Consider the following 72,089-nt stretch of genomic DNA (forward strand, 5'->3'; position numbering starts at 1 on the left):
GGAAAGAAACGCCATATAGGATGTTATTGGGTCAAATGACAAAATTGAAATATAGAGTAAGAGTATGACAGCAATGTTAAAAATAACGAAGTTGAAAACTCTTCTGCGGTTATGTAAGAGGCTGAAGTACTTAGGAGAAAGAGCCATGGTCTAAGTCACACCCTCAAATGTTTCTAAGAACATAATGCCATTTAATTTCTGTATTTATAGAAAGACGGAAACAGTCTACATGATAAAGCAAATGGGGTAAATTCTAGGTGAATCTTATTTTTGTAATTTTTCAATAAATTTGAAATTATTTCCAATTTAAAAGATTAAAAACAGATTATTTAAAAAAAAAGAACTTAGTTTGAATACTAGTCCACCATCAACTAGTTGTGTAACCTGGGACTCATTGCTTAACTTCTCTGATCTTCAATTGCCTTATTAGTGAAACAAGAATACTACCTTTTTTTGTCTCCTCTTGAGGATAACACAGTACAAAGGGGCTATTAAACATTTTCCATGTGACTAGAAAAGCTCCTGGCCCCAGGTAGCAGTTATGTCATGATTGGCAGCTTTTCTGTTCGCATTTAATCATACTCAGGCTGTCTTTTACTTAGCTGCTTTCCTGGTGAATATCCTCTATTTGAAAATAATTTGAAAGCTTTAAGACTGAAGGATGCATTTTATAACTTCAGAGGGTTAGCCCACACAGTGGGCCAAGCATTGAGCTGAAATAGTTCAGTGTAGACCAGATGTGGGGATGACTTAGTTCAGTGCCATGAGTGTCTCTTGGGAAAATAGCATGTGCTGCTCATTTATCACTACATGGTCCCACTGGTGGAGGAGAAGCCCTCAGAAGACGTAGTACTTCAAGAAGCCACTAGATACTGATTAGTATTAACTGAGCTGTCTCTTTCCCACCAAAAATCCAGAGGCCTCAGACAGGAGGGAAGGCTAGGAACCACGTTGATCACATGGATCTTATTGTCACAGTGAGGTCCATTTGTTCTTTTAGGACGTGAGTTATAACTCTGTAGCCATGATGTTACTTAAAATTTGAAGTGATTAACCATGCACTGAAATTCTCCCAATCCTAGGAGAAATGAACATCAGAAAACAGCGAGCATCAACATATCCCACTGATTTATGGTAAGGAAAGCGGGTGAGATTAAGAACCCTGGCACACAGCAAATATTCTTTGGCATTAGCATTCAGAATATTCATGTGTTCCCGTTCTTTTATATTAAACGTCTGCTTTTAACTCTTCAGGAGAGAAATTAACAACAGTTTTCTTTTGGAAAGTCCTGACCATAACAACTGATTGTCTGCATTAATACAGAATACCAATTCCCATTTTGAAATTAGTTTTAAAATAGCACTGCTTCATACATTCTGTTGTCCCCTCTTCCTCATCTTCATAAGTACCTTTCAAGGAATATAAAATCATAAAAATGCACATAAGATTTAAGGAATTTATTTAATCAATCCTCCCCTCTGGCATGGAGAGGTCACATGCCTTTGTGAACACACATGGTTTGTGAGCATCATAAGCAGACTACGAATCCAGGTACCTGCCTGTAGTCCAGCATTATGTTTAATCCCATGATTTTTACTAAATCCCTTTTTATAACAATGATTTAGTTGTTTGCAATTTACTTTTCAACATCTATTTGACTAAACTTAAAAATCACTCTAGGTGCATTATTTAACAGCATATATTTGAAAAGACTGTCCACCTCAACTTTTTTCTTCAAATTTCCATTATCCTAACCCAAGACCAATTGGTTAAAGATCTAATGATGGTAATAACAAGGAAGATAAGCGAAGAGTCCTTGAATCAGAAGCGTATTTCATTTTGTAACATCCAGGAGAACATTACTATGTGCAGTGGCATTCAATCTGAATCTCTGAAGAGAAGTCCATCTCAGGAAAAATACAGAAGTGCCATAGGTGGTCAGGAGCATGTCAGATAATGAATGAAAGAATATAAAATTGTTCAGAATTAAAATCTGAATCTTCAATCTCACAACAGAATCTTCTTACTGTAATCTCTACTGTTTTATTGTCTCCGTTATATATATATTTTTTACAAATATGGGGGGGAAAAAAGCATTCTTAAACCTCTCTACCCTGACTTCCTTCAATTCAAGCCTTTAGACATAGCCACATTTCTTCAAATTATTCATGTATTTATCATCAACCACATATTACTGGGTGGCTGTTCTGACCTGGGCATCAGTCCAAAATAAGAAGCTGTTCAGCAGCCAGTGGTCTCATAGAACTTTGAGATGAGAAGCAAAAACAGGCTAGCAAAAAATTACGGTCAGTTGAGAAAGTCACCTCTCCTGGGTCTTTATCAATCTGGTTCAATTACTGTATCAGAGAACACTTTAAAAAAATAATAAAAGAGAAAGATAATAAAATACAATTTTACACACACACACACACACACACACACAGACACACACACAGACACAAACAACATAAAAACCAGAACAAGTATGTAAGTCTCCCTAAAGGAAAGTCATGGAGATGTGTCAATATTGTAATACAGCCATCTTGTAGGAATCCATGACAGCTTGGTATCACCACAACATCTTCATGGTGAGTTCAGCTATTTTTGCTTCTTAAAGGGGTTAAATATTCTGAAGTCTAAACTAATGTCAAAATCATTGAGTTGAGGTTTAAACTTGAAAGATACCACAGAGACCTAGTATTGCTCATCATTTCCCCTGGAGTGACCTCAGGGTGATAACATGGCTGCCTCTGTACCACACAAGTGTATCCAGAGTACAGACGTAAGTTTCATTTTATTCCAAACCTCTGTGCTTTGGGAGGTAGTATTGGATAGAAGTGATCCTGTATCAAAGGACAACTGCCCCACTAACATTTCTTAGGCCAGAGACCTGTGCCCTCTATAGTGTTGTCACATTTTGACCCAAAGAGAACTGGGACCTCAGGTTTACTTCTCTCTGAATATATAATGATGCTTCCTTTTAACTCTTGAAAAGGAGAAAGCCTCTTAAAAAATATTTCACTACAGAAAAATAATATAAAGCAAGGTAACAGTATAGGATTGAAATATTTTGCATAACGGTCAGATATTATTCTAAAATGATGATGGATCTCACAACAGAAAACACATTTAAAAACTCAGTTGCTGAGATGCGTAGGTGGCTCAGTGGTTGAACCTTTGACTCAGGTCGTGATGCTGGGGTCCTAGGATCCTAGAGTCCCTTATTGGGCTCCTAGCAGTGAGCCTCCTTCTCCCTCTACCTATGTCTCTGCCTCTCTCTCTGTGTTCCTCATGGATAAATAAATAAAATATTTTAAAAATAAATAAATGAAAAATATAAACTCAATTGCATTTGTTCTTACAAGAATCATAATAACTCAATTTTTTTTCCTTTAAATAAAGAATTGCCTCTTGTTAGATCCCTTCCTTGTACACCTATTCTCCTGACTGGACTGAGCTCCTCGCCCTGAGTCCCTGGCCCTCCCTGCAAATCCCTACTCTCTCCCATCTTCCTGCCTTCCTTGGAAGACTGAACCCTCCTCTCCCAATCTGGACAGCAATTTCCACTGTATGTCAGCAGGGCTAACAAGGCCTGGCACATCTAGTACCCATTAGAACTTCTGAGGCAACTAAAATAATTCAAAACAGTTATAAGCATTTTCATGTTTTTTGGCTAATTATTGCTACATCTTGTAATGTGGGAAAAAAGACATTTTAGAGTGTATGTGGATTGATAGGGAAAATTTCTCCCCTGTTTTAAAGCTTAAGATGAATCCACCCCTCTCCATCAAAAAAATGGAAAGAGTATATTCTTACACATATCTCTAGGTTGGAATTCTTATTTAAATAATATGGGCATGAGTTAGGGATAGAATGAAGACGGCTATTTCTTGGATAGGCAAATGGAATTCCTCAATCAGTTCTGCTATAATTAATAAAGAATTTAAAGCTAAAAATTCAGACATTCAATGATGTGTTCAATAACTCGTGCTGGGATCTATTTTTTTCAGTAATGCTTATCTTTCCGAGGGGCATAGTTAATTTCTTCAGTACTCTGTAAATTATTACAGAAATTACAAATCTACTAGAAAATCAATACAACTAATTGTAAATTAATAGATTTCTAAGTGTGAAGGAGCGTGTAATAATGTAGATGAGTTCTTTAAAGAACATGCCGGTTCCAGCGTCAAGGGCTCAGGGCTCCAGCTGTTTCATATGACATCTTCAAGTGTAAACACATTTCTTTCCCCCCAACTCTCCCCCTTCACCCCCTTATTTCCCACTGATTTAGTCTGCCACCGCAGCAAATAACATTTCCATTAGCCACCTACTGTTAAATCGCAGAGTAACTGTGATAAAAAAAAAAAAATCCAACATGCAAACAAACCAATAGAGAAGCAACTGGGGTTACCGTCTGTCTCAAATATGTTTTATGGGGCCCACCAGTGTTCAAACTAAAGGCAAACAACATGCGAAGTTAAATAAATTGGATCTAATAGGGAGCTCCAGAATGTGCACCTACCACAAGTGTGAATCTGAATAGAGAGAATTTATAATTCTGTACTTGATCTGCTGAACAAATCATCTTTACAATCATATTTATGTGTCCATGAGTTTTAGCATGGGACTAGTTATTTTTATGTCAATACCGCATCACTGCCCATCAATTTTAGGCAATGATGGGCTTATCAATAAAAAGACCAGTAATTATCATAATTATATTAAGGTAATCAATGAGAATGCAGCATGGCCTTGTTCTGCCGTATGCACTTGGATGACTGCAAAAGAAATAATATAACTTTACATTAATTTAGCCCTTCAAAATTTATAAGGTGCTTTTGGTTTAGAGTTTGGTTTTATAGCCATAAATTGGGGCACATATAAATACCATTCCACAGAGAAGAAAACAGCTTCAGAGAGGTTAAGAAACCTCCTTTGGGCCTACAGCTAGTTGGAATGCTTTCATTGCATAGTAGAGGTGATACACTGTGTCAGTATGTAATGTGGTTACATAATTGTATTTGGAAGTTGGATAGCTCCAAGTCAAGCTCTAGGTTTACATAATTATGTGAGTATCTGGATACTGGTAGGAGAGGCTGAAGCACATGGAGGCAGGGACACTAGTCCCAGGCAGTAGCAGCAAACAGCAGCAGAGGGGCCAGGTGCATTGGCTTAAATAGCCCCTTCTCCCCCAAGGCTTTCTTCTGGCTTGACCTGGGAGATGGTCAGGCTGGCTGGCCCCAATCTTTATTTACTACTCAATGGTTAAGAAACTGGCTAGATACCTAGAGCAGAGATGTAAAACAGGTACTGGTCATCCTGGTAAGAACTGCTGGTCAAAGGTTGGTTGCTTTCCTTCTTTGTATACCTGTGATATTTGGTGACTTTCTGCTCTCAAGGCAGTTTCAAGGTAGGACATAGGGGGAGGGACAGGGCAATGGGAACTGGGGATAACGGAGAGGAAAGGAGTTGGCTTACTTGGCCTTAGGTAGAAAGGGTGAGCTATAGGATCCTTCCACTAGGGAACCAAGCATAGCCAATACTGCTAGTTCATCAGAGGGAAACTCTTTTCAGCTAAAGTTTTGGCCTAAGAGAATCCCAGTATAATCAGGGTATGGCTACTGCGTTTTTAGTTCATCAGCAATAAGCAGCTTTAATAGTGTACACTAATATTAAAATTTTAATGTAATTTTACTAAGTCATAAAGATACTGCATATTATGGTTATGAGACATTCATGGTCTGTAATCCTGTGTGTGCCATGTGCTTTTCAGAACATAAATCTGATCTGAAAATTTAAAATCTAAGTTGGCTCAGTCAACTAAATCCTTTATTAACTTGAGCCTGATTCTGTTCCAGCATTCACTCTTCATGAAAAATAGATAAATTCAATATGTATAAACACACCAAACTAAAACAAAACAAATCCATAAAACCCAAGGTGAGGTCAGAGTTTTTTTGTTTGTTTATTTTGTTTTGTTTTTTAGGTTAAACTTCTAGGCACACCTGAGTGGCTCAGTTGGGTAAGCATCCAAGTCTTGATTTTGATGGGGGCCTTGATCTCAGGGTCGTGAGATCAAGCCCAACATCAGGGTCCACACTCAGCACAAAATCTACTTAAGACTCTCTCTCCTTTTCTCTCTTCCCCTCCTCCCACTCATTCTCTCTCTCTCTCTCAAATAAATAAATAAAATCTTTAAACTTCTCAAACTAGAGCTATAGTAAATTCAGATTCAGCCCTATCTCCTATTCCTTTCAAATTTGTAATTCTGGATGGTCTGTAGTATTTAAAATTGTGACCGTAGGCACTGTGATTGACAAACCATCAAAAGAAGTTATGTTTAATTTCTTGTATTTACTCAGGCAAGTAATATTTTTAAACAAAAAATTGTGAAGTAAAACTTTTTAGTTATATACCACTTAACAGGCAAAGTTAGTGTTATGGACAGAATGTGTCTCTGCGAAATTCGTATGTTGAAATCCTAATGCTCAATGGGATGGCATTAGGAGGTAGTTTCACTGGGAGGTCATGAGGATGGGCCTTCGTCAATGAGATTAGTACTTCATAAGAAAAGACACAAACCTAAGAAGAAGCTGAATATTTTAGCCATCCAGTCTGTGGTATTTTGTTATAGCAGCTCAGTTAGCTTCCCCTGAATAAGAAATAAATATTTGTTATAGAACCTATGTAAAATTGAGAAAAATAACACTTTTTTTCTTTTAGACTTAGGAGTTCTGGTATGTTGCCTTCTATGACTTCTATGTTCCTGTAGGCATATTTTTCATGTAGGCACAATTCAAAATTGTGATTCCTGATTTTTAATATACTATGATTTCCCATGTTTTGAAAATTCTCTTCTGATTTCAAAGGTTGCATAACTGTAATGGATGCACAAAGAGTGTATATATTCAGTTATTCTTCCATAGGATCCTGCCTAAGGAGTGTCACATTTTCCAATTAACCATGGTTGTTAATCTAGAGCAGTTACACAGTTACATTGAGCATATTGTATTAGTCCCAAAATATTTACTTTACCCAGTTAGCTCAGCTGCTTTCATTTTTTAAAGGGGTTGAGTATTCTCAACCCTAAACTAGTGTCAAAGTCAGGGAGTTGAGATTTAAAACTGAAAGAGACCTAGTGCAGCCCATCATTTCCCATTGGGTAGACTCAGGTGATAATGTGATTTCTCCAAGACCACATAACAGTTGACCGAGATGGCAGGAGATAAGGTTTGCCAATGTGCTGTTTCATTTATGCCAATGGATATCAACACTGTTATGCACAACACTCCTCTTTAATGTAAATATTTTTTTCATTTTTCCTATCCTGAAATGTAAATCACAGATGAAATAATTTACTTACACTCATATATTTTTAGAACCAACCTAAAAAAATTTAATGTGATGAGGAAATAAAGAAAGGAAAAAAATATAATAATATGATATGGCTTTTCTGAAGACATTATGATGTCTAATCCTCAGAGTTGTGTATGGAATCAGCATAAATGTGACAGTTATAAATATGTAGACTCATTATCCATGTAACTGCTACAAAGGCAGACAGATACATTTTGGTATATGGGCAATTCATATGCCACTAGTTAGTCCTTTTGGTGTGATTTTCCCGAATCGGTGAACAAATCTTGGTAAAAGATTAGAAAAAAATAGTACAATACTCCTTTGTTATACTTAGTACTTGAATTCCTAGAAAAATCAGTGTAGCTGAATGGTTTTAACTATGCCAAAAATAATTGATGTTTGTGTTCGAAACAGGGTTGGATTCTGGCCTCAGGTAATTATAAGCTGGCTTTTACCTCCATAAATGTCCAGTAGAACATTCCAGAGCTGTGTGAGAAACAACTCTTTATTGTGTAGAACTCTCCTGCACACTGCCTCCTTGGCGTCTGCCCACTGAATGTCAAAAACTGCTTGTCATTTTGACAAGCAAAAACAGTACCCCCACAATTTCCAGAAACTCCTTAGGGAGTGGCGTCAGCTCTCTTTAAGAATCTCTGATCTAAGGCCTTGAGGGTTCCCATTGCTATGAGAACAGAAAAACATTCTAAATAGAGAATTTTGGGGAAAATGTCATGACCTTCCTGGCGCAAATGGGTTTCCTTTCTGAGATGGTATGATCCTATGTTCTCTATTCTTTCTTATTCTTTTTAATGAGATGTGTGGTGTTAATGATGATGCAAACACTGACATGGAGTGTGTGTTGGGGTGACAAGCACAGGACCTGATAATCCTCTTATTTTGCAGCTAAAATAATGTCCCCTCCGTGATAAGCCCTCACACCACAAACACCCATGTCAGCACACTTACCTTGTATTATATGTTTGTTGCCCTTGTGTTTAAGCTATTTACAACATCTTTGTCTTCTCTTTGCAGAACTTTAGACTAGAACACAGATTGAAGCTTGGGCTTTGCCTGATGGTTCCATTCCTACGAGTAATTTTCTAGTTACATTCTAAGCCACATAGTTAGGTTTCAAAAGGAACATTCTGGAGATTAACATTTGGGCTGCTTGAATCATATTGACAAATGCATTTCCCTCTTTGATGCCATGTATTTCTGAACAAGAAATGACAAAAATCAATAAATTCATATTTAACTTGCGGAATGTCATGAAAATGTTTGTTGTGCTGCGAAGCAAGGAAACATGTTGCCTGTCTGTTCTTTACGATAAGAACATTCTTCCTTGAATTGCAATTTTACTGTGTATTTATCTTTATTATACAAAAGCCCATGGCAATCAATAAGAAGAATGTCTGCATCTTTGGTTTTATAGAAATTTGCATATCAAAAATCTGCCATGATATAGTGGTATATCCTATAGAAATACACAGTCCAATAAACATAGTATTTTTCTTAGCATTTTTGAATGAAAAGGGACCTAAAGGCAATACTTTGTCCTGAGTTCTAAATATTTTCCAAAGAAATCCACCACATGTACCTCTCACTTCTATTTTACATGAAGAAGTAGAGAAATGTCATGATGTAATATTTTCTTGTGTAATAGCATTAAGTGAGCCTCTTTGTTCTGGAATGCTAAAAGCACTTTCCCACCTCCTCATTTTATCATTATAGACGTAAATTTGTGGAACAGGATGAAGCAAGCACTATTCCTATTTTACAAGTAAGCAAACTGTAGTACAGAGGCATCGATAGATCAATGCAAGGACCTGCACCACACTACTTCTTGGAAGAGGGAACTTTGCAGGGAGCTGATCCTAACAGCTGATGAGCAAAAGCCAAAGAGTCCCTGGTGACTGTCCTTAACTTCACTCACTTGCAAGGAAACCCAGCCATGGCTTGGAGGGCCCAGGGGACTCAGCTTGACTTAAATATACTCAAACACTTCACAGAATGGCATGCAGTCATGTCAATAAAAGTATTTAAGGATAATTTACTTTTTCTTGACCAACATTTTCAAGTATAAGATTTTAACTCAGGCAAATAGTAAAATTACTGTCTTCCCTCCTACTCCTGTCTTTTTTCTTCTTTCTTGAAGTAAAAACAGGGCTGTATCAGACCTTTGAGAAGAAAGCATGTGCCTGTGTGTGTGTGTGTGTGTGTGTGTAGAGGAGTGAAGTCGAGGTGTTGCTGAATCTTAGAGGAAGGGAAGCGTGCAACACCCACAACAGCTGAACTTACAGCCAACTGCAGAGGTATAGACTGCAAGCATTCTCTCTTCATTGCAGACTTCACTGTACATCCCCAGACAATCGCTGGTGGAAGGACAGGGAGTGGTTTGCCAATTAAATAACTGAATAACTATTTAGTGACTGATGTGCTTTTCTTAACTGCGATAAATTGATTTCTGTAGCAAAATCATTACGATTATGCAAAAATCAATATTTTAAGCTACGTATTAAAAGAACAATTAAGTCCATTTTTTAAAACATTTCCAATGAGGGAAATGGCAAGCAAAAACCCAGCCAGTGTGACACTACTTAGTTTTTCAGTGTAACTTAGTATCTTTGGCCAAAAAGGGCTGCTCAGTGGTTTACGCATTTGCTTCCAATAACTTCCTCCCTTCCAACTGTGTGGAAAAATCCCATCACAAGACTGAAGACTGAGAAGCATCAATGATCACCATAGATAGATTTGACAAGCTGTAGTCATGGTCTAACACACCAGAACAGTGAGTAGAGATTGTGAACATCAAGTCACACAATTAGATTGGAAAACCTCACGTGGCACATGGCATCTGCATGGACGTCCAAGCAAGGGTTTCAAGGATCCATTGGGAAAGCAACAAAGTAAGAAAAAGATCTGAGATAATTGGATTATAGAAGAGAGACACCTATTAGGGAATTTCACAGGAATTTAAACCTAGGGCACCGCTAATACATTCTGCTAAATGTTCACTGGTACACCTGTGAATGCAACCTCAGCATAAAGATCGCAGCAGGCGGGAGGATTGGGAGTCAAGGTCTACCCCTTTCTTACTGTGTAACCTTGGGCAAGTGTCTTCCTTTGTAAAAGGACTGAATTTGACTGAGGTGTTACAGAGACCCCTTTTAATTCTAAACAGTCTAAAATTCTGTGGCATCTCAAAATAACACAGAGAAATGCAAATTCCACTTTTTAATAGCCAGCATTAAAACAACAAAAATAGCAAGGCCTGGCTCCAAGCATCAGTATTACCATGAGCCCAAATTGAGCACATCCATCACCAAGCAAAGGCAATGCATCTGGTCTATTCCACAGAAATCAGATCATCCTAAGGAAGAGAAATGTGTCAAAAGGTACCAGATTATGTGCTGAAATAGGAAATATTGTTCTAGTTGCAGGTGACCTTTCATTGCGAGATCATTCACTTGCTGGTTATGCTGTCAAGTAACTTACTACTGCCCTTTAAAGGTCATTGCCTTGGGTGTGCCTGTGGGTGCTTCCTAATATATGCCTCTAATTTACTTCTCCCCCATAAAATATATCTTATAATGAAGCATGACCCCCCACCCCACTTCTGAGTCTCGTGGGAAGCACATTTCCCCTGTATTGTAAGCATATTGCATTTAAAGATATTGGTGGAAGAAGGAGAGGGAAGGAGGAACACTTTATTACAAAAACCTTTGTAACCTCTACTGATCAGGGAAGTCAAACAGACCCCTCCAGTGCTGCAGGGAAACCTTTTTCTCTCTTCTGAAAAAGCACGTCCAGAATTTGTTTGCCAGGGACTAGTAGGGTATTTTCAACTGGAATGGGCTGAAATGGGCTAGGTGTCCATGATTGCAAACACTGAGGTGAGGGGTACCTGGGGTGGGCTCAAGAGCAGGCTTGGAGAATAAAAGGATAGCTAGAGTAGAGTCCTCAGTAAACTAGCCTAACACCAAACTACTAGATTAGAGCTCCTGAAGACCCACATACGATGGGAGTCCTGTGGCCCTAGGTGGGTCTGTACCAATTATGGAGAGAAGGGCACTGGGGCAGTCAGCTCATTATGAAGGCATAAAAATATTATTTTAGTAAATACTTGTTGAAAGATCAAGGAAAGAACTTTCTTCAAGAATAGTGAGAGGCAAAGAAAGGAAAAGTGAGCAGAGCTAAAAATCAATAGATACAGAGATATCAAGTGGTATGTGAGTGAATTAGTTACTCAAAGTAAATTATCATAAACTTCATGCTCAAAATAACAGAAATATATTCTCTTATTGTTTGGGAGGCTAGGTGTCCAAAATCAAGGTGTCAGCATGGTTGGCTGCTTAAGGAGGCCCTGAGGGAAAATGTGTTCCATGCCTCTTTGCTAGATTCTGGTGGCTCCAGCTGTCATCGGTTTGTACATGTAACACTTCAGTCTCAACATCTGTCTTCACATCATTTTCCTTCAGTGTCATGTTTGTGAGACTCAAATATCACTACTCTTTCCCTTATAAAGACACCAATTAATGAACAAGGGCCCACTTTGCATTCATGATCTCAAGATCTTAATTATATCTACAAAGTCTACATATTTCAAAATAAGGTTACATTCATAGGTACCAGGAGGTAAGACTTGGACATGTCTTTTTGGGGACCACTATTCAAACTACTACACTGAAGTCAGTATTTAACAAGACAATAACCAATTAGGTCTAATAAGAGAATGGGCCAAAGGCAGGCTCTTCTTTATCTTCTGTTTGTGTGTCCTCCATCTTTCTTTATCCTCAGGGCATAGCCTGAGATATACTTCTTTGCAAATAGGTTGAGAATGGAAACCATATATACCCACATGCTAAGCAACTACATCTAAATGGATCCACTTTTTCATTAAATAAATATAGAACATATGCCAAATTACTCCTTAATAAGCAGAGTAGAGTACTGCATGGCAGCTTGACCTTTGATGGTATGGCTATTACTAGTAAATGAAGTAGAAGTAAAGAAGCAGAAAGTAAACTAATATTTCATAGTTAAGGTTATATCTTAAAGAATATAATTTATACTTAACATGATATGAATTGGTTTCTTGAAGCAGAATTTTTCAATATTTTCATTCTCATGAGTATTTTAAGAAAAAAAATTAAAATGCAGGTAAAGCCATTCTCTTTTTATGAAATTATGTTTTAAAAGGGGAAGGAATTAATAATGGATAAGAAACCACAAGATATGGTTTTGGAAGGGGCTGCAGTGCCAGCTGGGTGATTTTGGTAAACCATCCCTGGGTCTTGTGCAGTTGGTTGTCCTTTGTAAAGTAGGGGAAAGCAAGATGCCCCGATATCTACCTAGTTCTATGCCAGAGTCATACCCTACTTCTCAGAATCTGACCACAGTAGCAATTCCAGGGACCAAATTCAGATTGTCCCACTGAGTTGATGAATTTAGAAGGGATGGGGAGTGAGAGCCAGTTAAGAATGTTCCACCTTTCTTTCTCTATACTTCTACATAAACCTGCTTGTTGTAGTTGCCTTGCTAACCAACAGTCCTTGTCAAATCAAGCACCATGAGGGTCAATCCTACCATTGCCGGGAGAGAATATAGACTGAACACAGTTACAGTTACTAGTCAGTCTCTACAGTTGGAGAAGAGAAACCTTTCCTCATGATACCCAAGGCAGGATTTAAATGGCCCTTGGGCCATCTTGTTACCCTATTCAGCCTACTAGACTCCTTGGTCTGACTGTGACCATCAAAGCAAAGGTAAAATGAGGGGAATGAGGTGAGTTTCTAGAAGAATCAACATAAGCCAAGACAGAAAGCTCCAACCTCCAGGGTAGAAAAGCAATCCATTGCCCCCTGATTTATCCCTCTATCTTCCATTCAGTACTACCTGGTAACATGCCAAAATAAGTTTAGAAGGAATTTTTCATTTAAGCTAATATATTCCTATGGCCTTAGGAAAGTACTCTGCCTTTATTAAACTTACCATGAGTCCTGACATTTGAGTCTTCAGAACAGATGACATGGGCATTGCCAGAGACTGTACATGTATATGTGTGTATGTTTGGGGGAGGAAGGAAGAGAAAAGAAAAGAAATACATGGAGTTAACAAAAACTGGAGCCCACATAAGTCATGAATAAAAAACAAAAGATAGAATTACCAGTCATATGTTCCTGGGACCTCAACAACTGACCCTTAGCAGCCTTCAGTGATAATACCACCAACCCACCTTTGTCACTGCCATTCATCCCTATCAGACAAAGAAAAAGAATGAAGAGTTACTGCAGGCAATAATATTTAAAGCCTTAAAATAAACCTCCAGATGTGTTTGTTTTTTTTTTTTTTTAACTTGATCAGCCACATTCTAGGTGAAGAATCTTACTGACTGAAGGGTGTAGTGCAGAGATCATCTAGAAAAAGAAATTAAGGGATCCCTGGGTGGCACAGAGGTTTGGTGCATGCCTTTGGCCCAGGGCGCGATCCTGGAGACCCGGAATCGAATCCCATGTCGGGCTCCCGGTGCATGGAGCCTGCTTCTCCCTCTGCCTGTGTCTCAGCCTCTCTTTCTCTCTCTCTCTGTGACTATCATAGATAAATAAAAATTTAAAAAATAAAAATAAAAAAAGAAAAAGAAATTAAGATCCTCTAGGAAGACAAGCTCACCTTGTCTCTAACAATATAGGTCTAACCAGTCCTTAAAAGAGGATTATTTGCAGGTTTCTGGTCTAGGCTCACTGGGATAAGAGAGCAGTTAAGTTACCAGACAAGGATTTTTAAGCAATTTCCCTAGGTAAAGTTGTCTTGAGCTGAGGATGTCCTAAAATTCTGCTTCATCTGTCAAGAGAAGGTGTAGGGGGATATTATGTCCTTAGACTTAGGAGCAGGAAATGCTGCTCATTATTTTGTAATAAAGAGGTAGGACTCACTAGGAAAGAACTGGCGCCTCAGTGTAGTAGTTCAAACCAGTGTCTGCATGGCTTTAGGAAGTTCCCCAGGCAAGTATCAAGTGATACCATTTATACCCAGAGAGCTAAACCATCCTGATGCAGAATTATGTGAGTCAAATGTTTATAGAAGAATATGAATTCATATCATGGTTTCAGGAAGATTTTAAACCAAGATTTAAAATGTGTGTATGCATACCCAAACATACACATCCCTCCTAGGGACTACTTCAAGTTCCCTGAGATAACTTTAACAGTTGGGAATTTTTCAGTGGAAAAAAATTCACGGCTGGTTAAGTTGAGTCATTTATGAATAATAGTAGAGCTTCAAGCGAAGTAAAAATTCTTTGTGATTCAAGAGGTGATTGAGTCTTCAATGAACCTAGGCCTTGTGTTCAACTTCTAGTTGAAACTGGCTTAAGGAAGATTAGTTTGTCAAGGAAGGAGTGTGTGATGGGGAGGAGTTAGGCAGTTACATGCATCACCCAATCTATGCTAAGCAAAGCTCCAGTCTCTCAGTTCTCTAGCTAGTGGTTTGGAGATTATGGAAAATAATAATTTTTTCATTAATACTTTCATTACTAAGTCAAATAACTTTTACTGCTGACAATAGTATTAATCAAGAGAAAAAGATAAAATCCCTTTCATTTATTCAGCTAGTATTTACTGAACACCTCCTTTGTATTAACTACTCCATCAGATAATAGATGCTCAGTAGAAATTTAGGTATAGACTTTATACTCATAGAGCTTGTAGACTTGTAGAAGAGATTGACTAATAAACAATTGTAATCCAGTGTGATAACCAATAACATATTTTCTCACCTAATAGCCCCCTGCCCACAAAAGGAGCCTCATTATTTAACATAATATCACACATTAAAATACAATATACAGGACTCTGTTTCCTAGCCATAATGATTATCCAGGAGAGGATACTCAATTCTAACTGGTCAATCAGAATTTCTTTCTTGTCTTTGAGGATTGGGGTTGAGAAATGCTAGTGTAACAAAGTGTATTGCTTGAACTGGGAATATGGGAGCCGAGGCCAGAAGAGGAGTGACGGTTGACCTAGTATAGAGATGCCCAACAGAGAAATCTGGGCTTCAGGAGAAATGTAAGAAGAGAAACAGTCACAGGAGACTGTAGGACTTTGGAGAGAGGCAAAGAGGGAAATTAGGCAATCAGCAACTTTATTTTCTAGTGGCTTTCCAGTCATCTAATTGGTTCCCACTTTTCCTGAGGCATAGTTTAACTTTGTTTCAGATTCTATGAGATATCCCAGTACAGTTTTTTTTCAGTAACTTTTTAGCTTGCCTTATTTAAAATGGGACTCTGTTAGTTATTACCAAAGGCACCTGAATAAAGACATAGTCCTATGGGGTAAGAATATCCTAGCGAGATACCTAGGAAAGAACTAAATCAGTCTTTTGGGAATTAGGAAGGGTTTCCAAGTGAGGTACTCTCTGAGCTGAATCCTAAATGTTGAGTAGAAATCATCCAGGTCGGGAGAATGTGGGGAACAGGCAAAGGGAATAGCACGGCAGAGCTCAGAGGCTGGAAAGTATGGCACATTTTAAGAGCTACAAAAAGTTCTCTGTAGGTGATGCACAGGAAGGGCAATATGTGTTCGTGGGAAGAGAGGATTACTGTCAAGAGATAAGACTTGACAGGTAAACAGAGACCACATCACAAAAGGCCCTGTTAGGTCATGCACTTTATACATATTAGAATTTCAACAGAAAAAGCTTTTCCAGAAAAAGCTGGGCACCTAAGTGGCTCAGTGGTTGAATTCTGCCTTTGGTTCAGGTCATGATCCTGGGGTCCTGGGGTCGAGGTCCAGATTAGGCTCTCCATTGGGAGTCTGCTTCTCCCTCTGCCTATATCTCTGCCTCTCTCTTTGTGTCTCTCATGAATAAATAAACAAAATCTTTAAAAAAAAAAGATAAAAGAAAACTAATTCTCTTTGGCTTGGATAGAAGCAGCACCATACCAAGTCATATTGGAGCCTGGGACATAAAAAATATCAGTAATATTCATTCTTTTTTTATTTAAAACCTTAGCATTTTGCTCATCATGGATCTTTTTTGAGATTTATTTATTTATTTATTTATTTACTTGAGAGAGAGAAAGTGAGAGACCATGAGCAGGAGGAGGGCAGCGAGAAAGGGAGAGAAATCCTCCTCAAGCAGACTCCCCACTGAGCAGGGAGGCTGACATGGGGCTCGATCCCAGGACCCTGACATCATGACATGAGCCAAAATCAAAAGCCAGATGCTTAACCAACTGAGCCACCCAGGTACCCCCCCCCCATTGTGGATTTTTTGCATTACCTTCAACTGTTTAAAATACTGCATTAAAATATAATTTATCTTGATTACTGTTATTTTGGTGTTCCCTTAAATTTTAAACTTGAAGTAAATGCCTCACTCCCCTCGTCCCATTCCTGGTCTTGGACATAAGAGAATAAACATTGAAAACTCCTGCCAAGGTTGGATTCAGATTTGCTACAAGCAATATAGTACCACCATGAGAATAATGTATAACAATTGATTAATGATTTTCAAAATTACTTTCTCAGGTGTGATCATTGTGTTCAATTGGATTTCCTAAAAACAAATTCTTAGACCAGGCCTGAGCACAGAAGTTTTCCTTGGGACCTGCTCTCAGATGGAAGGCAGGATTGGACAGAGGGAGATGCTAACCTACAGAGTAGCTGCTTCAGCCCACCTTGTGGGGAGTTCTGCAGCTGGGAAAGCTCTTCTGAGTAGTCCCAGTTGAGGCAAGGGGCCCAGGCCTTTGTATCCCTATATAGGGCCAGACATTGGCTGTGGAGCACTTGAGGAATAGTAAGGCAGGTCTCTGATGCCAAGGGCAGTTTCTAGTAAGGGGCATGACAATCAGTAACTGATATTTAGAATTTTCCTGTAACGTTTTTGGAAGTTTAATGGATATTTACATGTATTTATAGTGGGTGAGCCAGAAAGAGTTCATCAGTTTATTAGATGGGATCCTGTTAGTAGTTACATTGTGAATAACAATAATTGCCAGGTACTGGGTGGCTCAATTGGTTAAGCATCTGCTATCAGCTCAGGTCACAATCCAAGGGTCTAGGAAATGAGTCTTGCATCAGGCTCCCTGCTCAGCGGAAAGCCTGCTTCTCCCTCTCCCTCTGCCTCTGCCTGTTGCTCCCCCGGCTTGCACTCGTGCTGTCTCTCTGTGCCTGTCAAATAAAGAAATAAAATCTTTTAAAAAATAGTTGCTAGGTATTAAAAACAATAGTTGCTTATTAAGTAATGACTTTAAGAAAACTATGATTGTGCCATAATGTTAACAGATTCAATATTTATTCCATTGTGTGATATATTGAGAATTCAAAGAATAATATGGACAATAAGATTTCTTGGGCCTTAAAAAATTCCCTCAGTGGTCATTACAATTAGTATGTTCTGACAAGGGCATGCACCAGGGCTGTGGGAGAACTCAGTCTGGATTTTGAGAAGGAGATGATGTCTGAATGGAGTTCTGAAGGATGTCAAAGAGTTATTCAGATACATGAGGTAAAGTATGGAGCTAAGAAAAAGAAGGGCGCGGGCCTGCCATTATGAGTAATTGAGTATGGTGAGGTGTGATAAGAGAGATGCGAGCTGAGGCCTGGGCTCTGAAAGGACCTGAATGGCATGTAAATGAATTTACCCTTTCCTGCAAGTTACAGAGTCACTGAGATGTTTAAACATAGGTGATATTTTGAGACTTAACTTTAGAAAGTTCTCTCTTGCGGTAGATTGGATTATGTTCCCAATGAGGTTTAATTAAGCAACGGTATTAGTCAAGTACTGCTACATAACAAATTACCACGAACTTAAAGGCTTAAAACAATATACCTTTACTATTCTGTAAGACTGTGGTTAAGGTTTCCGACACGGCTAGTTCTCATCAGGGATTTGACTGGGGAAAGATCCACCTCCGAGTGCTTACGGGTCATCAGGAGAATTCATTTCATTGCAGCTGTGGGATTTGTGGCAGCTTACTTCTTCAAAGCCAGCATCAAAGAGAGAGAGAGGAGGAGAGAGAGACAGAGAGAGAGAAAGAGAGAGATAGTCTACTGGCAAGACCGGATCTTACCTAATGTAAGGTAATCAAGAGAGTGGCATCCCCTCTGCCATATTCTGTTTGTTAGAAGCAAATCACAGACCCCACTCACCCTCAAGAGGAAGCTGTTATACAAGGACACCCACCCCGAAGGATATGTTCCTACTCAGTCCAGTTGTGAATGAAAAGGCAGACTGCAAAGCCTCTTCTCAGGTGCAGTCCATTGTTCTATTTTGGAAGAACTTTGATCTTGATAACATTCTAGAGACCAAAGTCTACTGAGGAAATATTTATGCAGTATCAGCAAATATCATGGATTGTGCTTGACTACAGATATTGTGTCTGCTGCATTGTCTTGTGATCAAAGGCAATGTCATGATTCAGAAAGTGATTAATTAGATTATGCCATAACATGTTTAGAGAACTGCTGGAAACAAATGCTCAGTCAACTTACGTGATGCATTTCTTAAATGTTTACTGATCGAGACATCCTGAAGTCTTTTTTCTCGATGTCGCTATTATGTATGTTATTTTCCTCTTTGTTATACTTTATCTGTTGGTTTATACTGACTACAACTATGAGAGGCAATACCTACCTGTGGTTTAGTGTGTTTTGTGTGATGTGTAACATGCCGTCAGGGAGTTTAGGTCTCTAATCCATGCCATCTGGTGGTTCAGTGATATGTATGTAAATAAACAGTGACTCTGCTGTTTAACTACTTAGTATGTGCATTTAATTAAGTTCACAAATTCCTACAGGCATGTGGTTGAAGGGGCTTTGGCAGATTTCCCCTCTGGAGGGCTTGGCGTTATGTAGCTGGAACTCTCCCTGGCACTGGAATGCTAGCCGTGCCTGTATTTGTAATAATGAGTGGTAGCTAATATGGAAGCCTTGGTCAGCTCACATTTCAGTTCACAGCCCAAGCAACTTAATAACTCCTTCCAAAATAAAGCCTAGTTATTTGAGATGTACTATATCTATTTACTTCATACAAAATTATTTATGAACAAGAAAAAAAAGATGAACATCAAAATAATAAAGCATCAAAACAAACTGCCTATGAAGATTTATGCTTTCTAGAGTTGTTCTTCGGTTATTTTACTCTGTATCACAAAGCAACTCAATGAGCATAATAGTTAAAAGTAAAAACCTAAAAAAAAAAAAAAAGTAAAAACCTATGAAAATAAAACAAAAAAAATTTTTTTCTAAAATGCAGTGACCAAAACATGGCACTTTGGAGCCCAGCTTCAGACTAAAATTGATTAATTAATCGATGTTGTGTGTCTGTGTGTGTAGTTTTTAAAAATGGGCATATTTATCAGTAGCTCCTATTGAATTCCATTTTTGGTAGTATAAGCCAAGATTATGAGAATAAGGAAGAAATTGCCTCCAGCTCTGGCACTCAAAAGCTCTCTGATTTAGGGAAAATGAATGTTTCCTGGGTCTCTGCTTAGCTCTATTTGGAATCAAATAGATTCCCCCCCAGAAAAAAAAAAGGGTGCTAAATAAAAGCACATGTAAATAAAAGATAGAAAAGAATGTCCTATCTGACCCTATCTTTAGACATCATGCCATCTGTGTCACTATAAATGCTTTGCTTAACTTCTAGCAACCTGTTTGCAATCAGCAAGGTTAGAGGGGGTGGGTTACAAGTGCAGGGAAGCCCCTTGGGGCATGAGCATCTGCGTAGGTCTGCGTGGTGGCTGCCAGGACACTCTGTCTTCCTCCAAAGGTTGGTATCGATCTCTCAGTTGTTGACTAAGAGCTCCCCTGGAGCTCCTGCAGCTGTGTGCTCGAAACCAGCATGTTAAGGGTTTTGCTGAGAGGGTCCCCAATTAGACCGAAGAAGGAAGAGACAGTGAATTTCTCTCTTTCTGAGGACAATCATTTGGAGATAAAAATCCCCTTGTCTGGTGAAAGAGAAAGGCATTGTCATTGTAAATAGGGGCACTTTAAAAATACATGTGGTGCTCATATTGTTACTTGTGTTTTTTTCTACTGCTTCGCTTTGCTTGAGAATATGAATCCCAAAACAGACACTATGATGTTTTGCAGACAGTTCAGGAGGTGAGCAACACTGTATTTGCTAGAGCATCGTTTTGTCTGGTAGTAAGTTTTCAGATGTCCTACCTGAATGCCAAATATTGTTCCTCAGAATATCTGTTGTTTTTTCTTCCTTAACTCCGGTCCTTTTTCTGCTCTTTGCTAGGAATGTAGTAGATATCGTGTCTGGCCTTGATGATTCATGCCCTGACCTCACACAACTCAGACTTCTACCTCACCCACCTTCCCTAGTATCCTCAAAGGACCAAAGCGCACTTCTTGGCTCACTGTCATCCCTCCTCCACCACTCTGCATGTCCAACTCTGATGGCCCCTATACCTCCTAGAAAACCTCCTTCCTGAACCCCCAACATAGCTGCTCTAGCCTGGCTGGCCTCCTGCCTCTTGCACTCTCCTCCAAAATCTTCATTAGTTTGGGTGCCTCCTTCCTATATTTATCATGGTGATGGCTTTCCCAAGGGCCTCTCCTTTTCTCTGGATGCACTCCAGCCCCTCACAATCTCATCCACACTCCCAGACCACAGCCAGTTTTCAGGGGACTCCAAAATTTCAATTCTAGCCTCTCATCTGCATCCAGGATCCCCCTTCCCACCCCTAAAGGTTTACTTGGTGCCTAGCCCTCTATATATGTTAAAAACTGCGCTCATCTCAATGTGCATCACCTACTCACACTGACTCACACCCTAGTTGTTCTGTCTCTTTTCTCTGGTTTTCTGACTGCTGAAGGCCATGAGAGTGTACCTAGTGGGCCTCCTAATTGACAGCATCAGGGCTACCCATTGAAATCATTGCTCAGGCCAGGCTTCTGCTCCCTTCCAGTGACCCAGCACAGGAACATGTAAGCCCAACCCCCTCCTGGTTCTGGGTGAGAGGAAGTGGGTAAATGTATGCCAAATCTATCACATCCCTAAAATTCATGGATTCCCTTTTATAGAATGTCAGCCCTGCTTCTACTCACCATGGATAAGCAGGAAAAGAAAAAAAAAAGATGTGGTCAAAACTGCCTCACTTGCTAGTGTAGGTGATGAAATGCATTTGGGTCTCTTAGCCAGGTTTGCGATCAGGAGGCCAGAGCAGGAAGAGGTCAGGCCTTCAAGGACCACAAACCATGGCCCTCTTCCTGCTGTTCCTTCAACTGTCTCTCCCACTACTTTCTTATTTATTTACTTGAGACAGAGAATGTGTGTTTTTTTTGGGGGGGGGAGGGGGGAGAAGGAGCAGAGGGAGAGAGACAAGCAGACTGCACTAAGCATGGAGCCCTATGCAGGGCTCAATCCCATGACCCTGAGATCATGACCTGAGCCAAAATCAAGAGTCTGACACTTAACTGACTGAGCCACCCACTACTGTCTTATGAGAGACTCTTGAATTAAGATGTGCTACCGATTGGACCCTGGATACAATCCCAAAATATGCTTTGGGATTGACTTCACACATCTCTCTCCAGCATCTTCACTCACCCTTGAACATGCACCAGCTTTTCTCCATGAAACCTCTCTGACCACCCTGACCCGAGTCAGCACGCCTCTTGACAGCATTTTATGTGTACCTCTGTGTAACCACGGTTCCCCTCTACCATCCTGATATGTATGGACACATCCCTTTTCTCCTAGACTAAGAGTTCCTTGGGATATCAGTGGTGCTTTTTTGTAAATATATGATTTCCATATGATGCCTAGAATATTCTTTTATGTACAGTAGATATTTAATAAACATCTCTTGAATAAGTAAATGAATAAAGTGACTAAGGACATTTTTGTTTCATCTTTGCTTCTTAGTTACTTTCCACTATATTTCATGTCCCATTATTTCTCTATAGATTCTTACCCTTCACAAGACTCAAGAATTCAAAAGAGACCATTTTGCATTTCAAAAATAAGACCGCCGAAATTGAAAGCAATTATTTATGTACTAGAGACTGTAGCTGCAAAGAATTTTAAATACAGTTTAATTTATAATACACAGTTTCTGTGCCTGTTCTTCCATTTTGTGGTACATAGTCCAGGCAACAGAGCCAAGATTTTTCACTTCATAACTAATTAGCTACTGAAATTAGAAGGTCCATGTAAATTATAAACATTCTGCACTTTGAAAAACTTGATAATTAAAAATATTTGGGGTCAGAGTTAACCCAAATTCCTAAGTACCTGTGTTTCATGATCAATGATCTGAGGTTTGAGGGTCAGTAAGCTATGGCTATTGCTTCCTCCTGGAGAGCTGTGAACGTGGCTCCACAAACCAGCAGGCTAAATCTGGGAGTGGGAAAGCCCTGGTTTAGTGCATATCCTCCCTTCCTCAACCTGATGCAGATTTCTTGGAAAGCATTCTCAGTGCTTGATTCTCTGACAATATTTTGTTCTTCTTAGAAGCAACAGAAGAGTGTGTTTTTATTCCTGTTGGGTTCCTGCTACCTTTTTCCTCTTTTGCCTGCCTATGGTTATACATTATAGTGAGTTAAGGCAAAATTAACTCACAGGGGAGTTTGCAACATGGCACTGTCTCACTGAAGTCTTGTTTATCCCTCATACAACTCCATTAATGCCTTAAATAAATTAAAACTTGGTTTTCTTCTAAAAACTTAATGCCATTCATTGAGAAAACACTGACCGAAGAGGAGCTGGGATAATCTAAGAACTGCTATAATTGTTTTTAGATGTTAGCATCTTAATCTCTATATTCCTTTCTTTTTCTAGGTAAGTGGTGCTTTCTCTTCTTTGCTCCAGGGAGTGTTGATGTGTCTGGTAAGTGTTCATTTTATTGTGGTACGCGGTGTTGCTTCAGAATTGCCTAAAAGAACCAAATGGCAAGCTGGAAAGCACACATGTGCTTTAGATGTGCTTTATACTGAAAATTCTAGTGTGTGTGAAATCTTTTTTAGATTAATTTTTTTTTCTCTATCTGAGATCTGACTTTGGAGTTCTATGAGGACATACTTTGTTCTCAAGTTTGGAAAGGGGCCCAAGAATTGATGAAGTGTTGATGAAAACTCGCCTTTCATAAATTCTTTTTATGTGGGCCTTTTCTTTCTTTTCCTTTCTTTCTGGTCACTTCTTCCCACCTTTATCAGAACTTTTTTTTTTAATGCCTTCCATTCAAATTTTGATAAACTGTAAAACTCCACAAAGACTTTCTGCTTAGGTTTTTGCTGGTTGTGTTGTGTTGCTCTGGTCTTTTGGTACATTGTTACCAGGAACCTCATTATTCTACTGGCTCCTTCTCCAGTAGGACATTGACTTTATCCATATAATATTAGATGGCCCACTGGTACTCTGCACAATGTGGGGATTAAGTCCTCCTTCACAATAACATTTTCATTAAGTTCCTGAAGATAATATGTCTCTATTTTTTCTAGTGATACTGATACAGGCATATTATTTTACATATTTCCTTCTGTAGATTAGTGACTGAGAGTCATTGTTTTTCTGGGTATGTTGTTTGTGCCAAGATTTCGCCTTTAAAAGAAAATGGTGGAGAAGTAATCCAGAAGGGAAATGAATAGCTAGGAAAAAAACAAGAGTCCTTTGATTTGTGAATCGAATTTCATAGTACAATATACGCAATGTCTGATGATTTTATTTTATTTTTATGAGAATTGACTTCCACTTTGAGCTGATACAGAAAATGTTAGACCACAATGTTACATGGAATACAGAAATTAAGTCTCCCTGCGTCGAACATGTACTTGATTATCTTATTCGTTATTGGTCCAGATTATTGGTTTTGTTAGAAGTATGTGTTCTTTAAAATAGTTAATCTGGTTTGGCTATATTCTGTTATCTACTCCTTCACATTTCCTATACAAAAATTCACTTTCATGTTCATTAATTTATCTGAGATATATGTAGTCTGTTGCTTAAAGGGCCTTTTTTTAAACACTTAGATTTATCTGGGTTTTGGCTTCTGATAATCTGACCTTAAAATATATTTTACTTGTGTTTATGTGTCTTTAATGAAAAATGTTTGAAGAAGAGTCCCTGGAGGTCAATTAAATTGCTCTTGAAACATTCAAAAGACTGCAGATGTTGCTTTAAATAACCTGTATGGGATTTTGACCCCATGCTGTTTTCAGGCCTGCAACAGAATTTTTCTATTAAAGATTCTGGATTAAAAAGATCAGAAAACAGGAGATAGAAAGACGGGAGGGTGAAGAAGGTTAGATTTCAAACTTGCATAGGCTGTTCCCCAGACTTTGAAGCCTATCAGAGACCCACAGATATGTGAACCAAGATGTTGTTTGAACAGGTTGCCTAACAATGGGCTGAATAGGGAACCACATTTTAAATTGACAAAGTTAGCCCGTGCTGGGAGTGTTTTATTCTTTGCCTTTTGACCTTTTTGGATGCCATAAATGAAATATGGTGTATGGTGGTGTAGGTTTGAAAAGGCCAGGGGCTACTTATTTATACCACTTGTGTGATGGAGAAAAAAAGCAAGAGTGAACAAATGCAGTATGTTTAACTCTATCCCTTAACTCAGGCAGCAGTAAATAGAAAGACCCTTTGGTTCCAGTCTGTAACCCCATTTTGATATGAGAACTTCTTTGTTATTTTTAAGTTCTATTCATTTTATTCAGGCAAGGCACCCATAAAGGTCAAATCTGGAGAAGTGGCTTTATTTTACTTTAACTCTAAAGAGAACTTGAAAAATACCTTATTGGAGATGAAGTCTTGTTTTTAACTTAGGTTTCATGGTTTATATTATGCTACTTCTATTGTGAACATCTTCCACTTTGAAATCAGATGTGCTAGACTTTCTACCCATGAACATATATCAAATATCTTTATTTTTCTTATTAAAGAATGCCAATCTAGCTACCTATATCCTATAGTAACCATACTGAATTTCTACTGCTGGGTAAAAGTAACTATGTGGTTATATGAGCAATAATTGTGCAGCATTCATTTCTATGTTGCTTGAAAATTGTTTTACAGTGCTGTTAGCGAAGAGATACTATGTTTGTTCAACATTAAGGCTTAGTTATACTAGTTCCATTCTGTGATATAGTATTTATTACATAATCCAAATATGATCAACTATCTTGTAGAATTGGACTGAATTATGAAAGGCATTGCAATTCATCTCTTTGCCTTAGTGATTTATGTTAGTACTGTGCTGATAATGAGAAATATAATATATCCTTGTCTTCACAAAGCTACACTATCGGAGTGGGGCAGGTGGGGGGATATAAGACATACCAGGACCAAAAAGAAAAAGAGAAAAAAAAAAGATAACAGTGCAAGATGGAATAGGAAGCAGAGTATAGAAACAAGAGTCTTAGAAGAATGGGGAGCATTGACAATTTGAATGTAGATAGCGGTGCAGAGAAAACGTAGCTTGTTTTTCTAGGACTGATCAGATCATTCTGAGCTTGAAATTTGGACTTGCTAATTAACATATCTCAGTCTCTTCTGATTTAAACAGTTGCAATTAAGTAGGTGAAGTTCAACTTCTTGCAGGTTCTGGCTCAGATCATCTCTGTTCTTTCTACTCCAACTGCCATCATCATGGCTGGATGCCTGAGGGGGCTTGGGGCATTGCTTCTTGGTATTGTACTGGTTCACACGTGTGCACTGGCTGGGGTCCACTGAGTTGTGTCAAGGTCTGTGTGTGGCATACAGGCTGCTGCTATGAACTGTAGTTCTGTCTCTTTCCAGCCATGGCCTGTCCTCCTGAACTCTGGATAGCTCACAGTTGGCTCCCAACTGATATGATCACCCTGTCACCAGGATGCAGGAAGAGTTTGTGCTGGAGAGTTCACAGCACCACTGGCTGCCTTCTCTGCTTTCCAGACAGGGCACAGTGGGACTTTGGTATATTTTCTGAAAGCAAATCAGTCAGCTCAGGTGCCTTAGGGGCCTTAGGTTCTCTCACTGCATCCAACCATTTGGACCCCACATTGTTTTTGGCACCCTTTGAAACAGTCTGCTCTCCTAAACCCAAACAGGATGAAGGAAAAAGGCCTCTTTGCCCTCAGCGTTACTCTCAGTCACTCTAACACATCTGCCTGCTGGGACTTCGAAATAGAGAGGAAAAGTCAAGGTCCCGTTCCTGCTTCTCTTACCCCCACTTTCTCTCCTCCCAGTCCTTCTGGAATGGTTTTCTGCTTTTTTTTAGATCATCTCCGGAGTTCTCTCTACTTCTGGTATATGGTAACTTCTAAGACCTAGTAGGTATAAACTTGGCTCATAATATGCTAAATGAAAGCAAACAAGAATTTAAACAATTCTTTTGTCTATCCATTCTGACCTTCATGACTGTTGACTCGACTCAGAAATTCAATGTCGGACTTTCTTTTCTCCCTATTTTCCTTCATTGCTTCCTTTCTTCCATTACTACTAACACAGATATAATGTTTTCTATATACTAGGCAGAGTTTGATGCCTTGGGCTCACTAGAGAGCAGACTGTATACACAGAAATGCAAAAGAGGAAAGCCCGTTAGAATGTGTCTACCATGTTGCACACCTTTCAAGGAGATTGGTGCAGGTTCAGGAGTAGTATATGTTTGATCAACAAAGGAAACATTAGATATCGTTTGTTATATTTGATGGCTTGTGTTGAGGGCGTCTAGAAGGACTGGAGCTAGAATGAAGGAGAATTTAGGAGATTGGCCAAGGGGTTCAGTCATACCATACCATGTTCCCAATGTGATTGTGGCAAAGCTGTACTCCAATAAATTGTTCCAAGATATACAGAACAAAGGCCTATTTGGGGTTGTGACATATCATATGTTCTGCTTGGAGATTCATAATGTGTATTAGCATATGAATATTTCAGACTCTTCTTGCCATGTAGGAACATATGTAACACTGTTTAACCCATGTTGGCCATGCCATATCCATGTAATACCTCTTAACTACCTAGGCAGATCATTTTGAGAACTGCTGCTAAGGTACAGTGATAAAGCTGGGAAGAGTTTTTGGTGGAAACTAATATAAGGAAAGTACAGCTTTAGGAACTTCATTCAATTTTTATTGAAGTCCCAATATATATTAGGCACATTATGACTAATCAGTCCGAAATATGAGTGCCAAATCAGTACTTGAGGACTTAGAATTTCTGAAAATTACTGCCTTCTGCTTAAGAAGTATAAGATATCTGCTACTTGGAGTCAGTTTACTCTACCATGCAAGTAAAACAATCAGCTTTTACTTAAAATATCAAGATAATCACAGAAGACATAACCAACTCTTCCTCAAAATAATTGTTTATAGTCAATGGTCACTGTCCTTTGCTGAGTAGATGTGATATATTAATTGTGACAAATATCAATTGTAATTGACATTTAAAACATAACATCAAGATATTTCAAAATATTCTTTCCTGGTAATGTTGTTTCAACGATGTCTTTTTGGTGATCTCTGAAAGGACCTATATGAAACCATATTTGGAGGGGCCTACATTTCATTTTATAATGAATTATCTCCCATTTTAATTGAAAATGTTACAACTTTTTATGTTAATCATGATAGAATGCCTCAGAGGACTTTTTTAATTATATTTTTATGGCTTGACCAATTTTATGTTTAATTTTTAATTTCTTTCTTCTTTCTTCATGTAGTATTCTTCTTTTTAATGCGCTTTTATCTTCAGTGAGCACGCTAGCATTACTCAGTGCCTCCTACAGCTGTTGTCAGTTGTCCTCAGGCTCAAAATCTCAGACTCATTCAAGGGCATTTTATTTGTCAATAATCACTTTATCTCCTTTTTTTTAATGTAGCACTTTTTAAAGATAATTACATATTTTTAAGTCTTTGTAGAACATGGGGGTCCATTGCAAATCCTTGCTTTATCAAATGTTGTTTATTAAACTACAACTTCTTTAGCTTTTTCCTCTCTTTCTCCTTCCCTCCCTGCTTTCCTTCCTTCCTCCCTGTCTTTTGGCCCCAGATCCGGTTTTCTTCCTATATATAGAGCAGTTTTAAAGGAATTTGAAACTATGCACTTAAAGATATGGGGATCATATATGGCAAATTTCCAATCCTACTTATTTTTGATATGTTAAGATCTTCTAAAATGTATAGCATAAGTATAGCTCTACTTATGCCATCAGAACCTTTCTTCAGTTAGCTAATATCATTATATGTTATTGGTAAACATGCTATTTGCAATGGAAATCTTTACATGTATAATGTCTAAAATTCCCCAAATATGGGTCATAATATATCCCATGGTTCATTTATCTATGACACAAATACACCTTTGATTTTAATTCAATACATTTTGTTAGTTGACATGCCAAGGAATGGACTATAATCATGATGAAGCTTGGACTTCCTATTGTAATGCACTCTTTTCATTTGCTAGAAAATGTTAGATTTGTCTAAATTTTTATAATAGAAAAGCCTTAATGAACACATAATTTCATTTTTATAGATAAATCATTTTGGACACTTGGCGGAAAAAAACAGCTTAACATCAGCTTGCAACAGGGTAAAGCTGCCAAAGAGACATCTCGGAATGAATCATAATATATCTTTATACCAATGTAACTCACACTGTACTTTGCAAGTATGGATGTAGTCAATTTTTGTTTCCTTTTAGATTCACTGAAGTATTTTTATTCAATACATAAAGTCATTGTCCTATCACCTTAATGCTTTCAGTTTGAATTGTATTGAATTGGTTTGGCAAGTGAAATATTCTGTACCTTTGCAATAAATTTAGAAAGGGAAGTTTGAAAGTGATCAAAGTCCATTTGCAGATATCAGACTGAAACTAACAACTTAATAATGAGACATTTGATACTGTCTTCATTTCAGATATATTGGCAATTTGAGGGGTTAGCCATGAGTTTTCCATTTATGGAGAGAATTTTATGAAATCCTAGAATTATTTAATAGAACTCTTAATGGCAAATTCTATAACTTTGTATACCACCAACTAAACTGATAGAGACTGAAAAATATTGCAAATAGAATGTTATAACTCTGTAATGCCTAATTTTAGTAATGACATTTAATTCCCCTTGTTTGAAATTAACAAAGAGTAAGTTAGAGGTGACTTTATCTTGTTAAATTATAGGTCTTAAATTTAATTGGAATTCACCCGAGAGCACTTAGCTGAAGTATTTACCTGCATTAATTTACGGAATTCACACCTCAACTATAATGGATTAAAAGTCCACATTTTTTATATAAAAACAATTAAGTCATCTCTAAACATTTTATTACTTGCAGATAATATTTCAAGGCAATTGTGTATCTCATTTCATTGCCTCGATAAACTCAAAAACCTAATGCTTTTGTTTAATATAAAAATTAAGGTTTCAGAATCACCACAGTGATTGTTTCCTATGGAAGAATGTATTACTTCATAGATTTTAAATTGCTCAAGGGTACAAAGAAATATTAAAAAATAATTTCATAGATCATAACAAAGCCAATGTTTTATATTGTTTTTTGCAAAATTCAAAATTAATTTGAGTAGCTAAGTCTATTAACATCAAAGAGTAAATCTATTTAAGTGAAAAATTATTTTCATATGTAAGCTTCTTTATGAAACAATTTTATGAAGAATATTAATGGAAATTTTTTCTTACATATTGAATCATTTACCTTATTTGATGTGTTTTCCTGGAAAGCAAATATATTTTTCTTATTATGTCCCTCCTAGGAGATATTAAAAAGTCATGTATAATATTTTTGTTTTACAATCAGTGATCTAGCATTTGTACAGTCATTTCTCAGAATTTCATTCTGGATGCCTCTGTACTAGTGAAAAGATTCTCCTTGTCCTTTGAGGACAAGATACTCCTTAAATAAGTTGACAGTATAAGTAACAAAGCATTCCACTTCTACAGTTGAACATATTTAATTTTGCAACCAACTGCAACTCCTATTCCTATAATCCAGTGTTGTCGCTACCCAACTGTGTTGTTGGTGGATGGGAGATTTTTCTTTCCCACCCCAGCCTCCTCTCCTTTCTTAATCTATATTATAAGAAGAATCAGCTGCATTTGATGTACAAAATGCAAAGCTATCAAGTGATCTGCCATTGTTTCTGGCACCTAATCAATTATTGAGTGTCACCATTGAGCAGTTCACAGATAGTATTGTCTGGATATGCATGTTTTAATCACCAAAGAAAATCTGTGCTTTTTCCCCATCATAAAAAAGTAAGGAAAACTTCAAGTGAAAATCCATGTCGACACACCTCACTCAAAATGGAAGAAACTACAGGTGGTTGTTTTTGTATTTGAGATTTTCAATTTTAGAAAATGTTGTCTTCTTTCACAATGTAAAATTCAGAAGTAATGTACTCCTTTCTGTTAAGAACTGTAGATAAATGCTGAAGCCCACCTGAATGCTGGAAGCCACACAGGTCTCCCTCCCGCCCTGTCTCTTCTCTTTCCATCTGCTTCTCAATAGATCAGAGCACTCTTCTAGTGTCCTGAAATGGGAACAATCCCTAAGTCCTGTCCGTGGACTCTCCACCACACCTTTTCTTTCGCTGTGACCCATAAGTGACTAGGGATGTCTGAGGCCCTTAGCTTTTTCCAGATTGAAGGGAAATTTGACAATCCTTAAACCCACACTGGTATCTTTGTGAGTTTCCAAGGAAGACAAAGCAGACTTTTTCCCTGGAGCTTAAATTGGAAAGGTTTCTCCTGTCTGTGCCCTTCAGTGCACATTTTGTGTCTTTGTGGAAGTGCTGAGGGAAGAAGGCCAAGTTTTTCTTTGATTCTTTCCACTACAATACAAACTCATTCACAAAGCATGTCCTACTCTTTCTTAGTTTCCAAGGGCAAAGCATGGTGGACTTGTTCCAAACCAGGGGCCACATGATTGTGCTTTCAGGCATCACTGCTCCTCTGCTACTGTACCAAGGAACAGCAGATTTAATCTAATTGAATTCTACCACAGTGATTTATTTACTTCTTGCTCAAGGAATATTCCTATTGCGTAAATTTAGCGTTTGCAATGAGCTATGAATCGTGCTGTATATGATGAATATGAGAAGAACACGAGTTCTTAGAACATGTAAGCAGCGAGTGTCCAATAATTGTTTCATAAATTTAAGTCTCTTATAGCTCATCCAAAGATAAAAACAACTCTACTATCACCCATCAGGACAGGAATCTCAGAAACAACTCCAGGTGATATTAAAATCTGTGAGTCTTCTCTACCCCCAGGACTAAAACCAAAGCAGAGTCACTAATGAGCAATGATGCAAAAACTATCCAGCATCCACGTTGACTTACTGATTGAAGAGTTCAGTGCTAAGCCATGTCCTTTAGGGGAAATGTCCATAATATGCTAGATAAATAAACCATTTAATTAGGAATTAAATTAGAGTGGCTGCAGCTATGACTTACAAAGTTATAAAATCTATATGAAATGTTAAAGAGTTCATCTAAATCCAATTGGGGTGTTGAATCATATGAAGATGCCAATATTCAACTGTTTTTGACCTGCAAAAACAGAGATTTCATATGGTTAATCCAATAATCAGCAGATGTACTAAGACTGTCTACTTGAATTTTCATTTAGTGTGGTAACTACTGTTTAAATCTTAAAGAGTACTGACTGCCAAACTATTATTTAATTAATAGTGATTATGCATATTCTTTATAGTTTTGCTTCTTGGGGGAAAATATGGTATCAGAATATTGCTGTCAAGGGTCAGGCTTTCTTCTAATTATGCCCCAGTCCCAAATCCCTACATCTAAAGTGCTAGTCTGTTATTACCAGAAGACAAAAACAGAGTGATAATTTGTAGTTCTCTGCAGCATTTGTACAATAAATTTCCAATGGATGGATGGATAGATAGATAGACAGATAATAAAGTACGAGTTTAGCATCTTAGAATAATCTAAGAGGAAATTAAAGGCCCTCTGGATTTTAGGTATTTTACAAACATCTCTTTGAATAAACTGCAACATAAAAATGTAACCCCAATATTCAAAACTGAAATAATTGCCTTTATTGAAGGATAAGAATGAAGTTTCCCTAATTATTAACTATCAGATTCCTTCTCAGTGCCTTAGGCAGAAGCAGCTCTGGTTTTGAGCAGGTGAAACTCCTGTTTTACTGTCAGAAGTACTGTAGTGATGGTGCAAAGCATTTTAGCCTGAAAATCTGCAATTCAAGCTATATTATTTGAAAGCCAGAACAGTTTCAGAATATCTGTTTCTGTGATAAGGTAGCAGGACAAAATAATAGCAGGGTCATGCAGCCACTGGGGATAAAGAAATATGCTCATAAAAAGAAACTATGGGAATTATTTTTTAAATAATTGAAGAAATTACCATTTTCTGAAAAGAGTAGATATGTGTACAGATCAAACTACCTGACCATCTAATTCCTCATTATGGCTCCAGCTGAATTTCTTGATAGAATTATACCTGCATTACCACCAGCTGCCTTTTCTCGGTCTTAAGTATAATTCCATTTAGGGACTCTGTTATTATATCAAAACAGAATAAAAATCTAGTTATATAGTTCAAGAGTTTTCACAATTGGGTGCTCTTTGATTGTGCATTGTGCAAACCACTCATCTGACTAACCCTTGATTCATCTTTATCGCCTCGTCTTATTTTAGTATCTTTGAAGAGCATCTGCCTGGAAGTGCCTGGGACGACAGTTCCTATTGCATGAGCACTGTGTTACTAGGACCATAAGCAGAGAATTACGGAACTGGGCAGAGTCTTTTACAATGAAGACAACCGCAGCTCAGAGAGTCACACAGCCACTTTTGGAGTGATGAGAGCCCTTTCTACTTTACCTTCATCCCCTGCCTCACATGCATGTAAAGTTTAGTTGCACTCATCCTATATGAACTCTGTAGGATTACCTATGCCAACACTCTATTTCTATTCCTATACCAACACTACAGGAATTCAGTAGATATAGTAAATTAAAAGCAAGTGAATCAAAAGAAATAATGTATTCAGACACCCCATTAGTTTCCCAAGAACAGGCAATATATATTAAGTTTCTTTATTATCTTTTTATAGTGAAAACAAAGGGAGTAGAACGTATTTCTGAGTTTAAGGCACTCAGAATATCTTAGCTGCTTTTTGTTTGTTTATTCATTTGTTTAGCTTTTCAGATTCCACATATATGTTGGTGGGTGGGAGGTACAGGCTTCCAGTTACAGAATGAATAAGTCACAGGAATCGAAGATACAGCATAGGGAATACAGTCAATAGTACTATAATAGTGTCGGATAGTGATAGATGGTAGCTACACTTGGAGTGAGCATAGCATAACCTACAGAGCTGTGGAATCACTGTCTTATGCATCTGACACTAGTGTAACATCATGTGTCAACTATACTCAAATTAAAAGAAAACATTTTAAAAGAAAGCATGGCAATTGGACCACTTACCTCTCAGTGCTAGCTGAATTTATGAATTCGTTGCAGTCATCCATATGAGCCAACTCCTAACATTTGCACAAGTCACTCCTCTACTCTCTGTACAATCTGGCTAGTAGTTGATGAATACCTACATGGACCTCTTCAGCAGATCAAGGGCTAGTAAAAGAAGAATTCTGGCCAGTTGCAGTTCATAGGAGGCCACCAAAGGAAAATGGACCGATTCTCATTTTATCTATAACAAGATAAAATTAAGATTTTCAAACTAAAAAAAAAAAAAAATTTCTCAGCTGTCTTAATTTTTCAAAAAACTTTTACAGTGGATTTTTCTGCTCCACCTTTGCTTAGGTAGAACTCCCAGAAATCACAAACTTGGCTGTAGTTATTCAAAAGAGTTAATAATTCCACCCTAAGAAGACAACATCAAAACAGGTTCAGAATGAGTAAAGTGCTTTAAAACCTCTTGGGGGCTATTTACTTGTAATTTGTTATTTTGGGGACTGTCAAGGCAGCTTTTATGAATGGGAAATAATTGTTATTTACAGCCTTGTTTGCCTTTAATGGACGCTTATGTGCTGCCAAGGTTACCCGGGGTTTGAAAAGGAAGAAGATTCACTTTCCCTTGTTTTTTTAGATCAGTGGTTTGTTGAATCTGAAACAAAGCAAAAATGATTTTCTTTCTGTTATATTAATAAAAAGAAAAGAACGGAAGAGGGGAAACTTAGACTGTGCTCATGTCAAGTGGAATGCAGCACTGATTACACCATCATTAAGTTAATTTGTATAACACAGGCTGCCAGTATGAACAATGCAATGCTGGAAGTAGAACTTTTAACCTGAATTATTTAGTATTTCTGTTGTTAGTCTTTGTTCTGGATTAAATCGCAGATTTAAAAAAAATAAAGAAAAAGTAGGTATCAAAAAAGATTTTGAACAGAACTTTGAGAAAATCATTTCTATTCAAATGGGTAGGCACACTATGCCCAATTCACAAATGTGACCTGTCTCTTAAATCTTCAGAACTACCGACTTCCTCTTGCCATTAAACTTGGCTTCTTCCTCACATAGTTTGAAGATATATACATCCAAGGATAGCTTTATAGGCATATGCAGCTCCCTTGCTTCTGCTGCACAACAGTGAGACTGTTAACACTCAAGAAGTTGCCTCTCTGCCATACAAAAATTCAACTAAAAGCTCTAGATAAAACCTTAATTAAAAGGTGTGGAAACAAATGCATTGTGCATCCAGCTGTACTACTTGCTAGAAGCACTCTGCCAAACCACCAGAGAGAGTTCTGCAGGTAATGGACTTTTTCCATGAGAAATACCTGGCTGCTAGCAACACACATTCTTGACCTCCCCTCTTGGGAGGGAATGCATTTTTCCCTACGTATAGTTGCTGACCAACGACTGCCTCATAGATCAGGACTCCCTTGGAGAATTTCACGTGAAATATGCTCCTACTATGAGGGCCATAAGACAGAGGTGAGGTCTTAAATCTCCAGTTTGGAGTCTCATTTTGAGAAGTCAAGCTGGGCAATGCTCTTGGTTCACTGCCATGTCTAAAGTGTATCCAGATTTCTGATTTTTTTTTTCCTCTTCCCTTTAGCATTACACAAGTCTAACCAACCAAGATACAGATTCTACATTTCACAGTGTCATGTGAAAGTTTGAATAAAAAGTAACTTTTCAACCAACATTTTCTCCTGCTACTGTGAAGATGTCATTTGTTGATTCACTGTCCTTGGCCAGGCACCTATTTGTACTCAGTAAATACAGTTAAATGAAAGAATGCAGGCTCATAATGTGGATGCTACTGTTCCTTTTAGCTAGGAACTGAGGAAATCACAGCCTTAAGCAGTTAAGTAACAGACCCAAAGGTCATGCAGCTCATAAGTGACATAGATCAGATTTCCAACCCAGGCAATATGACTCCAGAGCCCATCTTTTTAAGCAGTACAGTCTCTCTTCCTTACAAAAAGACCTTGCTTTTCTCTGAGTTAAACCAATTGAATTCTTTTTTATCCAGGGATGAATCTAGATTTTGTAGGGACTGAAGCATATACAATTTGGAAGATCCTCCTTAAGGGGAAAAAAAGAAAAAAAAATAGCAATACAAAATTAACAGCAGAGACTTGGAAGAGGACCATGCAAGTAATGGGCCCCAATTTTACAAAAATTATAGCAAATTACTTCTAATTTATATGCAGCAATAATGGTTGTAAGAGAGATTTTTTTCTCCAAGAACTTGGAAAAATCCCTGTTCTGAGGCATTTGGAATACAAAGACATGGCTATTAGCCTCAAGTATCTTACAGTCTTTGAGGGCAGACAGACAGGTTAACAGATAAAATCCAGTGTGATAAATGCTATAAAATAAGAGTATATAAAACACTCAAGAAGTCCCTCCTGTGTTTAGAGATTGGACTCCAATTCCATCACTGCCACAAAGCCTGCCCATACCTTTCTATCCCTCACTTATCTCTGAAGTGATGAGACACTTTAGATATATAACAAAGTAACACATACCAAGTTGTGTGATTAGGCCTGGTCTTCCTAAGTAGACTGCCAGCTCTTTGCAGGTATGTGGTCTGGCTGTCACCACAGGTTCTCAGGACTGGGATTGACTGTGTGGCTGAGTGAATGATAGCTGGATATTGATGGGGCATAGCAATCTTTCTAGCAGCAGAAGCCACGGAGCCACCCAGGTGCCCCATCACTTCCAGTTTTCAATGAGTCCCAGAGTCTCAGAGTATGAGTCATCTGATTGTTTTTAAAAAGCTTGCTGAGAATCCTTAAAACCACAACATGAAGGATGCCTGGGTGGCTCAGCGGTTTAGAGCCTGCCTTCAGCCAAAGGCATGATCCTGGAGTCCTGGGATCAAGTCCCACATCGGGCTCCCTGCACAGAACCTTCTTCTCCCTCTGCCTGTGTCTCTGCCCCCCCCCCTCGTGTGTGTGTATCTCTCATGGATAAATAAAAAAATAAATCTTTTAAAAAATTAAAAAAAATAAAACCACAACATGATATGTAAACCAAGTATGTCAGGCTAATGGGTCAAGACATAGAGATAAAGAAGGATGTTCAGACAGTTAGGTTCCCTAAAAGAAAATTTTAATGAAATTTTGAAACTACATACAACAAAAATGAAGTCTTATAGTCAAATTTCACTTTAGTTCTTTAAATTTAGTTTTTTATTTTTTAGACCTATTTGACAACTGGGTTTCCAGAGGTGAATAAAAAGAAAACACATACAACCACATCTTTGTTACCTGAATTGTATCTTATCCTCAACAAGTATAGCTTCATAGTTACTAACTTGCATCCTTAATCAAATGTTTGAGTGTCTTAGACCTTTTGGCTCACTCATATGTTTTTTACAGATAGGGCATAACATTTGAAGACCAAGCAGTTCCAGCTACATCTTTTTTTTAAGTCTGTTTTTTGGGAGATATAAACCAAGAGTTAATCTGAGAGCTGAACTACCAGAAAGCTGAGTGAAAATGAAGATGTTCACAGTGGGCATCTTCCTTATATTTAAAATCAAAGACCCCTACAAACCTACAGTTGTAAGGAAGCTTTGGCTTCAGTGATTTTAAAACATATTTTTTAATAGAAGCTTTTTCCACCCATTTTTATCCAAAAGACACACTATGCAGAGCACTTATATCAAGCAAAACCCAAAACAGCTTAATGACTAACAGAAGCAGAGCTGCTCTGGTTAAATCAGAATTGGAGGCTTAGAGTCCTCTTCACCATCCTAACCCCTCACTATCCCCAGAGGTACTTCTGTGGACCCTCTTCAGATGCTGCAGAATACAATGTGGAAACCCCTGATCTCATTCATTGCTTTCTCTCCCCCATGGAAGAGTCCAGCTGCTGCTTGAACAGTGTAAGTGATAAGCCTCCTCCCACCCCCGTCACACTCCCTCATAGGCATCTTTTTCTACTTGTGAACATATTAGAAAGGAATTCTATACATTGGTGCAAATTTTGTCCTTGTAACTTCAATCAGTTGGCTATTGTCTTAGTCTTTGGAACTCTAAATCTCTTTTCCACATCACAGCACTTCAGTTTTATAAAGATTGGTGTAATGTCTTCTTTTCTAGTCTAAGTATCCCTACTTATTTCTACCTCTCCAGAAATGACATGATCTCCTTAGATTATATCTGGAATTGCTTCAGGTCATTCTGGATATACTCTTCCAGGTATGGAGGACTGGCCAAGGATGAATATAGAGGACCTGCCTTCTCCAGTGTTCTCAAGGCTTGACTTCCACTAATGAAACCTAAGACTGATTAAGTTTGCAGTCAACAGAAACCAGATCTTCTCCATATAAACAAATGATTTTCTAGTTGGCTCAAACTTCTAACAGATTATGTGTTGAAATGAAGTTATAGAATATTTGGAGAATAGTTACCTACGTACACCATATTGCTTTTAGAATGTACATATTTTTCCAGTTGTCTACTATTGAGGATTATCCACAATTTGCAAACCTGTAGGACCAAAAGAAATTGATGAGTAACATATTATTTAATGTAATAAAGATAAGAAAACTTGGCCTGGAGACATTGAATGATGAGCAAATCTTTGCCCACTCAATTACCGCAGTGTGACTGTATGTCCCAATTAGCCTGGAACAGTCACAGTTTTTATGCCAGCTGTCCTAGTGACATAGTTAATGAAACCTTTTTTCTAGAAAGAAATAAATGTCTAGGTTTGGATTTTTTTTTCAAGATTTATTTATTTTAGAAAGAGGGAGAGAATGTGTGTGTGAGTGGGGTTAGGGGCAGAGAGGGAGACAAGCAGACTCCTCGCTGATCAGGAAGCCTGATATGAGACTGAATCCCACGATGCTGAGATCATGACCAGAGCTGAAATCAAGAGTCAGACACTCAAGCGACTGAGCCACCCAGACACCTCTAGGTTTGGAAAATAATTTAAATGATTGCCTTAAGTAAGGGCTCTTTCTGCTGTATTACACTGTTTCTTATGCTAACTCTGTCCACCTTTGGATCTGCACGTGATAGTGTGATGTAGGACATTCAAAGAACTGAAATTACACAGATTTTCTTCATAGATTCAGACATCAGAAAACCATCCCAATCTAGATAAATGAATCTTGGATGGCTTTCAGTGCTGACATGTCTGAACAAAAACATCCCTCTATGTAGAACTCTGAGTAGACAAAACACATCTAACCAATCAGACTATGATAGGAGGGTCTAACAATTTTTTTATGGTACTAGAAGATATTTTGCAGTCATGGTTAAGTCATAGTTTAAGAAGCCAGACCTATATAACTCTATTTCTTCCAGTATGTGAAAATGTACAAGTTGAGTGCTCTGTAAATGATGGGAAATTAGTTTAAAAGTAGAAAAATAGAATTTTGCCCTCTTCTCTCCATTCTTTCCTATAAGCAAAAAATATAGAGAGAGTATTTTAGGAAGTATATTGAAGGATATATTTAGGATTCATAAATGATTATCATGTGCACATATGGGAAATGAGATGAAGTTTTGTACTGTGGTCATTCATAAGTGCTTATATAGTGACGCACACTTTGGTAACTGCTAGAACTTAGTTATTAGAAGCTATAAAAATATGCAACAGTCCATAAAATACTTTGAAGATTTTTTTGTGTGTTTTGTGAAAAAGACTTTTGGTTGCTTCTCTGAGATGGCTATAATGGTTTGAGCAAGAAATAATATGTTGGCACATAAATACAATAGTGGTCTAATCACGAAGTTTGAAAAGATAGTGACAATAATAAATGTAAACTACTAATGTTATTGTTTGAGGCATCTGTCAAGTTGTATTAGACCTTAAATTTCCTACATGAGAACATTTGAGCACTCATCAATCACGTATCATTCCCAAAGGCAACCAATCATTGTGGCTGTTTCTCCATTAGGACAATGCCAAGCTTAAAGATTTTAAGTCCTGCCAGTTGCAGTAAAACTAAGTGTTCTTAGGGGAAAGATATAAAGGATATTTTTTTTCCTCTTTTGGTAGGAGCACTAAAAATGGTCACCAAACAATTGACTTATATTCCTCACGATAAAAAGAACTTACCTGTAACTTATGTTACTACATAAGTCCCTATATTTTATACAGACTTTTCTCTGAGACTTTCAAAAAATAATTTTACATATATATGTGACTGAGTATGCCTGTGTCTGACTCTTTTGTTTCTGGGGGTAAATTTGCACTTTATTCAGAAAACTAGAGGGTATCTTATCAAGGCAATGTAACTAATTCTGACCCCATGCAGACATTTTCAAGACATTTGAGGCCTGTATCTTTTTTTTTTTAAGATTTTATTTTTTTTATTCATGAGAGACACACATACACAGAGAGGCAGAGACACAGGCAGAGGGAGAAGCAGGCTCCGTGCAGGGAAGCAGATGTGGGACTCAGTCTTGGGTCTCCAGGATCAGGCCCTGGGCTGAAGGCGGTGCTAAACTGCTGAGCCACCTGGGCTGCCCTTGAGGCCTGTATCTTATACAGATATATAGAAGCCTAAACCTTAGATATGCATTGCCTCATACCTTTTAGATACAAATAGTTCTATATATTATAGATACAAAAAGGCATATATCTTATAAACACTGAGCTTGGGGCACCTGGGTGGCTCAATGGTTGAGTGTCTGCCTTTGGCTCAGGGCATGATCCTGGGGTCCTAGGATCGAGTCCCGCAGGAGGCTCCCCACCTATGTCTCTGCTTCTCTCTGTGTGTCTTTTATGAATAAATAAATAAAATGTTTTTAAAAAACACACACAGACACACAGAGCTCCTTACCTAATGCACTCATAAGCCTACCCTTTGTGGACACATGTTGGCTTACTCTTAGAAGCCTGTACTATATAGATACATATAGGCCTAAAACCATACCGACTCATAGAGGCCTATAAGGCCTTAGAGACATGTATAGGAATTTGCCTCATACACACATATAGGCCTATATAATCTATAGATACCCATAGGCCTATAGCTTATAGACTCACAAGGCCTATATCTTATAAAAAGTGACTAAAATTTTCATAATGAATACATTAAAGACCTAAGTACACACAGTTGAGATGTCCTTCTAATCACAGAACTTTGAAACTTGAAGGTTTATCATTCTGGGCTCTCTCTTCCTTATGAACATTTGATGAACAAGGGCACTGACTCCAGATAATTTGTGCTAGGCTCACAGATTTGATCTACGGGGATGAGCTCAAAGTATTCTGATTCAAGGCCTTATATATTTTTTTAGTGCATAATCATAACCATATATTACATCTTAAGAGAGTTTTTCAACCTAAATCCTCTTTAGGTGTATATTCTATGTTTATAGAACATTGATTCAGGCTAACTGGTCCTGTTTACTTCAACAATTCAAACTCAAAATTTAGTTAGCACTTAATTTTTGTGCAATCTTTTTGTTCAACCTCCCTCATGGTATGCTCCTTTACATACAAGTATCTAAAACCCCACTCCAGTTAAAAAAAAAAAAGTCTCTTAAGATATCCTAAAGCCTTCTGATATATTGCATTGAATATGTTTCATTTAAAATATCACCAAGGCAGGTTAGTGTTGACTTGTAATTTATTTAAATTGCCATTGGCTTCATTTCCATTTTTGGAGTCCTTAGCTTAGCATTCCAGAGACAAAAAGTGAATCTGAGTTCAGAAAATGCAGTATATTTTTGAAAATGTGTGTTAAATCTTGTTAGGCCTGTAAATAACAAAGGATTTCAAAAACTAAAAATAAATACAGATACCTAATGTTAATCTGGATACATTCTCTTCAAAATGAGAAGATGAACATTTTTAGAAAGGCTGTCACAGATATTGGAAACTGCCGAGAAGCTAGTGCCGGCTGGATATAGTATGGAGTATTGATTCAGATGTCATAATTAAATGAGCCTGAGACTGAGCTCAGATAGAAACTGTTTGGAAAGATGGATAAAAAGTCAGGAAGAGATATGAGTTAGAGTCTCTTCTCCTAATAGTACTTGTCAGAATTTCAAGGGTGAGAGGTTCTATCAATTGGAACAAGAACGGTGTGGGTGTGATGGAGTTTGGCACCTTATCAATTCTCTCCTTTCTAAGAGAGCATGTGTCTGACATCTGTGATTTATTTCCGATCTACCAGTCTGGTGAGCATGAGTCTTGAGTTTGCTGCCAAATTACTGTACTCGTCTACATGCTAAAAGGCTGCTGTCACATTTAAGACTGTCAGAAATTCACATCCTTCCCATGGGTGATCCCAGAGAATACATATAATAGAGACTTGCTTTTGCTTATGGAGAGTCATGTGTGGGAGTTACGTTGTTGCAAATCAATTAATATTATACCAAATTAGTTTCCCCCTCTCAACTTCTGCATAGATGGTTAAAACAGTATTATAGCCATATAAATGGAAATATAAAATATAAAAAAAATTCTCCTATAATCTCACCACCCTAATACAAATGTTACCTCTGCAGTTTCTGTCTATATGCATTCTATAATATTGACATTTATTCTTAGAAAAGATTTTCTGGGGGCACCTGGGTAGCTCAGTCAGTTAAGCATCCAACTCTTGGGTGGTGAAATCATGTACTGCATCAAGCTCTGGGCTGGGCATGGAGCCTGTTTAAGATTCTCTGTCTCTCCCTCTCCTGCCACTTGCTTTCTCTCTCTCTCTCCTCTCTCTCAAAAAAGAAAGAAAGAAATAAGAAAGAGATTTCTGATTATTAGCAATTTATTCCCATAAGGAGAGATTCCCCCCCCTAAGTGGGAGGAGGGTATAATCTTGGTTGAATTGTGAAAAAGGAGGAGCATTCTAAAACCCATGACATACTAGTGGGATGAAAATGAATTAAATTGCAATGACCCCTGAAAAAGACACATTTCCCTTATCTCTCTTGTAGCTCTTGAGAGGTTTTCTCATTCACCAGCCAACTTTGTACAGCTAAGGCTCTCTCATCTTCATATCCTTACCCTGGAGAGAGAGAAGCAGGTGATATACGTACAGAGGGCATCACTGATAGTCAATATGTTTCTCTAAATGCCACCTCCTCCTAGGCCTGTGGCAAGGAGAGATATCATTTAAAGTTGACACAGCAGTTCCTCTGGCCATTTGAATTGTGACCTTCCAACCCAGGAACTGGCCCAGATCTACAGGATTTATCAAAAAGACCTTAATATTGCAGAATGGCAGCCCTCACCAATCATTCCTTCACTATCTCCCTCCTCCTCTTTATCCGCATTATTAGAACAGTCATTATTTTAAGCCACTCAGTTGCCTCGGGGTCTGTAAGATGCCCCTTGTGATAATTCTCTATGGCAAATATACCTACCTAACCTTTCTCTGTTCATTTGCCCTAACTTTCCCCCTAGAGGAAATTTACAAATGTCCTTTATTCTTCAGGGCATTTGCACTAAAAGGCTTTTGCCATCCATTTTCTTGCCTAAGAGTTGTAAACAAACAAAACAAAGAGTTCTATTTATTGAAAAGTTAACTTCCTACAGTACTAAGGATACAAATGTTTGTGAATGATTATGAATATTGTAGGAATTGTTTTAGGGCTGTTGGGAAGTGCTTACTTTTAATTTTCTTTCTTTCTTTTTTTTTTCTTTTTTTTTTTTTTAGAACTCAAAAACTAGAAAGATCCTTAGTTTATTCCACTACCCAAACACCCTAGTCCCACAAATAAGGAAGAGGAAGTTAGAAGCTTCAGCTTGTTGGCGCAAAACCTGAAAGCCAACAGTCTAGCAGAGGCTTTGCTAGATCATTGATTGACCTCTAGCTTACTCCCTGGGAGTCCTTGAGCAGTTTACCCAGGTCCTCCCCATCCCTTGGTCTTCTCAGCTGTGTGTTCAAAGAGAAGATACCAAAGTCTCCAGTTGTGAGGATTAAATGAGATCTTGTTGGCAAAATGCTTAGCACCATTCCTAGCGTATTTTAGTTACTGGGTGCTGCTCTTTCATGATCCTTCAGGTAGGAACTGAAGGTGGTGATAGTAACAGAATTATCATCATTCTTATGCCATACAGAGAGCCTCAATCTCTAAAACCCCATCTTTTTTCTTGCCACACATCCCTTAGTCTTAGGGGAAAGAGACTCTGTCTTTAAAGAGCACCACCTTGAAGAAAGGCTTTTTCCTCTAGCAGTTGGACTTTCATTCCTGGGTCGAGAGATGAGGAAAGTGTGTTGTGCATTCAGACAATCCTTGCTGGAAAGTGTTGCCAGAAATAAACAAGCTGTCAGGAGCAAATGATTCATTTCTCATCTACTCAGATGACATCTGGTTTAAGTGTGATGAATACATGCTTGTTTAAATCATATGGTGACGGTGATGCTATCTGACAGAAATGTTTGCAAATATTTGGGGAATCCCTTAAGTGCTTGCTACCAAAAGAATGAGCTTATTTAAAAGGAGAAAAGGCATAAACTTCCATCTATCAAATCAACACTTGCTTCAACCTCCTAAGGCTATGAGATTTGCAGCTACACCTGCCACACTGTTTGAAGATTAAGAAGTGGCTCTTTTGACATTAAATGTGGATGCTACCGTCAACATGCTGATGTGTAACGAATGCTCAATGGCCATTTGGATATTTAGGAACAGCCTTTGAATAAAAGAAATCTCAAGCATACCTGTATGTTTGAATTGGCTTCAGTACCTTTAATGGTTTGGTTATTGTTTTCATTTACCTTTGCAGCTATTCATTTAATAGTGTTTAGTGGGTTATATTATGCCAAACACAGAAGAGCCTAAGAGGAAATGAAGATATGTGCCTGCTAGGGGACTTCACGTGCCACTAGGGAAATAATCAGTCTTAGCATAATGCTTGATTATTCAGATTCATAATGCAAAGATATGGCATGTCCTGCAGTCTCTATGTGTTGTGCCTTATCAGTCATTCTGGATTGTTCTTGCCAAGCCAATTGCTTGCCATCTTAAATAACCTGAGAATTAGCAGTATTTAACTGAAATATATTGATAGTCTTTTTTATGGAGAAGATTTAAAATATAGAGAGAGAAATTCTAAATTATCTGAATATTGAAAATTAAAGACTTATGCATAATGCATAGCAATTGCTCAGTGAGTTAGGAATAAACATTTACATGGAGAAAATCATGTGAAACATGTGTCAAAGCATAAAGAATGCGTGCTTGATATATAGCCCATTTAATAATATTTTTATGCAAAGAAGAGAGAACAAATATCACTTTTTATGCATGACATCAATAGCTACTGTTTGTATAGCACATCGCAGTTCTTAAAGCACTTTCCATGAGTTATATCATGTGAGATAATAATTCTACTTTAATCCAGGTAATTCATTATATTTTTCAATCATATAATTGACATTTCAAATATGCAGTTGTTTTCCTGAAACGTCAATAAACAAAACCAATTTTATGAGCTCAAGTATTTCAAAATAATTGATTTTTATATATTAAGTCTATCATCTCCATCATTATATTTTCAAGTTCTTTGTTTCTAATTTACATTCGGGAAGATAAAGAGGTTTATCAACAGCATTACAGTAGACATTTTATGGTTTTACTAAAAAATATTAGTTTGTATTTATCATAAATTACAAATTTTTGAAGCACATACAGAAGAATTAATGACAATAGATTAAGTGTACAGTGAGAAGAAGTCATCTCTGCCCCCCCCCCCCGAGAATGAGTTTCAGCTATTGAGAAGAGGTCTGGTGATCTCAGATTTGAATAGAGTCTTTGAATACCTTCACCAGATTAGATTTTATGAAAATACAAAATGCCAAAAAGTACATGTAAATACATATGTGTACATAACACATATGTGTGAAAATCTGTTTATATTCATATATACCTGTGTGAGTTTACAAAATAGAAGAGGTACATAAAGCTAATGAATACTTGAAAAAAGTGTAAATGAGGTGGGGTGGATGAAAGAGGTCTTTTGTTTTTTACTCCTTAGACTACGGTATTATTTCGATTGTTGGCAGTGATAATGTCTTCATTGATTGCTAGTGTGAAAATAGATAAATAGATAGATGGGTGGATGGATAGATAGATAGACAGATAGGTAGATAGACAGACAGATAGATAGACAGCAAGAAAGCCTAAATGCATAATAATACCAAGAATAAAAAGTGGACTGATCTGGTCAACTCTGTCTTTTTTTGTTTGTTGTGTTGTAAAGGAACTTTCTGCTTTCCCCTCAAGCAGATGTGGTACTGAGTGCCTCAGGCTGAAGGATGGCTCTCTTTGGCTTTATCTCATTTAATATACTTTTGTCCACAGTGTGTTGTTAACTGCTGAACATCTGGCTTTTGAAGGAGAGAGGTTCTAATTTGTAGTATTTACTGATTCCCATTGTATAAATACTCTCAAGGTGGCCAATTTTAAACTACCAATTTGACATCAGTGTCTACACAGTCCCTGGAAATTATTGACTGACTTTGTGTCCCGTGGCTCAAATTGTGCATCTAAAGCCTTGATTATTTTCCATAGGGATGCTCCCTTGGATTGGGTATCATCTCTCCAGAAACTCTTTCTATGGGGGACAGGGTGTGGCTAATGACAGGAGGGCCAGGAAGACTTGCTTAAGCAACCAACCCTAGTGCAACCAAAGGCCTATTACTCAACATCACTGAACCTACCACCAGACCAAAGTGCCAGCTCCTAGTCTGCTCACAGGGGCAAGGTGCAGATTTCCAACCCAGCACTGCTGAAAAAGAAGCAGGTTTAGTTGGCCTCTTCAAGCTCTTCATTTATAAAATAGAAATCATTCACAGGATGCTCAGAATTACAAACCATTTAGGAAAAAAAAGGTGCTATTTAAATATATGCACCCAGGGAGCCTGAGTGGCTCAGTCGGTGAAGTGTCTGCCTTCAGCTCAGGTCATGATCCCAGGGTCCTGGGATTGAGTCCCACGTCAGGCTTCCTGCTCTGTGAGGAGCCTACTTCTCTCTCTGCCACTCCCCCTGCCAGTGTGCTCTCTCTCTCTCTCTCTCTCTCTCTCTCTGTCAAATAACTAAATAAAATCCTTTAAATTAATTAATTAATTAAATGCACCCAATTTTTTCTTCTTCAACACTTTTTGTTTTGTTTTTTTCTTCTTCAACACTTTTAAAGGCTGTCCAACTTTTTCCAAATGGCATGTGTTTGTATGATTCCCACAGCTTCATGCAATTATTCTGCTCAGCACTGAAATAATTAAATCAATTTAAGAGACAAAAGGGCAGTACCTCTGTACCTTTGTAAATGTCAATATCCCCAATGAGTGGGGCTGAGATCGGAGGTGCATTTGGAGGAGAAAAGCACACTGGTGGTGGTCGGGAGTCCGGGAGTGATGCCTGGAAACAGTACATGAGAAGATCCACTTGTACTATCAACTACAGTAAGGACCTTCTTCTGGCTCAAGGAATCAAGTTTCAATAAAGGTTTCTAAGGAGGCTCTCCGTCCTCCTGTGTATCTGCTAAAGCCATGATGCGGTGGCCAATTTTCTAGCATGCTAGGGTGGCTTTTTTTTGGGGGGGAACTAATTCATAATTTTTCTACATATGTTTCTAACAATTTTGAGCACATATTTTTGTCATAATGCTTATTTAAAAACTTTACACTTAAATTGTCAAACAAAAAACAAAAAACATACCTCTGTACCTCTAAGAGGCTTCCTTTTAAGAAACAGTTTACAGTAAAGGCCTATGTAGCCTAACCATATGCTTTGGGCTGGCCCAGTCAAGGACAACTACCTTGTTGAAGGGGTTTTGACTTAACGAAGATGAGGTCTCTTTCAAGTGACTGCCTGGAAATCAACTGAGAGGAGCCTGGGGGCATTTCTAACCGTCCTGCTTCCACAGGCAGGAGCTCTTGAGCACAGAATGGTATTTGAGGCGATGGGCAAAGTTGGATTCAAATGATGAGGATGTTTTGCTCCCTCCCACCCCAAGACTTTCTTCAGCCCTAGATGAGAAGTGGATGCTTGCTCCTTTGTGAGGCAGAGCCATTTACAATCAAGGAAGCAGCTGCTTGATTTTACGAATCAGACTTGTTCATCTCTGCAGGGGTTATTTAGGGGATGCTGACCCGGGAAAGTACGTTGACGCAGTCTGCGCAGGATGGTTTAGAATCTCCATGAGGCTGGCCTCACCCAGGATCCCACAGTAACCTTGGAAGGAGTCCTGGGGCTCTGTCTGCTGTCTTTACAGCTACCTGGGGAGGCAGACGTAAGAAAGAAGTGTTTGATTTGCGGATTACAGACCTACAAGTGTCTATAAGAGAGGTAGCCTGAAGAATGTCTTCATCTCAGTTTGCTTTTGTTGCTTGCTGAGCATGTTCGCTCCACAGGAAGATTAGACGTTTCTTGTTTGTTTGGAACAAGCATTCAGAAAACCCAAAGCCCTCAGCCTCCTACAGCTGCTGGCCTGGCTAGTGGGGAGCCCAGGGCCCTGCCCTGAACTAAAAGGTCTTCATTAAAATTTCCTTTTTTCTCCCTTTCTAATCTATCCTGAACGAAGCTGATGGTTGGTTTATTATGTAGTTGTATTTCTTTTATTCTTTGATTTGTGGATTTCTTTGGGTGGAAGGGGCGGTCTATGCTCTCTAGTTTTTTAAGCGCGGTGATTTATAGAAAGCATGCTGGCCGGCCCAAATACCACCCCAGGTAGTCCTCAGAAGGGATCACCAAACTTGAGCAGCTGTTAGATCAAAGCATAAACCAAAACAGAGAGACTGGCTGGGGGTGAAACACTGGCCCTTCTGTGTGCAGGTTCCAATCACACACGGATTGTCCTTCCTGCCTGGGAGAATCATTTCCAAAGTCAAGTGCCTTTCACTAAAGAAATGTCAGCATTGTGATCAAAAGCTCCTGGTGCCTTCCCAAGAGTTCTGCTGTAAGGATACAGTCTGTCCCCCTGGGTGTTGCCCAAATAAGGCAAGTAGCACCATGCTTACGGTGAATTTTGTGGTGGCTTAATTCTATGTTGTTTGAGCTTTGAAGGTGACTATGGTTTCCCAATTCTTCTATTAGCACTTCTCTTCTGCTGTATAAGTTTCTGTCTGCACCTCTACTTCTCATTTCTGCATAACACCCTGCAGGATGCAAATGATATAACTAAGGTTGCTAATGTATATCCTACCTCTATGAAGTCATAGGAAGGGATATTTCTAAATATTTGTTTGGTGTGTAATTAAGAATTCCAGTGAACTGAGGTTGTTGGAATGGCACCTTGTGCATCACCATATAAACAATCTCTAAGCTATGTGATTCCTGAAGAAACAGTACTTTCCACCATGTGAAATATTGACGGGATTATGGGTTAGTCATGGTTATGATTACAGAGCATCTACTGTACCAGGTAATGTGCTTCTATTGTACCAGGTAATGTAATAGACATTTCACATATTCATTTTTGAACCTCCTAGAGTAGATTTAAAGCTAGATAGTTTTCTCCATTTTATAATGTGAATAAAGGTAAAGTCATTTGTCCAGGATCAAATACCTATCAGTTAGCAAAGCTGCAGTTTGAACCTGGATCTTCCTGCCACCAGAACCCCTGGTCTTATCATGACTCAGTGTGGCCTTAAGGGAAAATGAGCACGTGCTAGAACGTGGCATACCACAAATATGTGGAAACACCACTTTGGAGAGGCGATTTCTAATAGCACACTTAATCTGCCTATACAACTGCTGGCTTATTCAGAGTTAAATAAATCCTTTTAGTGGAATAAGATGCTCAAGGGAGATAAGATTAACATGTAAGATGCTTATCATTCATTTTCCACATTTCAAACAGAAGCGCAAGATGTTTTGATAAGTGAATTGAACAACAAAGTAATTTCACTATTGCTTCTAAGAACACCTTAGAAAAATAGAAAAAGTTTGATGTTACAAAACTCCCCCATCAAGGACTGAAAGTCATTATTTCTTTCACAGGTCCCTTTGACTGTTAAATTCCTTTTCTTTGTGGGGTGGTTGATTGGGATCATTTCCCCTATGTATAGAAAGTATTTACACCTATAGCAGATTTTTCAAGGATAAGGGCAAAAATGTACATTCCGGATGCTGCAGTAGCAGTCAGTTAAGCATCTGCCTTGAACTCAGGTAATGATCTCAGGGTCCTGGGATCAAGCCCCAGTGGGGCTCCCTGCTCGCAGAGAGTCTGCTTCTCCTTCTCCCTCTGCCCCTTCCCACCTTCTGTCCACTCTCTCTCTCTCTCTCTCTCTCAAATGAATAAATAAAATCTTTTTAAAAAAACATATATTCAACATCAGCAATCAGGTCTACTGAAAAGGAAGATCCAAGTTAAAAACAGAATCGTTCTTCAGGGACATCAGAATATGGTATTCTTGGGGTGCCTGGGTGGCTTAGTCGGTTAAGTGCCTGCCTTCAGCTCAGGTCATGATCCTGGCATGGAGCCCCACATGGGGAATCCCTGCTCAGCTGGGAGTCTGCTTCTCCCTCTGTCCCTCACCCAGCTTGTGTTCCCTGTCTCTCTTGCCCTCTCTCTCTCAAATAAATAAATTAAATCTTAAAAAAAAAAAAGACTATGATTTCTTCCCTCTTTTCTAGTCTTTATTTTTTTAAATTTGGTCTTCAGGAAGTAAAGATTTTGTGCTTTCAGTGGCTTGGCTACCCAAAATAGCCAGTAAAATATCCTCTAGAAAATGTTTGAAACTAAGGAATGCAGTGGAGTTAAGAACAAGACATTCTAGATGCCCTGCACACCCAGGTATGTGTGTGCGTGCATGCCTCACATTCAGGCACACATGCATTCCACAATACTCATACACACCGCAGAAACACACACATGCATACAGGCATGTATACGTGCATGCACGCACACACAGTCATTCCCACCATACACATGCACACACATCAGCCAGCCAACGTTAACGTGCAGCTCACATAACCAGAGCTGACCTTTAATGAGTGACTAAGGTGTGCCTTCCACTGTGCTAAGCACTCAGCCCCTGAAAGCATTCTTTCTCTCCAGCAAGGTGCTGTGATTACCATCATTTTGCAGGTGGGGAATGGAGCTCAGAAAAGTACAATAGGAAGGAAAGAAGGAGTGCATATACATACTTCTCTGAACTCCATCGAAAAACTATGTACATAATCTAAAAACTCTTGAGCATTGCAGCTCAGATCTCTTTGGCAATTTTTTTTCATCCTGCCATACAGCTAAGCAGAACTCTACTCAGCAAATTGTGATGCAAATTTGTATGCTTTGAATAAGCTTTTGGGATCTAGTTCCCTGACTTCATTCAGGGCTCAGCCCTGACTCCCTAGATGATGCCTTTGCCTCCTGAAAAGCTGGCCCACCTCTCTGTGTCTGTATCCCTCTGCCATTCTTCCCAAAACACAAGCCTAATCATAGTCCCTACCTGCTAAAAGAAAATCCTGCAATGAGGTATCCTCAAACCTTGAGCTTGACTTTAAAGACCTTTCACTACTGAATAACCACCTGCATAATAAACATGATCCCAATGCTGGATCTGTTCTCTCTCCCTTGCCTTTCCTTATCTATATCTGGAAAATTTCTTTCATTCAATGCCTGGTTCACAAGTCACCTCTTTGGCAGTGCCCTGTCCAGCTCCTCTGCCCACATGCTTTCTTTTTTTTTTTAATTTAATTTTATTTATGAGAGACACACACAGATAGAGAGAGAGAGAGGAGAGAGGGAGAGAGAGAGAGAGAGAGAGAGAGAGAGAGAGAGAGAGAGAGAGATGGGGAGAAGCAGGCTCCATGCAGGGAGCCCGATGTGGAACTCGATCCTGGGTCTCCAGGATCAGGCCCTGAGCCAAAGGCTGAGCTAAACCGCTGAGCCCCCGGGGCAGCCCCATGTGCTTTCATTTCAGCATTTCAGGTTATGTGATAGCTGTGTTTATTTGCATCTCTGTTCATTACACTTTCAGCTACTTGAGAGCAAAATGCCATTTACCCACCTTTGTTTCCCAAGCAATTAGCACAGTGCCTGGCATGTAATAAACACTGAAAGTAGTTTTTTTTTTTTTAAATGATCAGTGAATGGATAAATATATTAACCTTGCTATGGTCTAATTTCAATCCCACACTTTCCTTGCAGCTGTGTAGTAGTTGACAGTGTGTTTTTAACTCAAGATTGTTTTCAGGCTTCCTGCACCTGGCCAGGTAGTTCTTTCAAAACACCTTGTACTTGTTCTTGTTGCTCCCCTCTCAAAATGTTCTTTTTAAAATTTGTTCATCTCTGAATGAAGATATCCATGAGGCAGTGTTTCATGGTAGTTTGGTACATGGGCCTAGTGCCAAGGGCTGGTGCTCTGCACCCACCACACATGACTCTGTGATGGAGCAAGTTGCTTATGACAACTACTCTAGCAGTCAAAGTGACAGAGAATCTTGCCCAAGTCATGTGGAGGAGGGGACAGAGCTTGTCTCATTCACCCAGGTCATTAAGGAAGGTCTCACAGAGCTCAGTGCCAGCCCAACTATGTCCTCCTTGGTTGCTATTAAAACATTATTTTCTAAAATTTACTTATTTGAGAGAGACAGCAAACAAGTATGGGGGATGGGAGGGGCGGAGAGAGAGAGAAAGAGAGAATCTCAAGCAGAATCCCTGCTGAGCGTGGAGCCCAGTCCGGGGCTTGATCTCACAACCCTGAGATCATGACTTGAGCCAAAATCAAGAGCTGGATGCTCAAGCAACTGAGCCACCCAGGTGCCTCTAAAATATTAATCATATTCTTGAATAGCATTTTCCCATGAACTGTGTCCATCTTAACTACAAATGTATCCAGACAATTTTTAATCTGTGTACATCAAGAAGAGGAAAAATGGCTTCCTTAGTTCTTTTGGGACACAGACATGTCATAAATTAAAAAGAAATTATGGAGAAAAAATAAAAATATACTTGCTGATGTTATGATAATATCCCTTACCCTCCTCTCATAAGTCTAAAATATAAAAATATTTAAAAATCACTTGTTTGTCAAACCAGACTTGGAAATCAGGACTAGTGAATATATGGACGGATGTGAACTCTCAGACTTTGGCCAAATAACAAGTCGGTAGGCTTTCCTAAATTGATTTAACCCACTTTTCACACATATGATTAGAAAACTGCTTAGGATGTGATTTATTTTAAATAAAACTAGCACCTAGCATTTGGAGGTGCCCAAGTACTGATTCTCCTTCCTCTGCAAATCATTTATAAAGTTAACTAGAAGCTGTGAATTTAGATGCCTCCAAATTTACACTCCTGAACAGCTGGTTATCAGGCAAAGACTCCAGACAGCCTGCCTGGCAAAGAGGCTGGGCTGTTCCCCGGGTTGTGCTCATCTCCTGCAGAACAGAAATTCGCATTCTCCCTGTAGCTTTCAAGCCTCTTGGATCCTGTTTGGCATTTCTCTTTCTACTGATAGATGAACAGAGGGAGGGAGGAGGCAGGGAGGAAAGAAGGAAGAGAGAGGGAGGGAGGAAGTGAGAGGGGGAGTCAAGCCAGTTACTAGGTTTGTCCCTTTTAATTCTCTGCATAAAGATTAATTTTAATAGATCCACCAGAACTGAAAATGAATATCCTTACCTAAAGGTCAGCATTATTATGTTTCCAAATAGGTCACATTTTTTGTAATTCCACAAGGAACAAATGTGTTGTCTACATTTCTGCCACAAAACATAGCTTCTAACCATGTTTGTGATTATGGGTCATGGAATTAACTGGATGGTCAAGAGAAAAACAGATTATGAGAAGAGGACCAAAATACTGGCATGGTTACATGTTGCACCATTTTGTTGATATTCACATGATACCTTGGCATTTTATACACTTGTACCATGTTAATGTCTATGTATTTAGCTTAATATTTAAGAAATAGCGGCTACTGATGAACAATTCCCAGTTCACCATTCCAGCTCTACTTTCTGATAAGACCTATGGACAAGAAGAGGTAATAATGTCTAAGGGGCTGGAACTACAAATGACCACTTCTCATCTTACTAGAGATGAGGGAGGGGACTGTTATTTCTAGGCATTGTCTTCCACAGCTTCTTTCTTAGCTCCCAGAATTCCGGTTTTTAAATTTTTTAGCGAGACATGAAAACTGGAGTGCCTTTGTGTGGCTCAGTCGAGCATCCAACTCTTGATTTCGGCTCAGGTCATGATCTCAGGGTTGTAAGATCAAGTCCCACATGGGGCTCTGTGCTTAGCATGGAACCTGCTTAAGATTCTCTCTCTTTTTTTCCATCTGCCCCTCCCACCCCCTACTCTCTCTCTCTCTCTCTCTCAAGTAAATACAAATATCCTTAAAAAAAAGTTCAGTTAATATCAATATTCTTATAAAAAGAAAAAAAACGGGAGGGAAAAATTCTTTGTGATGAGAACTCTTAAGATTTATTCTCTTAACAACATTCCTATATGTCATACAGCAGTGTTAACTAGTCATCATGTTGTACAAGAGATCCCTCATGCTTATTTCTCTTATAACTGGAAATTTATACCTTTTGAACACTTTCCTCCAGTCCCCATTCCCTACCATCAACTTGGCAACCAACCATAAGTCTGATCTCTTTTTCTATGAGTTTGGTTTTTTGCTTTTCTTTTTTAGATTCTACGTACAAGTGAAATCATACAGTATTTGTCTTTCTCTATCTGACTTATTTCACTTAGGACAATGCCTTCAAGGTACATCCCTATTGTCACAAATGGTAGGATTTCCTCATTTTTAATGTCAGTATAATATTCCAGTGTGTGTGTGTGTGTGTGTGTGTGTATGTGTGTGTGTATCTCACATCGTCTTTAGATTGACACTTAGATTGTTGGGCGCTTAGACACTTAGATTGTTTCCATGTCTTGGCTATTCTAAATAATCCTGCTATGAACATGTGAGTGCAGATATCTTTTTGAGTTAGTGTTTTCATTACTTTTGTTTATATTCTCAGAAGTAACATTGCTAAATCATATGGTAGTTCTATTTTGAATTTTTTGAGGATCCTCCATACTGTTTTCCAGAGTGGCTGCACCTTTTTACAATCCTACCAACAGTGCAGGTGGGCTTCCTTTTCCCATCATCCTCTCCAGCATTTGTTAACTCTTGTCTTTTTGATGATGGCCATTCTAAGAAGCATGAGGTGATGTCTAACGAGGGCTTTAAGTTGAATTTTCCTTATGACTAGTGACTTTAAGCATCTTTTCATGGACCTGCTGGCCTTTCATAAATCTTCTGGATAAATGTCTGTTCAGATCTTTTGCCCATTTTTTAATTGGGTTATTTGGTTTTTTGCTATTGAGTAGTATGAGGTCTTATACACTTTGGAATTCTTTTTTTTTTTTTTAAGATTTTATTTATTTATTCTTGAGAGACACACAGAGAGAGGCAGAGACAGGCAGAGAGAGAAGCAGGTTCCCTGTGGGGAGTCCATTGTAGGATTCAATCCCAGGACCCCAGGATCATGACCTGAGCCAAAGGCAGAGGCTCAACCACTGAACCACCCAGGTGCTCCTACTTTGAAATTCATACCTTATCAGATGAATGACTTTCAATTTTTTTTCCCATTCAATAGGTTGTCTTTTCACTTTGTTGATGACTTCTTGGCTGTGCAGAAACTTTTTAGTTTAATATAGTCCCACTTGTTTATTTTTGATTTTGTTAACTTGTGTTTTTGGTGTCATCAAGAAAATTGTTATCAAGACCCATGTTAAGGAATTTTGATCTTATTTTCTTCTAGAAGTCTCATGGTTTTAGATCTTACATAGAAGTCTTTAATCCATTTTGAAATAATTTTTGTGAGTGGTGTTAGATATGGGTCCAGTTGCATTGTTTTATATGTAAATACCCAATTATACCAGAACCATATATCGAAGGGATTATCTTCTCTCCATTGAGTATTCTTGGTGTCCTTGTCAAACATTAGTTGATCGTATATGCTAGGGTTTATTTCTGGGCTCTTGATTTTTTTCCATTGGTTGATTTTTCTGTTTTTATGCCAATATCATACTATTTTGATTATCATAGTTTTCTAGTGTAGCTTGAAATCGGGAAGTGTGAAATCTCCTGCTTTATTCTTCTTTCTTAGTATTTCTTTGGCTATTGGATGTCTTTGGTAAGTCAATATAAATTTTAGGAATACTTTATCAGTGCCTGTAAAAAACGCCATTGGAATCTTGATAGGGATTACATTAAATCTATAGATAGCTCTTGGTAGTATTATCATTTTAACAATATTAATTCTTCCAATCCATGAACGCAGGATACCTTTCCATTTATTTGTGTCTTCTTCAATTTATTTCATCAATGTCTTGTAGTTTGCAGTATAGAGATCTTTCATTTCCATAGTTAAATTTATTTCTGGGCAGACTGGGTGGCTCAAAGGTTTAGCGCTGCCTTCAGCCCATGGCGTGATCCTGGAGACCCAGGATTGAGTCCCACATCGGGCTCCCTGCATGGAGCCTGCTTCCCCCTCTGCCTGTGTCTCTGCCTCTCTCTGTCTCTCTCTGTGTCTCTCATTAATAAAAAATAAATAATTTTTTAAAAATTTATTTCTAGGGGATCCCTGGGTGGCTCAGTGGTTTAGTGCCTGCCTTTGGCCCAGGGCACGATCCTGGAGTTCCAGGATCAAGTCCCACGTCGGGCTCCCGGCATGGAGCCTGCGTCTCCTTCCTCCTGTGTCTCTGCCTCTCTCTATGTCTATCATAAATAAATAAATAAATAAATCTTTAGAAAAAAATTATTTCTAAGTATTTTATTGTATTCAATATTATTATAAATGGGATAATTTATTTTTTTCAGAATTTTTTTTGGTTAGTGTATAGAAATAGTGCTGATTTTTGCATGTTAATTTTGTATCTTTCAACTTTACTGAAGTTGTTGATTAGATCAAACAGTTTTTTGGTTGAGTCTCAGATTTTCTATATATAAAATCACATTGTTTACAAATAGAGATAATTACACTAATTCCTTTCAAATTCTGATACCTTTTATTTCTTTTTCTTATCTGCTTTTTCTAGCAAGGATTTCAATATTTTGTTAAATAGGAGTGTTGAGAGTGGTCACCTTTGTCTTGTTTCTGATTTTAAAGGAAAAGCTTTTGTCCTTTACCATTGAGTATGATGTTAGGTAAGAGCTTATCATATGGGGCCTTTACTATGTTGAGATAGTTCTTCCATGCCTAACTTGTTAAGACTTTAATCATGAATGGATGTTTGAATTTTGTCAAATGCTTTCTCTGTAACTACTGAGATAATCAGATGATTCTTTCTTTTATTCTATTAATGTGATGTATCACATTGATTGATTTGTTTATGTTAAGACATGCTTGCATCCCAGGGAAAATCCCACTTGACTGATCCTTTAAATGTGCTGCTGAATTCAGTTTGCTAGTATTTTATTGAGAATTTTTATACCTGTATTCATCAGGAATATTGGCCTGTAGTTTTTCCTTCTGTTTTTGTTTTTTCCTGGTAGTATCTCTTTATGGTTTTTGTATCAAGATAATGCTGACCCAATAAAATGAGTTTGGGAGTATTCCCTCCTCTTCAATTTTTTTGTAAGAGTTTGAGAAGGATTGGGGATTCTTTTTTGAATGTGTGATAAAAGCCATCCAGTCCCCCCGGGCTTATTTTCATTGGGAGACTTTGATTACTGATTTAATCTCCTTACTTTTAATTGATTTATTCAGATTCTCTTTTCTTTTCTTTTTTTTTTCCTGAGTCAGTCTTGGTAAATTACATGTTTCTAAGAACCTTCCCTTTCTTTTAGGCCATCCAGTTTGTTGACATATAGCTGTTCACAGTAACCTCTTTCAATCCTTTATATTTCTGTGATATGTGCTGTAATGTCTTCCTTTTCATTTATAATTTTGTTGGTTTGGTTCACCTCTCTGTTTTTCTAGGATAGTCTATGTAAGAGTTGGGTAATTTTATTTATCTTTTCAAAGAACCAACTGTTACTTTAGTTTATTTTTCTCTCTCTCTTTTTTCTGTACTGTATTTCACTTATTTCTTCTTTTTTCCTAGCTCCTTAAGGCCTGTAGTTCAGTTCTTTATTTAGGATTTTTCTTGCTTTTTAATGTAGGTATTTATTGCTATAAACTACCCTTTTAGAACTTCTTTTGTCATATTCCATGAGTTCTGGTATGTTGTGTTTCTGTTTTTGTTCATCTTAAGAAACTTTTATTTCCCCTTTAATTTCTTTGATCTATTGGTTGTTCAGGACAGTGTTGTTTAATTTCCACATGTTCTTGAATTTTTCAGTTTTTCCCTTGTTATTGATTTCTTGTTTTATGCCATTTTGATGAGGGAGATATTCAGTCCTTTTGAATTGCTAGGACCTATTTGCCTAATATATAGTCTATCATAGAAAATGTTCCATGTGCACCTGAGAAGAATGTGTATTTTGCTATTGTTGGATAGAAAGTTGTCTATATGCCTGTCAGGTCCATCTGGTCTGTAGGTATAGCTACCTACCCCTGCCTTTTTGCTGGTGTTGTTGTGTTGCCTTTTATTTGAAATGTCTTTTTCTATCCCTTCACTCTCACTCTATGTGTGTCTTTAAGGCTTCTAGGCAGCATATTGTTGGATCTTGGTTGTTTCCAGTCAGCCATTCTGTGTTTCTGGACTAGAGAATTTAATCAATTTATATTTAAAGTAATTATTGATAGGTAAGGACTTACTGTTGCCATTTTGTTAGTTTTCTGGTTATTTTGTAGATCCATTGCTCCTTGTTTCTTATCCTGCTGTCCTTGTGCTTTGATGCCTTTTAACATCAATATGCTTTGACCGCTTTATCAAGTTTTTTTTGTGTGTGTAATTACTACAAGATTTTTCCCTTGTGGCTACTGTGGGCTTTATATAAAATACCTTGAACTTATTAACACTGTATTTTAAACTAATAGCACCTTAAATTCAATAGAAGTCATATACTTTACACTTTTACTTCTTTTCTGCTTTGCATTTTAGGTCATTGCTATGATAATTTACAGGTATTCTTTACCAACTGGTAACATTATTATATTTATGGTTATTTTGCTATATTCATTTTTTTAACTTTTAAACTGGAACTATGAGTTATGCATCACTGTTACCATATTGTAGAACCTAAAACTGTATGTTTACCACTACCAGTGAGATTTATTCTACCATTCTGGTTTTATAATGTTAATTAATGTTATTTTAGTTGCACTCAAAGAATTCTTTTAGCATTTTCTGTAAGGCAGGTTGGGGGCTCAGCTTTTGTTTGTAAAGGAAAGTCTTTATCCCTCTTTTGTTTCTGAAGGATATCTTCATCAGCCATAGAGTTCTTGGTTGACAGTTATTTTCTTCTAATATTTTGAATATGTCATCCCATTCTCTCCTGCCTGAAAAATTTCTGTTGAGAAATCCACTGATAGTCTTATGGGGCTTTCCTTGATGTAACTTCTGTCTTTTCTCTGGCTGCTCTTAAATTTTTCTTTGTGTTTGATTTTTAACAATTTAATTATAATGTGTCTAAGTATAACCCTGTCGGGGTTCAACCTATTTGGGACCCTTTGGGTCTCTTGGATCTAGAGGCCGATCTTTCGCCCAAGGTTAGGGAAGTTTTCAGCCATTATTGCTTTAAGTGTATTTATTGTCCCTTTCTCTTTCTCTTCTTTCTGGAATTCCCATAATGTGAATATTGTTCCTTTTTATTGTGTTCTGTAATTCCTGGGGGCTTTCTTCACTCTTTTTCATTTTTTAATTTCTTTTTTAAACTCTGAGTAATTTCTAATGTCTTATGTTCTATTCTTTAGGTCTATGATTCTTTTTTCTGCATAGGCAAGTCTACTTTTGAAATTCTCTGTTGAATTCTTCAGTTCAGTTATTACGTTTTTCAACTCTAGGATTTATATTTTTGTTTTGTTTTGTTTTGTTTTTGCTTTGGTTTTTTGATGATTGTATCTCTTTGTCAAGCTTCTCATTTTGTTCATGCATTGTTCTCCTAATTTTGTTTAGTTATCTGTCTGTCATCTTGTAGTTCACTTAACTTTCTTAAGAGGATTATTTTGAACTGTTTGACAATTTATAGATCTCCATACCTTTAGCATCAGTTATTGGAGCTTTATTAGTTTCCTTTGATAGTCTCATATTTACTTGATTTTTTTGTGTGTGTCCTTGATTCCTTAAATTGGTGTCTGTGCCTTGAAGTAATGTTCATCTTCCAGATTTTATAAGATTGTTTTGGTAGAGACAGTTCTTCACCAGTTTTGGTTTCTGGGTGTATCTACCAGTAATTAGGCAGGTGGGGCCTGCTATTAAAGTCTATTTTGGGGCAAGGCAACTGCTAAAGTTCTGCAGACAGGGATGTGAGATGGTTTGCCGCTGCCTGAGAACAATTGGATAGGACTGCTGCTGGTTTGGTTCCCTACCCAAATGTGGCTGTAGGATGGGCTCCATGGCTGCCTGAATTCTCTAGTTAGGCTTACTAAATCATTAGGACTGGACACTATATTTAGTAATAGAATGGGCTATGAATTTGCTTCCCTATGCTGACAGGGGAGCAAGTCAGAGCTCTGGGCCTTAAGAGCTCATTGTCTGGGGGCCCAAATCAGACCTGAGTGTATACTGAATTTTCTGGTCAAGTAAGGCCACTAGTTTTGTTTGACAAATGAGATAAGACACACTCTGCTTTCTGAGCCATTTTACATAGGGCTGTTGAATGGCCTATGCAGTTTTCCATGTGCTCTGGCCAGGTTCCCTGGTCAGACAGGCTGAAGGTTGTATTCAACAGTGAGTGGGACTATGAATTAGATTCCATGCCTGCGTGCAATGGGAGAAGCTGCTCTAAAACCAGTAAATCTCTTTATTTGTTGTCTCACCTCAAGCTGACCTGCACCTCAAGTTCCCTGGCCAAACACTGCCACTAGCTTTGCTCTTCTGTCCGTTAGCTCTGTCTGTCCTTCTCTTGTGTCCTTCTCTTGGCTTCAGTGCCCCTAAGCTGCACAGCTTTCAGGTATAAACCCTGTGGTTGACCCTGTGGTCAAATGGGGCTGGAAGACAGCCTCTATAGTGGATGGGGCTAGGTTTCATCCTCCTTGACTAGGCAGGAAGGACTCCTGCAGAGCAGACTCTCTGGCTGGGGTGGGCTGAGAGCTGTGCTAAGCCTAAATTGTGAATTAATCCCTGTCTGTGTCTAGCACAGGAAGCCTCCTACCTAGTAATGGCTTTGCTCTGGGGACTGTCAGGTCTATCTAACCACCAGTGGGCTACAGCACTGCTGGGCCACACAGTTTCCAGGAATTGTCACCACCTTTTCTCATCAGGTGGGCCTGGAAGGCACTCCCTACAGTAGGTGGGGCTGTGACTCAGCATCCTACCGGGGTGGGGGCAAAGTGACTCTAGGACCGACAAAACCCCTTGTTAGAGGATCCTAGTAGGGCAAATCTGCACCCCCACCAAGTTCCCTGGTCAGAGTGCACCCCCACTGTGGTTCTGCAGATGAGTAAAGTCAGCAGTTGGGATTACTACTTGGGCACTGCAGGCATGAAATCAGTTTTCCAGGATCCCTATGCTGGTTGTTGTAACTTCCTCCCCTCTTCTCTATTATGATCAGATTCCCAGTGGCTGGACCCTGCAGATTCCCCTGCAATCTGTATGGGGTGCAATCTGAATAGGGGCTCCCACAAAGCAACCCACAGTGTTTTAGGAGGCTATTTGCCCCCTGCATTCTTTTTCCACTGGAGGAATTGGAGACTCCGGGAGAAACCTCCATGCATGGTATTGCATTGGCCTGGGGGAGGGACAATATAGTCCCTGCTCTTGTCCTTCTCATGCAGGCTCTCATACAGAGGGTGCTTCAGACTCACTCCTGTCCCGCTGCTCTAGGGCTGTCTTTGTGATGTCTTGTTTTTGAACAAATGCTCATCATTCTTGTGAGAGGGAGCCAAGTCAGAAATGACTTATGTCACCATATTGATGACCTTATTCCTCAATTTAATTCTTAATTCTATCTGCATCTAAATTGGCCTTTGAGAACATAATGCTCCAAAAATAAGGGCATAAGTTTTAGGCCTACGTCAGCATGTGTTATTGGTAGGATTGTTAAGAGGGGGACAGAAGCAGAACTGGAATCTTGTTGGGTGTGCATTTACTCTTTTTTGTGTTTCTCTGCAAATATTTGTCTATTCTACCTTTGCCAAATCTATTTGCCTTTTCCTTGGAGTCATTAAGAAACAATGCATGTTGCTGTGCTGTTTGAGGCTTAACAAGATTTTGAGGTTTACAGACCCCAAAATCCTGTGAGACACAGGTCTTGCTGGTAGCATTTGGACAGAAGAAGACTGAAAAACAAAATGAATTGACAGTTGTATTTCTCTGTCAAAAGCAGCAAAAACCCAGGTGTTATGTTTAAGGGAAAGAATAGCACATAATCTGAGTTTGAAAGATGATTTATGCCAGGGAAGTCACAAATTGTGCATGGCATGTAAGTTTTTTGTTTTTGTTTTGTTTTGTTGTTCTGTTTTGTTTGCAACCCTTGAGGCAAGATGGAAGCACAAAGCCTCAGTCCTAAGCAAGGTTTCTAAAAAAAGAAAGAGTAAAATCTATTCCTGTACTTCCAGCTGTAGTTCCAAGTAAAATGATTGAAAAATCTAAACAAAACCAATGTGAAATTCATTGCAAAGCCAAGGTTTTCTATCACCACGTCTGGTTCAAAAGTGAGTTGTTATAGCAACAGGAGAAAAGTAAATGAGCATTTCACATTGTAAAATTATGCCTGCCTCTGTTCTAAACAGTGCCGTCCATGCAGTCAAATGAGCTCAAGTCATTTAAAGGAGAAGAATTCCATTTTAATTGTGAAGGCTTGCACCAAACCTACCTTTAAAACCCAAAGTTCCTTTCAATTAACCTTATTCCCCAAATCGATATAATAAATTCTCTGGCAGGATGAGACTGAGCAACATCCTGTCTGATGAAGATGACCTCAGGAAAATATGGTGCCGTGGATTTCAGCGCTGAAGAATAGCCAAAGTGCTGAGTGGCACTGAGCTCATAGCACAGTACACAAGAGCCTTTCACCTCTAAATCATTGTTTTTAATCCAGTATAGATTGGAAGCAGGCGAGTGACCTTGCTTTTTAACACTTGTTCACTGACCTGTATTAAATTGGATGTTGATCTGGGTCCAGTTTCAAATACGTGTCTACACAGTGAACATTTTCTGAGCCCCACACTGGCTTCCAGGAAACTAGACGGAATGAAATCAGAGAGGATTTTTTTTGGCTTTGTGTTTATTTTTTCCACTTGTGTTGTTAGCCCCTCCATGACTGCAATGGAGTATTTATAGGGAGATTTTTTGGATCAGTGATTACGTCTTAGTCATCTCATAAGGAGCCTATCTCAAGACTAACACATTCTTATTTAGTTAGGCATTTATAATTATCAATGTTGCAGATTATCACATTTACATTAATTTGTAAATATATAGAACAACAAGGGAGAGAGAACCAACCCTTAGTCCCTAAGATCGACCCTCCCACAAAGCCTCAGGCAGATTTTAATTATTAGCTATAACTGATCTGTATAATTAGCCTGGGCTAATATCCCCTAATGTCTTTCTATTTAAAGACACAGACACACTATTTATATACCCAGACAAGTTTGCCATTCTGAGAAATCATATCCATTTCAACAATGAGAAGCACCAAGCCAGTAAACAGACTGGCAATTTGGGACTGTAAGAGGAACCTAGATCCATAAAGCCATCATCAGAGGAGTCCTAGTGTGTGAACAACAAGAGAAAGAAGAGAGTGAGCCCAAATGCATTGGTCACAGTTGACTTTAGCCCCTTCTGACCCCCATTCGGTAATTAGGAAGGTAATTAGTAACTTCCCCTTGCATTTCCTGGTCTCACTGACATCAATAGAATTGGCCTGCTCCTATGCCCTGCATCTCAACATGGCTGATGAGCTGAGTCAGCTAGGATGAAAGAGATTCTCCGGCCCCCACCATGTGATTTTGATTAACCAAGTCTGGGAGAGTATTCACAAAACTGAATTTTTAACAAGCTCCCCAAGTTATTATGATGATCGTCAAGACTTGGACACCATCGCTAAATCACTTAATCTTAGGGGGAGTGGAGAGTCAGAAAGAGGGAGTTCCATCCATGCATCAGTGGAATCAGCCCCAGGCACTGGCTGGGACTTTTGCGAAAGATCCTAAAAGTACTCCATCCAACCTTATATGTTTCTTTTCATAGGCTGTCCTTCCAGGATGTCTAATACTAAGATTTTCATAAATCTGGAGCAAATTGATATAATTTCTATGAGAAGATAGAGTCAAACCAAAACTCCATATCTTGGTGCTCCTACCTTATAGTTTTTATACTGGCCCAGCCTATTGACAGGACCATTAACAGAAAAAAACCCTAGATGTGCATACACATCTAGGAAAAGAGGGACGCCTGAATGGCTCAGGGGTTGACGATCTGCCTTTGACTCAGGTCATGATCTTGGGGTCCTGGGATAGAGTCCTGCATCAGGCTCCCGGCAGAGAGCCTGATTCTCTCTCTGCCTATGTCTGCCTCTCTCTGTGTGTCTCTCATGAATTAATAAGTATAATCTTAAAAAAAGGGAGGGGAGGGAGACCATTAAAATGACAGTGTAAATTACATGTAAGAGAAACCAGAATGGAAGAGGAACACACTGGCTACCCATTATTGGCATGTATTTGTTAAATAGTAGGTGCTTCTAACTCTAAAACTCAAAGAGCCTGTAGGCCTGGCTCAGCGGTTAAGCACCTATCTTCAGCCCAGGGCATGATCCTGGAGTCCTGGAATTGAATCCCACTTCGGGCTCCCTGCATGGAGCCTGCTTCTCCCTTTGTCTCTGTCTCTCTCTCTCTCTCTCTCTCTCTCTCTCTCTCTCTCGTGAATGAATAAAAAAACCCCAAGAGCCCTTATTATACAATTGGACAGTAATGTTCAAGTTATTTTAAATTCAGATTTTCTTTAAACATTTCTAGTAATCTTCCCTTGTTTGTCTTTCCAAAGCCTTGTTCCTCTTTCCAACCCCCTCCAAATCAAGACACTTTTTTTCTTATTCTTATTATATTTTTTTTGTAAGAGAACTGCAAAAGAGTTGACACTTGGCATGTGGTGATTGAAAAAATACACTGTCCCTTCTCACCACCCCTGATGTCTTTATCTGACAAAATCCATATGCTGTGTGATCGCCATGGCAACTAAGTAGGATTGTAATTGCAACCCCAGAAAGCTAATTTTTTCACTCAAATTGTGGCATACGTTTAACCTGTCTGAAGTTTCAACAAACCATCTTTTAATGACAAGTGTTTTGAAAGGTCTAATTTAGTCTGTTTGTTTGAAGGCACATTTCTTCCTTTTTTAACTTAATAAATTAGCTTTAAAAGGGGGAGTACAAGAGGCTGCAATATTTTCTGACCTTACCTTGCAAAATTATACCTGATCGTTTTATAGCAATCAAGTCTAAATGTATGACTCTTCCTGAAGGCACACAGGCATTAGAATCCTCACACTCTGTAGTGAGAGCCAGGTAAGTCTCTATGGAGGTACAACCACACAGACAAAAAGTTCTTAAGGTTCAAGTTCCAAACTCTTTTCTTCTATCTGCCATTAAGGAAAAGCTGCCTCCGCTGTGACCAATGGCATAGGTATTCAAGCTACGTAGCTATTAAACTTTATCATGTAGACAAACCATAAGAGACTCTAAACTCTAGGGAACAAACTGAAGGTTGCTGGAGGGGAGGTGTGTTGGGGGATGATGGGGGATGGGGTAACTAAGTGATGGACATCAAGGAGGGCATATGATGTAATGAGCACTGGGTGCTATATAAGACTGATGAATCACTGTACTCTAACCCCTAAAATAAATAATATGCTATATGCTAACTAAATTGAATTTAAGTAAAGAATTTTTCTTTAAGTTTCTCATGTAATGAACTTCAGCTTAGGTGAAATTTTCCTTCGGTGCTTCTGATTCACAATAATTTCTAAAGTGGCTACATTTTATTTTTCTGGATGTGTAGATGAAGCATTATTTTTGAAAAACTATGTGGGTTTAATCATCAAATTTTCTTTGGATACATGAGGAATGAAGTGCCTGGTGAAGAAACTTTAAGAACCTGGCTCTGACCCAGCCAAGAATTATAGATATTGGCCTCAAGAAGCCTACAATCTAGCTACCTGGAGCTTCATGGGTTTAAAAGGAAAAAAAGGGATCCCTGGGTGGCGCAGCGGTTTGGCGCCTGCCTTTGGCCCAGGGCGCGATCCTGGAGACCCGGGATCGAATCCCACGTCAGGCTCCCGGTGCATGGAGCCTGCTTCTCCCTCTGCCTGTGTCTCTGCCTCTCTCTCTCTCTCTCTCTCTCTCTCTCTGTGTGTGTGTGTGTGTGTGTGTGACTATCATAAAATAAATAAAAATTAAAAAAAATTAAAACCCAAACCTAAAAAAAAAAAAAAAAAAAAAAGCTTGGGAATGGAGTTCAAAAGAATTGGAATCTAGTTCGAGCTCCAGTGGTTTCTAGCTGTGTGATCAAGCCCGTAATGTGCAAATGGATGGCTTGACAAAATGAACAGTGTGTATCCTTGAGTCCAAGCCCAGGTCAGCCTGAAGGAGGAAGGGATAATCCAACATCAACCTCTCTGCTTGAGGGACAAGGAACTTCTCAGTGAAGACATGAACCTACAAGAAGGGAAAATGAGCCCCTCATGGCCCAAGGAAGAAAAGGTTGATGAAGCAGAGAGATGCTCGGCACAGCACAAGGTATGGATTAGAATATGCCCTACCCCCTGACAATATCCGTCCTGTACGTGCTAGGACCCCATCACAGCACACCAGAGGATAGAGACTGTGGCCCAGAAAGCCAAACAAGGGAAAGATCCTTCATGCTAGAGTGACCGCCCTGTGATTTGTCTGGGATAACCTCAGGTTTACATACCTGTTGCCCCAGCATAGTTAGCAATGGCTCCCTCCCACCTTCGCTCTCAGAAGTGCCTCAGTCTGAATTTGGAAGTATGTGGTCACCTGCTCCATGCTGGAATTTCTGGATGGTGAAGAAAACTACGAGGTGGTGCCCCTTTGTGAGTGTGTAACCACAGCTCCTGGGTGTGAATTGAGGAAGCTTCCCACTCCCCTTTGCCGGGAGGTGGCTGCAGAAGCCTGGAACAGGTGCAGTGAGGACTGGAGCAGTTGGGCCCAGGAGCACGGGGCAGCCTCAGGAGCAGCAGCGCCACAGTCAGCAGATGGGAAGTCAAGGAGAATGACCATGTCAGGGGTGCTTCTGAGAACATGGAAAGTACACCCTACAAGCTCCTGGATGTAGTGGAAGGCAGAGAAGCATGGTTTTGCTGTAGTGAGGGTGAGTATTGGCCACACCTGTCCCAGCTCAGGAGGCCCTCACACTGGCTGCATCAGGCTCTCAGGGGACCGGGGAAGCATGCACAATGAAGGAGTAGCTCAGAAGCAGTAGGCAGGCTTCAAGTCATTTGTGAGCTTTCCAACAATGCTCCCGGTGTCAACCCTTCACATGGTCCAGCCACTGAGCTCATTCCAGGCAGTGGGTCCTTTCTTGGGCTACCAGTTCCTGAGAACCCTTCTGGTGAGTCTTCTTGGCCTCCTTCCCAGTCTTCTGCTTACAAACATGGGGATGGCTCAGGTTCAGAAGGCACTCTCCCCTGTCCGCCTTTCAGTCTTCTATTTCTATAAAAAAGCCTGGAAAATGTGCAACAAATTCTGGGCACACTCCATACCTCATGGCTCCCCAAAACTAGAACATTGATTTTGTTTACATTTTTCAATCATTTTACTTGGAACTACAGCTGGAAGTACAGGAAAATATTTTACTCTTTCTTTTTCTAGAAACGTTGCTTAGGACTGAGGCTTTGTACTTCCGGTTTGAATGAAGAAAAGAGAGATGGGAAATTATGAGAAAAATGATAACTGTTACTGGTTTTCTATTTCTTCTATAGCAAATTACAATAAGCTAAATGTCTTAAAATAGTACAAACTTAGTATCTCATGGATCTGTAGGTCAGAAGTCCTGGTGGGTTTAGCTGATTCTTCTGCTCTGAGACTCACAAGGCCAGAATCAAGGTGTTGGCCATCCTAGGCTCCTATGTGGAAGCCCTGGGGGTGGGATGGGCAGTCATCTTGTTCTATGCTCATTTATACTCTTGGCACAAATCAGCTCCATGTGGCTGGCTAGAGGTCCCCCTTTCCTTCCTGGCTGTCAGCCTGATGTTATTCCCAGATTCTAGAGGTGGCTCACATGGCCTCACTCATGACCCCCTTCATCTCCAAAACCAGCAGCCCTGGGTCTAGTCTCTCCCACTTTTTAAATCTCTTTTACTTCCTCCTCTGATACATCTTCTGCTTGCAAAGGGAGAAAGTCCTCTGCTTTAAGATTGGTAATCCATGTTAATCTCCCTATTTTAAGGCCCATAACCTTAACTACATCTGCAGTCCTTTTTGACACATAATATAACATAACCATGGCGTGTCACCAGAGGATAGAGGGTTCGGGAATCAAAATCTGACTACCCACAAATTTAATATCTTGAAATGTGACCGGTCCCATTGCTATTCCTGTAGCTCTAATTTCAACTTCAGCTAAACGGAAGCTCTGAAGATGTAAGCAAAGAGATGGTAGATGAAAAACACCTAAAACGCATGCCAAGGTGGGAATCTAATGAGGACTGCAAAAGGTTTCAACGGAGAAAGTACTGTAACTTCTCAGGCAAAATAGGTGACCTAGATCCATTTCCCTCCAGCCACTGTCCAAAGATAGCATAATCTTTTTTCTGAAGAGGCCACAGCAGGGCCAAGGCAGTGGCAGGGACTACTGAAGGCAGAAGCCATGAGCATGAGCTGTGTGTAGGGCACATTAACAGTCAGCCCAAGGATGCCAAGGTCTGGCCTCATTGCTGATGCCAGCCCAGGAGTGGAAGGACAGCACCACAAGAGTGGAAGTCCAAAGAAAGACACTAGAGGGAAGGGCAACTAGAAGGAGAATAAAATTTATAAAGATGCCATTAAAAAAAGAAATTCAACTGAGTAAATTTGAAAATCAAATTGGCTTTATTAAGCTACTCGTGAAACAGAGAGGTTCTCATCTCGCAAGTAGGGGGAGCTCTGAGAAGTTGTATAAAGTGGAAGGTTTTTATAGGAAGGAGGGTGTGGCAAGAAAGTTACTAGCAAAAGAAAAGGACTGCTCCAGGTGAGGTCACCTCGGCTGAAGCGGAAGGGCAGAGAGTCTTGAGGTGGATTCCTCATCTTCCTTTGGGGGATGAAGAGGGCCCATGTGACAGATGATAGTATTGGTTCTTATCAGAAAACTCCTGACTGAATGGCTAAGAGTTACATTTCTGGGGGAGGTTGAAACTACAAGTAGGTTAGGTATTAAGACCTTTGTAACTGGGCCAAAGTGACACCATGTTGGGCCTGTGGTTTTCTTTTCAACAACTCTGATATATTTTTCTAACAATGTGCATGTTTTAATGCACAGGATTAGACTGATCATAAACCAAATATGACATCCCAATTAACTGTGGTGATGTTCTAGGACCAAAAGACCACTTTAACCTTAATGCCAGCTGATGACTTTGACCTATATCTTCACAACTCACTAACCAGCAGGACGGCATGCCCTCAGCTGCATGATGGCATTGAGCCAAGTTAGCTTGAGGACATGAGAGACTCAAGAAGATAGAGGTCCACGGATGGGGACAGCACAATATCCCCATTCTTTCACTTGAATTGAGTACATAAATTAGAAACTTTAAAGTAGAGGCCAATGTGTTCTCAGGACAGTTATTAAAATTGCTTTTTCAGTGTTTGCCTATCCAGTATTACAAAGTTGTTTTTTTTTTTTTTTTAGGAAAGAAAGTAATTCATGTTTCAGAACTGCTGTCATTATAAAAGAAGTCACAGCTACAAGTCTAGACATTTATGACTATTTCACAAGGACTCATCCTTATGAAATAATCATTGTTTTATGCCAGCCATAGTTTATTGATCTGATATGTGCCTGAAATTATTTAGATAGGAGAAATAGGGCTCTCTTCTCTTTCCAGCATACAGGGAAAATTATCCTAGACTCCTGAAAATATAATAAGCATCTGATATTGGAAACACATTAGGGTTATATTTTTCATTTATTAAAATCAGTTTAAAATATGCTCCAAATTCAGTTTCTACCCCTCTCTCCTCTTTATAAAGAAAATAACTTTTCCTCAATTGTCTTCAGTTGTCAGGAATTTCATTTTTACAAAATAAGGGAAAAGGAGGAAGAGGAGGAGAAGAAAGGGAAGATGAGAGGAGAAGGGAATGGAGAGAAGAAGACAGTCTTTACAGTTAACTGGATTTTATAGATCTCCAATGAGCACGTAGCTCATAGGCAGGAACACAAGGATTAGAGTATGTATGGCAAGGACTGTAGGGTCACCAGATAATGAGGGCTGGCCTAGAGGAAAAATTCTTATGCTCTGTAGCCTCAGCTTTCTGTGGTGCTTCCATGATTCATTGTCTTAAAACCAAGTAATTTTGGGGGTAGTTCATTGCAGAGGTCTATAGCTATGTATCATTTTTATATTCTCTAGAAATTACTTCTTTGTTTTACAGATGAAAATGTTAAGTGTAGCTTTCATGTTCTAATGTACTACATCAGTTAATATTGATAGGAAAGTATGTCCCTTGTGACTCAATATTGACCTTTAATATTTATTTTATTGCTTATGCAAGATATTTCAATGAACTCTATTCCCTCTTGATGTGTGTTGATGGTATTTTCCATTGCTTTCCCTTGCTAAAACTACCTGTTGTCAGACAGTGTGGTCAGTCCATCAGGGTAGGAGTAAGAAGGAATCCTGCGTGAGAAGCCTGTATTGACTGATTAATCTCTGATGCTTGCCCTGAAGCCTGCAATTTGCCACAATTAATTTTGGACTTCCTTTTGCCCCATGTAAGGTATCTTTTTCCTTTGGTTACTTGCAGAAACTGAGCCCTAAAATGTTACTTTTCAGTGTATCCCAATGTATTATCTCCAGAGGTTTATTATGTGTTGGATAAAAAGTGCTTCCCCAACCCAGCTCATAAAATAGTACCTATGTCATCTTCCAAAAGCTCTGTAATCTGGGGTTCCATTTTAAGTTTTTAATCCACTTGAAAGTGATGTGCATTTATGGTGTGAGGTTAGGATCTAATTCCTTCTTTTTTTTAGATGACTAATGACTTTTGTTAAAAAGTCATGTTCTGGGCACCTGGGTGGCTCATCTGTTACATTGACTTATTTTTGGCTCAGGTCATGATGCCTTGGGTCCTGAAATTGAGCCCCGCTTCAGGCTCCACGCTTAGCTGGGAATCTGCTTAAAGATTTTCTCCTTCTGCCCCTTCTCCCATGCACTCTCTCTCAAATAAATAAATAAATCTTAAAAAAAAAAATCGTGTTCTGCTCATAAATTAGCAGCTCCCACTTTGAAATAAGTCAGGTCTCCTGGATATGTGGCTCCCAAAACACCTAATCTCAGTATATTTCATAACAATCCCTGAATTCTCATAAACTTGAGTTCTCCACTCTTTGTTTTCTCTTTTTAAGAAATATATTAACCATTCTTGACCTTTTGTTCCTCCATATACATTTTAAAATCCATTTATTTTATTCTTTTATTCCACACACAATAAGAAATCCCTGCTCGGGTTTGAATGGGAGTTTTGATAGGAATTGAATCAATAGAATCAATAGGTCAATTTGTTAAGATTTAGCTGCATAATGATTTCAAGTTATGCTGTCTCTGAACAGGGTATATCTTTTGTTGGAGTGGGTAGGGAATTCTTTATTAGGAACATTTTAGGAAAAAATTTAGGAAGTTTTTCAGAAAATTTCATTTAAAAATTTTCTACACAAACTAGAAAAGTAGCTAGATTTATTCTTGGGAAATTTATATTTTTGATACTATTATACATGGTATCTTTTTTAAAAAGACTTATTTATTTCATTTTAGAAAGAGAGAGAGTACAAGTGTGGGGAGGAGTAGAGTGAGAGGGAGAGAGAAACTTTACCATAATCTGCCACTGAGCATGGAGCTGTCACAGGGTTTGATCTCAAGAAACTGAAATCATGACCTGAGCTACAATCAAGAGTGGGGTGCTCTACTGACTTCACCACCCAAGTGCCCTATAAATGATATGTTTTAAAACTATTCCCTGATGGGAGCATCTGGCTGGCTTAGTTGGTAGAGCATGCACCTCTTAATATCGGGGTTGTGAGATCCAGCCCCACACTGGGTGTGGAGATTACTTAAAAATAAAATATTTTTAAAAAGTATTCCCTGAAGTGTAGAAAAAATGTAATTGATATATTTA

The sequence above is a fragment of the Nyctereutes procyonoides genome, unplaced genomic scaffold (assembly GCF_905146905.1).
Source record: "Nyctereutes procyonoides isolate TBG_1078 unplaced genomic scaffold, NYPRO_anot_genome, whole genome shotgun sequence".
Lineage (NCBI taxonomy): Eukaryota > Metazoa > Chordata > Mammalia > Carnivora > Canidae > Nyctereutes > Nyctereutes procyonoides.